This window comes from Acipenser ruthenus, chromosome 18 (assembly GCF_902713425.1).
Source record: "Acipenser ruthenus chromosome 18, fAciRut3.2 maternal haplotype, whole genome shotgun sequence".
NCBI classification, from domain to species: domain Eukaryota; kingdom Metazoa; phylum Chordata; class Actinopteri; order Acipenseriformes; family Acipenseridae; genus Acipenser; species Acipenser ruthenus.
The window spans coordinates 22,067,425-22,139,513 of record NC_081206.1 but is presented as its reverse complement, the minus strand read 5'-3'; the positions used below and the strand labels follow the sequence as shown (position 1 = coordinate 22,139,513).

Genomic DNA, 72,089 nt, shown 5'->3' with positions numbered 1-72,089 from the left:
AATTTAAATTTTAATTAAAAGTATCCCACTGACCAAGCAGAAAAGAATCCCTGATGATGATAATGGTGGAAGTGACAGTTCCCTGTCTTGCACTTGTCTGCCAACCCCTGGTCTTCTCCCTGCTGCTGCAGGCTCTCATATAGCCTTGTGTTCTTATCATGCAGGTGATGAAGTGCATTGTGGAGGTTATTGCAGACACACTGTCCAAGCCCAGCCCTTTACCAGTCAGTCAGGAGTGTCTGGATGCTCTCAGAGGAGGTAAAGTATATTTTAAGATGTGTGTTTATTTAACTGAGAAACCTGATCCTACTGGAAACATGCAACCTATTGTACCAGAAGTAATCCAATACAGCTTGGTTTGCACAGAATCTTTCATTTACCCTTGAGTTATGGGATTGTTTAGAGGGATTCACTTATCCCTTTTATGGAGCTAATTTACATTTATAGGACATCTGATATACAAACAAAATGTGTATACCAAACACACATTTAACACGGTCCTATATAAGGAATGAATCTTCTAGTTTCACAAGTAAAATAACCTAATGAAAGGTGGGAGACACCAATGTCACTGGAATCAGCCCTAGGAGTCTAACAAACACATGGAAACTGGCAATTGTTCCCTGGAACAGAACCCTGATATAAGCACTAGCCTGGAAGAAAATCCTGTCTAATTTCTTTAGTATTACTTTGTGATTTTGGCTACTCCACAACAAGTTAAGACTTAAGGCCTCCAGAGATGAAAAGCTGGTTTCAATTCCTTCAGTTGGGCTTGCTATCATTTCTTGAATACATTAAGAGCAAACTGCCTTTTCTCTAATATACTCTTACACATTTATATAAAATGTATGTTCACCTATTTCTGGGTCAGCAGAAAAAAATGCTTACTTTTGCCATAAATTTAAAGAAACTTCATTTGTATTCCCTGATTAATTGTCAGTCTGCATTAGACAGGGACAGGTTCCACAATACAATCTAGGGCAATTAGCTCTGAAAGGGAAAAAGGAAAACAGCTGAATCAACTGAAATCCAAGATGTGCTTCACACAGCAGCCTGAGCCCAAATCATTAGAAAGATCTGAAGACCTTTACTGAGGAATATTAAAAAAAAAAAAATTCTGTTTGTTTCAGACGATAGAATAATTTCAATACTTCGCCACCAAAATCTTCTAAAAGAACTCCAGGAGCTTGCTGCTGAAGGTAAAGTAGACTTTTCTTACTATTTAAATATCTATATTGTAGCACTTTTTACTTAAACGTATTTCAGATTAAGGACACACAATAACATAGGACCATGAGCCAAAACCATGCTGTAATGAGTGGCATGGCTACATAGTTGTATCAAATAGCCACTCTTTAGATGTGTATTTTGTTGTACCCAATTGCATGCTTGTTGTACAGAAAGCATCTTTCTCTCATTTGCTATGGGCTTGATATATTTACAGGTACTAGCGAAAGAGCCCAGAAACAGAAGAAAAGCAGCAACTTGGCTGATCACATTTCAGGCGTCCTTCACAACGACAAGGATGCTGAAGCAGGTAGGTGTCAGGGTGACCATGTGTATCGTATTACACTCTTCAGAACACTGAACACCGCCTCAGCAGCCTTGAGGCTTGTATTGTGTTTCAGATGTTTCTAAGTGGATTTTAGCAGAATGAATAAACAACCGTAGCTACATTTTCTATTGCACCTATAATACAATTCCGTTTAACATCAAAAGAATGGCCCTGGGCCTTGTTCATAAATTCATGGCATTAATTAAATTGAAGGGATTTTTTTTTTTTTTTTTTTTTTTTACTGTACTTAATGTATTATACATTGTTTTTTACTGTCTTATAAAGCATTTTATGATGGTGGTCCACTATGAAAGGCGCTATATAAAATAAAGATTGATGGATGGATTGATTGATAAATAAGGCACGTTATACAAAGAAGTTAAACTTGTTACATAAATAGAATACGCTCAGAACATTTATAGAGAGCTGTTGGTTATTTCATGAGCATAGCCAGAGACAATACCTTCGATTATCCTCATCCATGGAATAATTAAGGTACTCCAGAAACATCTTTGTAATATGGCAGAATGCAGAGTGTTTTTACCTTGAATATTCATACCATGTTCATCACTTCATAGAGGCATGCTTTACATTGGTTTAGTGTGAGGGGTCCTGGTTTTACCAGCTCATGTTTGGGCAGCCAGTCTCTCTATTGTCTGGTTTAATTTATTATGAGTATGTATGTTAAGAGGATTTGTTTGCTTGAATACATTCAACACACCACAAGCGCATCAGAGTATAAGCTACACACTGTAGGCTATATGCACTAGTATGAATTTGCACAAGTGCTTTATTAAATCATTTTATACAGAAATGTAAGCTTTCAAATATTATAAGCTTTTTGCATTGTTTTTTTGTTTTTTTAAATTACTTTTAAGTTAACAACTTAGATTAAATTGATACAGTACAGCCCTATTTATTAAAGCTTTTTAGAAGGAAAACATACATAGTGAGGTTTGGTACCTACAGTAAGGACAATGTGTTGGGAGGATGTGGTAAGGACCAGCACAGACCAACATCTCCACATCTACTCAACACAGCATCAGTCACCGGTGATCTAGGCATGTTCCTGAGGTAATGATAATCACACAGCATTATTTTTAAAGCCAAACTTCAATGATAAAACAGACCATTTAAGCAAGTAAAAGTAGTATATTTATGAAAATGAATTGTTTTAATAGTACCATAGTAAATATTGTATGTTCACTGTGTTCTCAGGGGTGGGTCTTCCAGTCCAATACACTGCAGGACTTTGTTCCAACCAGGTCCTTCATTATTTAATTAACCTGGTCTTGAAGAGCCAATGGGATGGAAGAGTCAAAGGTGCCTACCCCTGTGCTGTAGCATAGCAACAGGGGATACAGAACTAGAGCCTGTTGTTGAGGACCTTTAGGACTAAGTCACACTTTCACAAGTCTGATTTTCATGTGTCAATAAACCCTGAGGGAGAATCACAAAGACACATCGGGAAGTTCCTAGTAAAATCATTTTTTAATACTGCTAGTCTTGAATTGGACTGCTGTATAGTAACTCTAGGTTGTGGTTAGAGTTCTACTGTTTTTGAATAATTATTCTGCTGGCTAAGATTAAATCTGCAGCCCAGATTAAAGATAAACTAGGCAAATTCAGAAATCAAACTCTGGTGACATACCTGATTAAACCAAACATCCCCTTGGAAACCATTATTGTAGTGCTCATACTGCATCTTTGTTGAGATGAATAACTACTGGTACAAAAACAAGACCATGGGTTGAATTGTGCATCATGCATGAGTAAATTACTGGTGATGTTGCAACAGAATACATAAATACATTGTGCTATTATAATGACAAAGCAATATACAGCAGTAGTTAATAAGATAATAATGCATCAGGATTTTGGTGCCAAGCATCCATATCATAGCTTTCTTTTCTAGTTTCACAGAGTGCCTCAGTAGGACAAGAAGTTTTGTTTTTCTAATATCCAAATTGTCAGAAGAACAACAGTTATCTAAGTTCTGCTTCTTAATGTAATGAGGTATCCCTTATGAAAGTTTAACACAGTAGAAGCATAGCAAAGTGTAATAAAGAAAAGTGAAAGCATTGTAAAGCCAAGAGCATATTTAAAAACACAACAAACCATGGCAAACTGCGGTAAATGCATAGTATAATCATGGAAAAAGGGATATGTCAAAAGCTACCATTTAGAGGTTTAGCTTTTACAGATTCAGCAGGCATTATTATAGAAATGTTTTTTGTTCTTCTCAAATTGAGAGGGATTATTGTGTTCCTGTCCATCTCTAACACCGACAGCGTGACTTTCACTGCATGCTAACAATCCTATTTTAAAATTAGACTGTATGCCGTCATTTCTTTAATGATTTGCACTGTTGAATTTTATTGTATGTATTTTATAATACTTGTTTGAATACAGTCCATGGTTGAGAAAATAACAATGTTACATTAGTCAGTACCAGAAACTCCATTTCAAACTTGTGATGAGCATGCATGAGGAAGCCATAATGCTTGATGCTGCCATCTAGCGAGAACCCAGGGAAGTACATATTAGATCTTTCTGTACAGCACAAGTTTTAATTGAAGACTGTTACAATTAAGGCTTACATGAAAACCTGGAATTTTAGAGAGTCTTACATTATCCTTGCTGCAGGTGGGGGGCAATTATTTATTTATTTTTTTAAGTACATATCTTCACAAAAATAAAAAAATAAAAAACGCAGAAAAAAAACATGGTCAGCAACAGCAGTCGTTATTTTGTAATATATTGTCCTTGAAATTGTATTTACTCTTCTCTGTATCAGAATTTACAACCAAGAGAGCACATTAATCAGAGTAGCCCTTTTGTTTCCAAAGCTTACATTTCCTCTATTGATTTCCCCGGCAGATCAATCCATGCTGGCTGTGCTGGGGCTGCCCAAGTCATCTGCAGATGAGGAGGAGAAGAGAGACGACTCGCGGGAAGAAGAGAAGAAAGACACACAGCTAGGCGAGGACCTCACTGAAGACAGTGCTGAGTCTCTGCAGGACAATGAGATTGAGGAGAGCGAAGAAGAGCAGAAGAGAGAGGATACCCCTGACAACCACATCACAGACTCTCTGAGCAAGGAGGTCCCGGTTTCTGAGGAGAAGCACAGCACACACGAAGAGCCTGAGGACACCAGGGAAGAGCAATCCAAACCGGGCAAAGAGGAGCCAGAAAGGGAACACTCTTCCCAAGAGGAAGAAGAGAGAGAGAATGAGACCAAAGAGGAGCAAAGATTACATAAAGACAGTAAGGGATTCTCTATGGCATTGATAGACTTGATTCTCTCTAAATTATCTTTATTGAATAATCATAGCATTGTTATTCACTTCATGTATTGATTTTGGATGATGAACCACAGGTTACACTGGTAAAATCCAATAGATGCATTACACTTCTAATATATATTGGTCCATGCCAAGTGCTAGATAATGAACACATTGCTTAAGTTTTCTTGGTTGACCTCACAACGATATCTCCGTGGATCTTTTTAACTCAGGGTGCAGATAAGATAAAAGGAACACTAATAAGCTTTGTTTGATTCTGTCTAAAGGTTCTGAGAGTGACTCTTCCAAGAACATTTCTGAGGAAGACAAAGACGAGAAGATCTCCAAGAAAGAAGATTCAGAAGAAGACAATAAGAAATCCGCAGAGGACAAAGTGGAAAGTCGCAAAGCAGGGGAAGAGAGTCTCCATGGCAACGTGGCCGAACAAGAGGAGAAGAGCAGCAAGGCAGAGGTTGAAGGACAGTCCAAATGGTTGAACAAAATGGACGAGTTGGCTGAGCAACTGTCCTCAAAGAAACGCTCTAGGGTAGAAGAGGAGGAAGAGAACTCCACTGAAAGCTTGCAGGCCCCCCTTCCCAAAAGCCCACTCCTCGATGGAGCCCTGCAGAGACACCTCACAGCTGAGAAGCACCATTCAAAGGAGGCCAGTGTGGAAGAAGACAGCTCCAGATCCCTCGAGTCTGCAGAGCTCCAGATGATGCGCCATCCAGACGTGGAGGAGAAAAGGGAAGAAGAAGGCAGCGCTAACAGGAAACCTGAGGTGGGTATTACTTACCAGTACTGACTTGATAAAAAAACTGCTGAAACTATCCTGTTTATAAACACTATTGCTGATTGCAGAGCCTCAGGTGTTGAAATCACCAGCAGAGTCTATGGGGACCTTTCCTTTTCAATTATAAGAAGAAGTGTGTATATCAATCAAACTAATCTGTAGTATACTAAAATGGTGCTTTATTAAAAGGGAACTAAAAATGCACCTACCATGGCTTTCAAAATAGTATATTGTTAAACATTTGACTTCCCTCTCAAAAAGGGGGGAATGTACATTAAGAAGAATTAAGAAATGCTCTCTGTCTTTTAAAATAGTAAAAAAAAGAAAAAAAAAGCAATCTCCATAGTTACAATACTTCGACCACCAAATGCTGTTAAGGGAAACCAAACGAAAACTCTTATCCTCGTTGACAAATGGTTTCTACAATACCCTCTACAGTAGCAGCATGAGATTACACCTCATTAAGTGTATTTTTGTGCTAATTCCTTTTTTTATGGGTATGACCTTTCTGGTTTCTACCGAAATGTCTTGCTACGCCCAAGGGCAAAGTCTTAATTAAAAGTACTCTCACCAGAGCCTACAACGGCCCCACTTGAATTCTGTTTACAGCCACAGGGAGACACATAAAGAGTTTTATTAGCCAAGTAGTGGTTGCCTTTTCAGACACCCTGCTGGGTTAATAGCAGTAGTACTGGTCAGCGTCATTACAATCTGCAATCACTAACAGTCCTGTACAACCCATGGCGTTTGGGATGGTTCTAGATATGTAGAGATTCCCAATCCCTGTAAATCAGGATTTAGCTTTCAGACTAGTCCACTTAGTGCAGAGTGTTGCTGGTTAATGACAACACTCTGTGTATTAGATATGCTGTGCTTTGCAGTTTGACATGATTCTTAGAGCTCTGTTGAGGACACATGGGCACTTCAAACTTCACCACAATGTGCTGACTAACAGAAAATGTTACAAAGTGAAGCTAAACAAGAAAAATATAGTGAAGAAAACTCTTCACACCCATAACAAGTTGCTCTTTAAGACAAACAGCAAAATAGGGAATTGACTTGATATATTTCTGAGATATATATATATATATATATATATATATATATATATATATATATATATATATATATATATATATATATATTACACACACGTCATCATAGCTTTATTCTGAATGGGACAGTACCTGAAGCATAAACTTCAGTAGCAGATCCTTGTTTATATATTTTCAGGAGGAGATTGAAAGCCTGGCTGCAATTGAGACCGAGCTGGAGGATGTGGCCCAGAAACTTCATGAGATCCAGAGAGGGTAACCTCCAAGCACATCTCATCCAAAATAACTTTGATTTACCATTTATCTGACACCCCATCTCCTCCCCCTTATTACTGGGCTTTGCTATTTGCCCGCTTATGAAATCGTTTGGCACTGTAGAATAATACAAATAATGATTATAATGATACTACTACTAATTCTACTGCTACTACTACGACTACTACTACTACTACTACTACTACTAATAATAATAAATCAGGTGATGTATTCTTGGTGTATTACTTTACAAAATACTTTCTAGAATATTGTACCTATAAACTTACTCTATACTTATGTTCTTAAAGACAGAAAAATGCAATAAATGTAATAATTTTTAAAAGGTGACTGATGTTACTGTAATATATACTGTATGGCATTTATCTAAGAAAAAAATAAAGTGGCTGGTGATATCTAATTGTCTTTTGAGGGTTGTTCATGCATTTCTATAAAACAACTGTGTTGAAGAACCAAGATCAAGCTCTGAAAGAAAGCTCGATGCTTCCCAGTACTGTATTTGCCTGTAGCCAGTATCACCGTCCCTCCCTAAAGTGTTACTATTAGATCCAGCCCGGATATCCTTGTGTCCAATATTGTTTTTATCGTCAGGACTCGGCTGCTTAAATGACAAACACAAGCAACGGAATAACTGCATGACAAAGACAAGGCAATTAGGTAATCTTTTTTATATAAAAATTAGAGATTACAACGTGGCTTTAAATAGGAGAATACAGTAAACAATAAATGACACGAGTATGAACAATAAGGAATATCTAAATCATGCTGCAAAGCACAGGAAATACAACAGAGCCTTTAGGTGATCTTATCAGAGCCCTGCTGCAGCTCCCCTCTATCTCACCATTTCAATTGGGTGCCAGTCTTCCAAACACTGCCTGATAAAAAAAACAAAATGAAACCAATCTACCACTCTAGCTGGACCAACCCTACATGCATGCTAAGTCAGCCACTAAGAGGGGTTATTAATAAAAAGAATGTTTGGCATTGTGAAGGCTGAAAGAAATTCAAACTTGGAGTATGAAGAAATTGGAGAATACAGACACACACACACACACACACACAGTGGATAACCTATGTAAACTACTCTACCTGAAAGCAGGACCAGAGACAGCAATATATTACTGTACTGTTTTGTGGTCTCAAACTGACCCTCAATGGAGTGTAATCATCAAAAAAAAAAAAAAAAAAAAAAAATCATTACAACTAGAACTGGACGAGGACTGGATGAGCACAGAGACTGAACTACTCCCTCTCCTGAGGCATGCTCATAGTGCTAGAGAAGAGCCTTCACCAGTCCCTGCTTGTGCTAGACATTCAGCAGATTCAGTCCCTAGCACTGTTCATGAGCACCAAAATATATCACATTACAAAAATCCTGTGCTAAATGACATGAGGAAAACATTGCTTAGGAATGTCTGTCCTAAATATTCCAAAAGCCAGAATTGCTCATCAATAAATGACAGCTCAGACCACTGAGTCCCAATTTAGCCTACAACACAAGGCACCTAACAATTTGCAGCTTGAAAGACTCAGGACTGAATAGCAAGGGTCCTGCTTTTTATCCAATAATAATAATAATAATAATAATAATAATAATAATAATAATAATAATAATAATTTAAAAAACCTATACTAAACAATAACAAAAAATACACAGATTAAAATGTACCCAATAAAACAACTGCATCAATCTTCTTCTAGCCAGGGAGACGGCTAAAACATTTATTTGAGAACATAATCTTGAAACATAAAATACGGAAAGAAAAACACATCATCAGAACAAATCATAATGTGAGGACACTAAGTGGCATAGCTTTTTGTTTTGGTCCAGTGGTTAAAGAACAGGGCTTGTAACCAGGAGGTCCCCGATTCAAATCCCACCTCAGCCACTGACTCACTGTGTGACCCTGAGCAAGTCACTTAACCTCCTTGTGCTCCGTCTTTCGGGTGAGACGTAATTGTAAGTGACTCTGCAGCTGATGCTTAGTTCACACACCCTAGTCTCTGTAAGTCGCCTTGGATAAAGGCGTCTGCTAAATAAATAAACAAATAATTTTAACAAAAGGGTTAATGTACTGACTTATTCTGATCCCATTCATTGTATCCAAATGACACTAAATATATTGAGTTATCAAGTGCCAAAATGCCCCCAGAATGTAACAATGGAAACGGTGGCAATGGTATCACAAGGGCAGCTACAAGAGTATGCACCATTGGTAGAATGGTACCACATTAGTCATGATTTCATATTTAGAGCCTACCAATGGTATCACAATGGTATAAAATCAATTACATTACCATGGTACCATGTCAGCACCAGCGTGCTGTATTTCTTCCAAATTTATTGTGGTATCTGTCACAGTTTCATTGTAATAAGAGGCATTCCCCAGGAAATATCCTGACAAACCACAAGGCACAAGGGACCCGAGGACTGGAAGGATAATATGCGAGTGGAATGTCTCTGCATGACTTGTGTTATCAGAGCCTATTATTTAATTTAAATAACCCTGTATAAATGTGTGGTTAGTTAAATATAAAATAAATAAAATACAATATATAAATATATTCCATTTATGTGTCCTTTTGATCCTGCAAGCTTAATTTTGCATACGTCGTACCGTACAGCATAACACAGTCCTTTATGCGAGATAGTGCTCCCCGTACTCAACACCTGTTATTAGTCATACGGAACGAAAACTGTGCAAGAGAACAATAGGAAGTATTTTTGGGCCCAGAATGCATACATGAGAACTGTTCTTACACAGGTGGAAATGTACTGCCTGGTGTTTTATTTCTTACGTAGCCAGGCATAGACAAGCTATTAGTATTGTAAAGCATTGATCTCTATTTTACAGCATAACTGAGAGTGAATTACTGGATGGAATATATATATATATATATATATATATATATATATATATATATATGTACTGTATTTATTATTTATTTATAAAATCCACATTTTATTTGATTCACAATCTTTTAAAATACTAGTAGTATTTTCAAAAGGGAAGAGGAGGAAGAGGATGACACATGTGCACAATATCCTGAGATGGACCAAAAAATGAAAGATGTAATTTCTGTCAAACGTGTCTTGAATGTTGAATTTTTTTAAATTTATTTTTGCTAAATTGCAATAAAATAATGCTAGTACTCTCTACTTCTCTATACGTTAATTTAGCCTTTTCCATACTTTTACAAAAGATATTTTACTTACACCTAGTTTAAAATATTTGTAATGAATATTACATTACAAAGATTTGTGTTTGCTGTACATGTGCTGGGCAAATGCATCTGCTGAAATCCTGCAGGAAACAAGCAAGAACCCACCCGACCAATTAAAACAAAAAGTAAAACCAGTTAACTGTCAAAACAAATAAGCCTGATTAAAAAAGGCGTCATTTAGATGGCTAGTTTGCTACTTTTTCTGTAACAAATTACATTTTCAAAATACATTTGTATGGGAAGGGTAAAAAAAAAAAAACACAGTAAAACTGCAATCTGACGCCCAATTAAAAAAAAAACAAAACTTTGCCCTTTTGAAAATCATAATGAAAATCTACTTAATATACAATGGACATACATTAATACATCCATAGTATACAGCAATGGAGAAGGTATAGGTTTGGTGCTCCAGAGACACCTGCTGTACTGTACAGAAGCACATCAACTATCCAAATTGATGGTTACCAAGGGTGATTATATATATATATATATATATACACACACACACACACAGACGTGCTCAAATTTGTTGGTACCCTTACAGCTCATTGAAATAATGCTTCATTCCTCCTGAAAAGTGATGAAATTAAAAGCTATTTTATCATGTATACTTGCATGCCTTTGGTATGTCATAGAATAAAGCAAAGAAGCTGTGAAAAGAGAGGAATTATTGCTTATTCTACAAAGATATTCTAAAATGGCCTGGACACATTTGTTGGTACCCCTTAGAAAAGATAATAAATAATTGGATTATAGTGATATTTCAAACTAATTAGTTTCTTTAATTAGTATCACACATGTCTCCAATCTTGTAATCAGTCATTCAGCCTATTTAAATGGAGAAAAGTAGTCACTGTGCTGTTTGGTATCATTGTGTGCACCACACTGAACATGGACCAGAGAAAGCAAAGGAGAGAGTTGTCTGAGGAGATCAGAAAGAAAATAATAGACAAGCATGGTAAAGGTAAAGGCTACAAGACCATCTCCAAGCAGCTTGATGTTCCTGTGACAACAGTTGCAAATATTATTAAGAAGTTTAAGGTCCATGGAACTGTAGCCAACCTCCCTGGGTACGGCCGCAAGAGGAAAATCGACCCCAGATTGAACAGAAGGATAGTGCGAATGGTAGAAAAAGAACCAAGGATAACTGCCAAAGAGATACAAGCTGAACTCCAAGGTGAAGGTACGTCAGTTTCTGATCGCACCATCCGTCGCTTTTTGAGCGAAAGTGGGCTCCATGGAAGAAGACCCAGAAGGACTCCACTTTTGACAGAAAAACACATAAAAGCCAGACTGGAATTTGCTAAAATGCATAAAATGCAGTTTTCTTATTTACAATATTATGTTGAATAAAAAATCAAAAGCAAAGTCTGATCTCTATTAAATATGGAATAAACAATGGTGGATGCCAATTACTTTTGTCAATTTCAAGTTATTTCAGAGAAAATTGTGCATTCTTCGTTTTTTGTGGAGGGGTACCAACAAATTTGAGCACGTCTGTATATATATATATATATATATATATATATATATATATATATATATATATATATATATATATATATGACAAAAAGTTGGAAGAGCATTGCACAGACGGTTACAGGTTATGGGAGCAGCTTAGTTTGAATTGGGATAACAGCAAATAACAGGAAACATGATGCTTGATTTCTTTCACTTTTGTTCACATTTATTTTTCTATTGCTTGGTGGTGGTTTGTTTGTACTGTAAAAACTTAATATCTTTAATTGGTGGGTTCAACTGTACAGAGCGATGTACAATTTCAACATATGCTGTAACTTGCGTTGTTTTCTCCCATTCAAGAAGAGAGTAGATCTTCTGCCTACAAACCTTTATTGTATTGTATTTGTCCCCCCCCCCCCCCCCGACCATCAAATTTAAATCCCAACAAGACAACATACATTGTTTGTTCTTCAGGCCTATCAACTCATTGTTAAAATACTAGCATTTATATCACCCATATACACTTACCTATTCCAACTAAATAATTATTAAAAAATATGTGAAATACTAAATTAGATCTAGAACAGAATGTTCCTCTCATTTCAACAATCAAATTATTTCAGTGAGCGTACAGTACACGCATGGAATAATCATTTCATTATCCTTGTTTTTTCTCTGTCGAGAGTAGCCGCACTTCGACCTGTATCAAGCCAATAACACACGCAGACACAAACTAATGCTCTGTTCCCATCAGGATTGCTGATAAGCCTTTATTCTGCACCCAAATCTAAAAAAAAAAATTATAATAATCAACTTAATTTCTAAATATACAGTATATATTAATTGATGCAAACCAAAATAGAGTGAGTTTTTCTTTTAACGCAAAACAAACATACCTCATGGAATATTAAAAAAATGCCCCTTATCTGAAATACAGACCATTAAGACAATATTTAAATGCTGTTGGAATTATCAGTTCAAAAAAGGAATTATATTTTCCTCTCTTGTGGGTAAGAAACACTAGGAGTTCTGTTGTACAGTAAATCAAATTGCACAACAAAGCATTAATAGATTTTTTAAATAAGTGAACACTTTCATAATTCCTTGAAAATCTCCAAACTAACCCTGAAAACAACCTCAATTAAAAACTCCTAGCTTTTCTTGCCATTTTTTATGTTTGTATCTTTGCCTGAAGAACTAAAATGTATTTTGTCTGGTATAATGTACCAGATACACGATCTGACCGATATAAGGGCTAAAACAGTGACACGTTCCATGTTGTCATAGCAACATCAAGGTACCTAGTCAAAAGATTAATCTGAAAGAACAGGAAAAGGCAACTGCAAATCTATTATCAAAACGGCAAAGAATTTGATCTCAAATTCAAGGGTTTTGGTGAATTATGAGCGCTCTCCTTTACTATTTTAGTTTTTTAAATGACTCTTACTCTGCTGCCTCCATTTCAAAGTCTCGGTTTCCCCTTTTTTATGTTAATTTTACATGTGTCCTGGGTAGCAAATACCCAACATTTTCCACCATACAATGTCAATTTCTTTAAAAATTGTAAATATACTCTATACCTAAAAATAAAACAAAACAAAAAAATACATGTACGCATCATTTTGTCATAGATGTGTACATAATGCACTCTATGTTTACTTTTCAAACGGCAATCTCAACCTTTTCCACAAAAAAGTGCACTGGACTGACACGATAAATTAGTCGCTTATCCTTTGGGCAATGAAGTGAGTCACAATGATTTGTAAAAGTGATGGGAAAGAGAGGCTGTCTTAACTGTATATAAAAAAAAATAAACTCCTAAAATCAGCATCAGGTGGTCTGTTTTTTTTTCGTTTCTTTCTATATATCTCTTGGAAAACTGGTCATTGGGAAGAAGCTTTTGTAGCCAGCGTGGCCACACAGTGCTGCTGGAAATTGGGCGACATGGCCGAGTTGCAGCCTAGTCTCTGGTGCGAGGCCTTCTTGCCGCCACTGTCTCCCTCCACAATCCAGGGATTGGCGTCTTTTCCCAGCATGCTGCAGCAGCCTGTGGGAGTGCCACTGCCTCGGTCTGCTGTGTTCACCACAACACTGGCCACCTGCTCTGCTGCGCTGCCGTTGTGTGGAGCAGCTGAAACCTCTGAAGTTTGCCCCTGAAGCACAGCAGTTATGTGGTTCAGTAGGTCACTGAAGAATTCTGGTACACCTTCATAACCTAAACAAGAAAAGGGAGACATGTTATTGACCAACAAAGAGGGTGTCCCATAGGCCACGCAATATTATAGATTATGCCAATTAAGCAATTAAGAGGAACAACTCATCATTTTGATAGTCAATTTATTCTAAAGACAACCAATAAAGAGCCAACCAATATTAACGGCTATTCCTATGACACCAGACTTACTGTATGTGATGTTCTGTATATGACTAGCGCCATCAGTAGCATGAAAAACTAATTCACCATGATCCACATCCACTGTATGCAAATGTACACATGGACAGATGCCTCCACATCCCCCCATATTCTGATATGCAATACTTCTAATTAAGTTCCAATATAATTGAATAAACATTGTGTTACTAGTAATGTTATAAATCTACAGAGGAAAGGTATATCCTAGCGGCATTAATAGTTTCGAGTTTAAAGGTTATCAAAAAGTTTATAGATGTTGGCTTTAATTATAAAAAAATAGTAACTATTCAGTGCAAGGTATTTTTTATCGCATCCATTTTTTTATTAAATCAGGGATGGAAATAAGACTCCTATTGCTTAGCAGTTTCACCTATTCCATATTTTACTACAAACTTGATTAGCCACAGTGTATAGGTAAGAAGCTCAGTTGTGTCTTATGGAGGCTGTGTGGTCCAGTGGCTAAAGAAACGGGCTTGTAACCAGGAGGTCCCCGGTTCAAATCCCACCTCAGCCACTGACTCATTGTGTGACCCTGAGCAAGTCACTTAACCTCCTTGTGCTCCGTCTTTCGGGCGAGACGTAGTTGTAAGTGACTCTGCAGCTGATGCACAGTTCACACACCCTAGCCTTTGTAAGTCGCCTTGGATAAAGGCATCTGCTAAATAAATAAACAAACAATGAAGTTCACAGTAAAACAAGGAATGGATCAAACTGCTATGCCGTCATTTACCGGTAATTAAAACTCTGCTGGAGTGCTTATTGCTATTAGTCACCTGTTTTAAAGAAGACCTTTACATTTTGAAAAAGCTCAACCCCTGTCATTAGCAATGGGGGTTATGTGTGTGCTTACCAACATTCAAAATATATATACATAAACATGTTTAATATTAGTTTAAATGCTTAGGAAATTTAACAGAATCCATAGGGTCGCTTGAATCAACACACACCATGCTAAATGTATAAACTTAAGTGCAGATGCATAAGATGTGTGTCTACTCTGTGTTTCAACCTCAGATCAATCCTCAATGTACTGTATTTACATTGTAGAAGTAAAACCAACAAACTTAAATCGGTTTTGCACCAAAATAATCAAGAGGGGAGGGTTACATGAACTTCAAAGTCAGCTGGTTATGCACAACTGAGCATGCCCACTAAAAGCCTCAGTGTGCTGAAGAACACCCTTTCGTAGCCGAGCAATGCTGGTTTCTATAGAAACAGCCGATTCCCAGGGTGCTTTGTGTCGCTGCAAAGCGCTGAAGAAGACAATCCCATGGTAGCATGTAACAGCAACCAGGCATAAACAAACAACCTTCAAGTGATGGGCAGATCTTTTTTTTCCTGCAATTACGATGAGGAAGAATGTGTATTATGAACTTAAACAGATGGAGTTCACAACTTGCTGATTTAGTAGAAATGTAGTCATAAAACTTTTTTTTTTTTTTTTTAAATGCCAGTAAAAAGACTAACCAAACATTAAAAAAGAGTGCTTGTTCATGACATTATGGTTAATTGCGAGCAAGTGTGGAATATAATGAAATTCAATATAAAACCGTACTTAGTCAATTGCTTCTTTTGAAACACTTTTATGAAGTTTTAAAGTCCAAATATGTACTTATTTAAACTATGGCATCTCAGTTTGAAAACAGAGCTCCCATTAATGTTTATAACAGTAAATTAAAAGTCGCCTTAAGGCCGCATTGTATTGTTGGAATGCATAATACCGAATGACAGCCCAATATGGAGTGCCTGTGTGGGAACCAATGTCTAAATTAAATAAACAAAGTAAACGCAGAGGTTCTGTCTGTTGTGCCCTCAGGACACAAATTCCATATTTGTCACAGAGGATCTCCTGGCAAACTACCTTAATTAAAAAAACAAACGCAAACTTGCCCCATGTTCAAGGAATTCTGTTTTGGGGAGCACACTGCATATAAACAAAGCATAACAGCCACTCTGTAAAATGCCAGAGTAAAATCTAGTTGTTAAATACATCCCTTGTGCTGTAATACACTTATTTAATACAGATTTCAATCCAGTAAAATGCACTTCTGACAAACTCACTGTAAGGCTACGGTTTACTTTATTTAAATTCACAAGGGAGACACCTAGTGGTGTTAAGCTGTTAAGGCCTGCTAGGCAAAAGCTCACGTTTTTATTTTATTGATTTTAAATGCTAAAGGGCAATAACAAAACCAGTTTGCAACTGAAGACCGATAGTAATTACCAGGATCTTACCAGGGGGGAGTTTATTCAGGACTGGTAAGAAACATTACCTTCCGATCTGTGGGCAATTTTAAAAACATTTTTAATAAGAGATGTGGTGTAACTGTGAAAATGCTGCATTCTGGTTTAAATGTTGTGTCAATAATGGAACCCTTCCCCAAGACAAACAGGTCTGTGTTAAGCTCTCAAGCAATAGATTCAGGACACAGGAGCAGCTTTCAAAGGCATTCACCAGTAGGGTGAGAGGATGAGGGGGTAACTGCTGCTGCTGCTCCAGCCCCACTGCCCCCAAAAGGGTTATTAATAGTCAATTTTAGTTAAGAGGCGTTTTCTTCTGGGAACATAAGTATTGGAAATATCTTCATGAAACATGTACCGCTAGAGCAGCACAGCCACAGTGTTCATGCAATTATAAAAGGGAAGCTTTCTCAGTTCGTTTCCACAACACAGGGGTGTTCATTACCCCACACGGGGGGGGGGGGGGGGGGGGGAGTGCACGCATTATGACATCAACTCATTAAAGCAGATGTAAAATAAGGATGTACAGTCCTCAAGGAAATTAGACATTCTTGGCAAACACCCCCATTTTCGACCTCTGTTTCAGCTTTGGCAGCACAACAGAAATCTTACTGAATTATCTACTGCTGTGTATACTGGGAGATTTGTGTTTGTGGAGTCAAATCTTTAAGTTAATTCTTGTTAAGGACATAATGATTTTATATGAAATTAATAAAAGATAGGTAACAATCACAGTTAAAATAGGAGTGGTTTTAGTATTAAAATGATTATTACTGAGTCGTACTCAATTGTGTAGACGAGGGAAACGAGGGAACATTTTGTTTTGTGTAATTAACACATTTAAGAATGTCCCCCTCGTTTAAATTAATAACTAACAACTTAAAACACGCTAAAGGGAATTAACAGGGGAATGCGAGTACCTGCACAGCCCTACTGTATCCCGTACTCAGTACATTAACAATAGAGAAGGGTATGTCAAAGAGCAGGCTCAACAACTTACCTGGGAATGCATTAATGTCAATGACAGCGTGCTGGCCGGTTTGGTTGTTGATGATCACATCGATTCCAAACAGGGACACCCCGAGCGCCCGGCACAGAGACCTCGACATCTCCCTGATGACATCATCGTTGGGCAGCTGCGACACCCCTTCCACATTGTCCCTCTGTAACGTGAGATGGGAATCAAAGCAATGGGTTCTACCCACACACCCTGGAGTAAAGGTCCAGTCTGTTACCATAACAATAACATACCTTACAGCTGTTCTTAGTCTATAATATAGTATGTATACAGCATCCCATCTACCATGGCTTGCATTGTTTGTTGGAATTTGACTTTAACTACATTTTGAATCTGTTACTTTTGCCTGTATTTTGCCAGGAGACCCCTTGATGATTGTGATGCATATTTCAAGGATGTTATCCTGACCCTGTTAAATAAATACACTTAAATACAACCCCTACGGTTGAATATACAAAACGAAACTTTCATGAAAAATCCAATGGCCTTCATGAACAGTACAGTATGTGCATGTGCTATAAAGACAGACCGATAGACAGATACCTCTATTCTCAGATTCCAATACTCTCAGTAACTTGTGGTAAAGAATGTTGTAACCAAGTTTAATTACAATAGAAGATATAAGCATAAATGAAGTATATACTGTATAAAGTAAAACATTTATATGTGACATACATACACATATAAAGACAGAAAGATCATACATACACATATGTGTGCAATAAAGCACGACAGGGTGTGGGACATACTCCAATATCTACACACCCCGGGCGTGTTATAAGTCATAAGGCGAAGTCTCATTGCGCTTATTAAATGGTTCAACTAACTAAATAATAATAATAATAATAATAATAATAATAATAATAATAATAATAATAATAACAATAATAATAATAATAAAAATTTAAAAAACATAAAAACATGTTTTAATTAACAAAAAAGTAATTTATTAAATATCTTTCCGCCTCTGACTTAAAAAAAAAAATAGTCCCTTAACTTAAAAAAAATGCATTAATTAAAATTATTATTATTATTATTATTATTATTATTTTTAAATCGTCTTTGTGATACGGGAGTAGTGACAGGAGGTATCCATGCCAGATCAGTACAGTTTCTCAGTGGCAACAAAGATGTTTGCATTTTCAAGCTGTGCTTCGGTAAGTTCAATGCCTAGCAGTTTTTTTCACCACTTGATAAGTGTTGGTGCCTGATTCATCTAGAGTTTGGTTTTCCGAAAGATCTAAATTGATATACCTCGTCAGTCATCTTTATTGCAAATTTAAATATGGCTACCATTTTTTTTTTTTTTAGATTATATATTAAAGTGTGGTTAGTCATGTTTATTAATATAAATTTAAACATAGCTGCTGTTAATTTTTCAAAATTCTAGTAGCGTACGGATATCTACAAGTGTTTCAACCCAAAGGAATATGCTGTAATATGCTTGTGACCAATCAGGATAGAGTATTTAAAAGACCCTTTTTATTAAAAAAAACTTGTATCCACATATTTTGATACTACAAGATATATACATAAAACTGCGTCTGTATGGGATATGTATCAACAATCGGATTAAAAAAAAAAAAAAAAAAACACCACATCCCAATTCTTGCATCACTTTCTTTTTATATCATTAGCAGCTTTTTAAAATAAAAGATCAATTAAAAACTTACACATATTAAAAAAAAACAAAAAAACAAAAAAACAAAAAAAAAACAATGTTGTTACTTACAGATGTCAGGTCTGAGGACGACTCTGGCTTTGAAACGTTGTGACTATTGAAGAATATTGTTTTTCCGTCTGAAAACAGGAGTAAAACGAAGTGTTGTTTCAAAAAGACATGGTATGGAGGAGCCAAAGGAAAGCCAAGCTGCACCTACATAGCAGTCCCACACAGACATTAATCAAATGTGTAGAAGTAGTGTAACTTGACATTTCTGGATGGTTAGGTCAAAGGGATCTGAAAGGGTTATCTGGTCCAGCAGCAGGGGGCAGCATGGCAGTCTAAAAGGTATGTAAAGCTATTGTTACAAACTACATTGCTTATCAATGTCATTTGCCTGTATTTTTTTAATCATTGCTGTTGTCTTTTAGTTGTATATTCCTGGCAGTCGTGTGCTTTAAAAGCAGTCAACCACTGCCAGGCACTGACGCCATACAGATGACAAAAGATATATTTGCTGCGCAAGTTCTTTTCATGCAATACAATGAGGGTAATCTGTGCAGATGTGTGGGTGGATATTAGTGAACTATTTTTAGGGCTACAAAATACTAGCATATTTTGTCTATCTTATGTAAGCATTTGGAACAAGACAAAATGGTCCTATCTGTATTGCATTCTAACAGCGACCCAAATCAGATTCTTAATATTTTTTGGAATGAAAACCAGTACAAACCAGCCTTTACACCTTATTCTGTAGCATATTTTTAGAACATTTTACTAGCTGGTATCTCAGATTACCACTGTTAGTTACAAAAATAAAACTGTACTACAATTTAAACAAGTGATACCAGTGGCTTATACAGAAATAAAGACTTCACAGCCACTGTGTTAAGTGGAGTGATTTTTCCACTTGAGGAGTTTTTTTTTTCTTCTTCTAGACCTCTTTAGAAGTCTGAAGTGTTGAAGTGAAGAAGGTTTATCAGAAATGGAAACTGCTTGTAACAGGTTGAGGGAATTTTTTTTTTTTTTTTTTTAACGGAACACAGATTGAAGATAAAAGCATGTTTCTCGGTGTCCTGGTGACTGGCCCCTACTCTCACCTGCAGGTCCAGCTGGAAAGTTCTTGAGGGATGGTCTCTCCACCACTGTGTAGGACTCTCCCACCACGAACACCTTGTACAGCACGGCATTGTGGTTGATGAAGCTCTGGATCACACAGGGGGGCTTGATGTCCTTCAGACCCTCCTCGTTGAAAATGATTGCCATCTACAGGACAAACAAGTACTGTATATAAAAAATATGATTTTTTACCATGACTATCAGGTGTGGAAATGTACATGGGTAAAAGTACGAAAGTCGTAAGTTAAATAGAAGAAATAGCAGTACAAGCCTCTATCGACATCTGTGTCATGTGGTGGCAATTTTATTATAGCTTGTTTATGGTACCTAATGTTTTCCCTATAATAAAAGCAGCAGTACAATATATTATTATACAACACTATAGAATATAATATTCTCGTTCAAAAATAAATAATATCTGCTTTATGGACGAGCGTGTATATAGTTCTGTGGAAACATTTTAAAACCTAAAAAACAGACAAATTGGTTTCATTGATATGTCGACTTGTCTCTTTTTTTGAAATGCTGTTACTGATATGGTAAACAGGTAGTATAGAAAGACTGAAGGTGATAACTAAAGATCGATACACATGCAAAGATAAACTATTACAAAACAAGTGGGTGACTGTGGGCAACATTACCCAATGCCACAGGCTCAACGCAAAGCAAAGAGTTTTTCTCTATGTGAAAACTGCAAGTCAATGCTGGTTTTAATAAATCTGTAAGGAATGTGTTTTGACTATTGCCTGCTTCGTGATGTAGCAGGGCAATAGTTCTTTGACACTTGACTGCTAGAGTGACTGTTGGCAGGTTTGTGGCAATAACACTAGTTTGGTCATTGTGACTGAAGAACCTGTGATCCACCACAATGTGGTTGTTTTTCTTAAAAAACATGAGAGAGGTATTTATATACTAAGAGGCTAAATCTTACTTACCTCATGAGAATTTGTGCCATGTGCTACTCTGGTTTTGCAAACTACAGGACAAAAAAAGAAAGGATGAAGATCATTAATGTTTTACCACACTGGGTGCAGTTTACATAAAGAGACAAAAACTTCTGTCTGGTTTATGAACAAAGGCTCCTACACTTAGAAGTTATTTACAGGTCATGTTTCTCCAGCTTCAAATGTCTGTTTTGTGTTCCAGTTCAGTTCCATTTACTCACGGCATGTTAGTATTAAAAGTTAATGAAAATGATTTGTTTCAACGTATTCTGTACAGTACTGTTTGCCATAATTGCCATCTTGTGTTGTATCAGTCAGTGTTAAAAGGGCTGGAACTCACTGTTACCCAGTACCACTAATATTTTTGAGTACAATACTTAGCCATTGTCTGGTAAACCTGTAAAACGATGTGACAAGGGTACATACTGAAGGGGAATGTGAGTCTGTGCTTCTCTATCTGCTCCAGGGTATCTGGTCCACACTCGCTGGTAAGCACCATGAAGGGAGGAGAGCAGATCCTGCCATCTGCAAAGCAAAAGAGAGGAGGCTGTGAATGCAGCTGGGGGCAGGTTCTTGCAATCCCGTGCGAAGGGTATATTGTCAAAACGGTCGCTACACTTCATTCTTTCACATTTATCTGGAGAACCACTTATCCAATTGTCAGGAAACTTGGTATTAACATAATGTAGCTTAAGTTACAACACCAGAGGAGGGTGTATATCTGTCCATACAGCCATCCATCATGGAAATTGGTAATAACTTTATTTAGCACAGTATCAGATTGTAGGGGACATACAGGAGGTGTCCGTCTGTCTGTTCATCAGTCTGTATGTCACATATGCTTGCTTATATCTGGAGAATCATGTATCAAATTGTGATTAAACATTTCATTGCTACAGTAATTAATAGTGTATACCGGTACTTTCCTTCACATACTGTTGATATGTCAGTCTGCAACTTTTCCCATCATACTGTTAGCTCCAATTTTGAATTTACAGCCATGGCTGGGAATGTATGTTTCTGACATACTGTAAAGTAGTTGTTTAAACTAGTGGTGATCTGGGGAGCCAGAAAATGATCTTAACCCAAATCGCTTCTTAAAACATCCAAGATTCAATATGAACCTCTACTGACACCCTGTGCATTGGAATTTTACTTGTGTTTCCAATGAAATTTGAAGTGCAGTAAAATGCCGTCTACAGAGTTTGAGATTTTACTGGGTAAGAAAGGCAAATCACACTATAACCTTGGCTCCAAATACTACTGTACCAAGTTCAAAACTGATTCTTATCATCCCTTAGGGATTAGAACTATAAATTCTCATCTCCCACGGGCTCCTGGCTGTTGAGATTTCTTTATTTTCAGCCAGATTGGGGGCGAGACAAAAGAAACTAAAAAAGGCCCACTGGGAACTTTTTTTTTGCTGCTAGTAAATGTTTTTCTCAGTTTCTTGACATGCAGTCAGCCCAGAGGAAACTTCTTTGTTGTCTAAAATGCTGTTTAACTATCCGTGTTCTCAGAATAGTGTTTTAATATATAGTTCTTTGATCCCTATGAAACAAGAGAAGCCCATGTTTTCAACAACATTGTCAACACACTGAGACAGTTCTCATAACCCCCATTTTATACTGGGTTCACTTCAAGTTGAATGGGTGTTTCAAAGAACAGCATTTAAAATGATGACAACGCGGGCCATTGTGCAGAACAGACTTTGCTCCCTAGCTACATCAGGATGTAATCATCAAGGAGGCCAGGTATCCCCTTCCAGGACAGTTTCAACACCTTGGAGGCTTGTCATCATGTACAATCAGAGATGCCAATGGTGGCCCGATTTTCAGTTATTTTCCCCATTGTTAGTGAGAAAACAAGGTAAAACCTTAATTTGCGTTATGTCTGGTTAATTGATATACTGTACAAGGTTTCAAATGACCAGAAAATAAGTTAACTATAAGCTCTTAGTTATACAGTAACACACAAATGTGAGCTTGTTGTGTCCTTACTCACCCACAATGAACAGAACTGTTGTGGTGTTTTTCTGTTAACACTGCCACTCCAGGAGTCTTGATGGACTTGTACTTGTACCCTGAGGGAGATGGCTACTTTCCATACATGCACTGTATGTATACTACATACAGTTCTTTAGGTGTTTACATTTTTGCACACCTGCATTTACTGGCACGCTCACCCTACAACATTGTACAATAAATCGTTTCTCATTTAAAATGCTGAATGACTTTACAAGTGTCCCCTTTATAAAACAGCAAATTAGGTTTGCCTGCTCTTAAATGCTTCCAATGCATTAGTAGGAAACCAAACTCAACAGCTGAAGTAATTCCACAGCAGTGAAGCAATCCCTATGAAAGCTCAAGAGGAGTTTCTCTTAAATCAGAAGCTCTTTTTCAAACAAACCTTCCGATTACCATTCTGCTGTCAAGTCTGCTGCCAAGGCTAAGCTCAGTTTTTCATATTTTCAATTTTACATCTAATATTTGTTAAGCCGAGGTGACCCTGTTCTGATTGCTCCGGTTTCCTTGTCAAGGCATCTACTGTAGTTCCTTTTCTGGAAGACCCATAGCCTTATTTTTGTTTTACCTGCAGCAAATTTCAACCATTTCTTCACACTGGCAAAGTTCAAAGTCACAGCATTTTGAGACATTTCATATTCCAGCTTCAATCGTAATACAGGACACAATGAGAAAGCACTGAACGCTGACCTGGGCACCCACTGCCATCCAGTCTGGGCTGCTCTCTTGCAATTGCACTGAATTGTGTATCACAATGTAGCTTTGTTAAGTGGACTACCGCTGCCGCGATTAGACATTTTATAAAGCACAAAAGAATTCAGCTGCTTTCGATACTGCTAGCTGCTTAAAGAAAACAAAGCCCAGTATGGTTTAATGAGACAGGGCCCGAGAGGTGAAATTGAGTTACGTGAGAAATTCAGCTCCAGTCTGCTTCCTGTTTTGTCAACAAAAAGGGCCCAGACTTATCTGGGAAAAAAAAAAAAAAATCATAAAACTGTTGATACTATCTATCTCTTTTTTCATTATTGCTGTGTTAACAGAATAAGCCACGTACTTGCGCACGAAAGGCTGTAAAACAGCACAGCAAAAGTATGTGGGACATCACAGTTCAAAGTAAATATGCATGGTTATGCAATGTCTAGCATGGTTGCACCAGGGCAATTAAAAAAATACAAAAAAAGTTGACAGATTTATGCATTCTGTTAAGTACAAAAGTACAGTTCATATAAATACAGATATTCTGCTAACCTGTTTTTTCAAGTGTCTTTACAGAAGTACAAAAAACCCTACATAATTCAAACATTCCTAGGTAAGGTAATCTGGTGAGTTATGAAACCCATGGAAACTGGAATATAACTTGTTTGAAACCGGTTAGTTACTGTGTGTACTTCACATGCAATTTCACACATGCCTATCCTTTCTATTTACTAGAAATACCAACAGCTTTGTTTTTGGTTGACAAAGCACCAATGGTGCTACTAATAATAGTTTTTACATATTTACACTGCCCCCAGTGTGTTGCTCCCAGTGCATTGTTTGAGTGGAAAAATTAACCCAGTGTCCTTACTCTACCACAATGAGTAGAGTTGTGCTTTCCAGTGATGTTTCTTCTGCAAACATTGTCATTAATTGATGTCAATGCAGTTGGGTCGGTTGCGCTGGCAGTCACTGTCAGTCCTTGTGAATTCTCAGGGATCCTTCAGCTTTCTCATTATTGTTTATGAATAGTTGCACACAACTCTAACATGTTTTACACAGGTCTTGTAGAACAGTTGTAACCACTACACAGGTCTTGTGGAACAGTTGTAACCACATACAATGCAAGCTAGGGGCTTTTCCAATTTTGCCTTACATGCTACAATTTTTTTGGCATTCAGCATTAAAAAATGTTATAACAAAAAAATACTCTGCAGCACGCCTTACAGACACTGTGCAAGCAGATGCAAGAAGGTGGAGGGGACTGTCCCCACAGCAAGCTTGCTTGACCTCAATGTGATGCTGTCAGCAAAGGTTCCCATCACTAACTGTGTGATACTGTATGAGTGGCAAAAGGACTGAGCCAATGCGCCTGCTGGTTCTCATCCATTCTGCCTTTCCAATGCGATTACATGGACAATGGGATTTAGTTGGAAGAATGGAAGGCCCATGGAGCAGACTGGGAAATGACCCTGCGAAGGTCAAAATTTGCTCACAGTATTTGTAACAACAACAGAGCTCCAGGCATGTTCTCTACACAAAACAGCTAAGAAATAAACAACCACCCTTATCATAGGAACACAGTATACTATAAGTATAGTATACATATACATACTGTGGCATGTTGGTAGTATACAGACTTTCACTATAGCACTATTACAGGGTGATCACAGTTGGCTCCTTCCCTAGAGTGCAAAGAAACGTGGCCTGGTTAGGTTGTTTTAATTTTAATTTTCAATATTATACTGAAAAGTACATAATGATCTACACTATACAGAAAAAAATTACTACTTTTGAATTAACCAGTTATCCTACAGAAACCAAAAGCATCTCTCCAATATGAGATACTGTTGTGGTTTGCATGCAAAGCAGACACAGAAGGTGCAATGACATCTTAAGGCATTTTATACAAATAGGTACCCATTGGCTGCCCACACTAAAGAGTGCATCAAATAACTATGCAAAATAATCTTGTATAGGTTAGAAACATATGCTGCACAACACAGAGAGTTACCTTTAAAAGAAAACAATTTACATGATATACAGTATATGTAACTGAACCCCCTATTGATATATAGTCACCAAATTTGAAGCAAATATGTCCAGTATAAAACTAACAATACTATTAGTTATACTATTGGAATTTTTTTATTTCTCTATTTAAATCCATTTGACCTTACTTTAAACTAGGGTCTTTAGTGTTGTTGAATTCCTGCTCAATTCTACCCTTCAACACACAGCCAACCCCAGCTTATATCTCAAATGTTTTGTTTTTTTTTGCAAGCCACAGCAGGCTAGTGTCACTGGCAGTGAAATCCAAATAAAATGCAAGGCCCCTTTTTCTGTTTTTATTCATATCATAAATTTTCAGGACAATTGAAAAAGAACTGCTGTTGCTAAAGGCAGGCTGTGCAGCAAAGTGCAGTATCCTGTTTCAAAGATTCTAGACTGATGTAAAAAATTACTTAACCAGTGCTAGCTACTGCCTGACCGCCCGCGCCTCACTAATTATCCTTCACATACTGTATGTGTTTCTAAAATCATTTTGTAAAAAAGAAGGTAAAAAGGTGGGCATTTGTATGTTTTAAAAAATATTGGAAGTATATCTTGTTAACTACAATACCAGCCTTTTATAAAACGGTTTCTGAAATGCTAGTTTCTGCTTTAACTTTACACATTTCCTGAAAGATCACCTTTACAACAGGTTTAAACTTGGAATAACCTAAAATACACAACAAAATACAGTGTGGGCTTCTGCTACCCATACCAGCCTCATCGAATAACACATTATCATTATTATTATCATCATTATTTTTATTATTAACATACAAGAACACCATATTAAAAAAGTGAAACTTCAATTAGGAACTACACAGTCAACAACTAGAACATTCCAATAGAAAATAAAATGCAACATAAGGAAAACAAAAGATTTAAAATGCAATTATTTAAAATGATTATCCCTGCCACACCTTCCTGATGTGGTCAACTACCTGAAGGTGATTCTCTCTAAATCAGGGTGTTATTGCTAATTTAGAATTACACTCTCATAGACCTTCCTTGCAGCAGTTTCAGCTTTTACAACACACCTCTCGACTCTGGTTAGCTTGTGGCATAGTTGTGATATGGTTGGTTGTAGATAGATGAATGTGGTCCAACCTATGTGCCTGGAAACAAGATGGAATCCAATTGGTTGCGACAATGCGGGGTAGACTGCCGATTGGCTCTGTTAATTTAGCTTGGTATTAAATAATCCTAAACTGTGTATTTATCTGTACAGGCCTTGCTTAACAGGACTTTGATCCAATAGGAATTAAAGTTGTGTTTCTTGCAGCTTTAAAGCAAATCAGACTTCAAGCTTGGGGGAATTCACTGTAGGGAGTAAGTGTGGTATTTATTGTAAATGATCATGCTTTGGTAATTTTATATAGGCTTTAAAGCATTTTATTTTAGTTTGAGTACACAGACTATATCTACACTGTATGAACTTGCTAATTCAAGGCAACTCACTTGTACTTAAAAAAATTAACTCTGTTCTGCTAGTAAGTGCATGTGGCCAGATATAATACTGTACACCACTCGCATTACAGAAACAAAACCAATTCAGCTTAGGACAAGTGGGTATATTGTTTAAGATGTTTGTTTATTCCGGTCTTCAATGAAACTAGAAGTAAACATTTTTCGAAAGGAGAAAACCCCACATTACCGGAATGATGACACCACCTTACGCTTTTTTTGTAATACCTACAAAACTACAAGAGGAGGATACCAAGAGGACTAGCACACTATTCATGACCATTTTAAAACACTGGGATTGGAATGGGTTAAGTGGTTTCATAAACAGATCCTCAAATGAAATGAAACTCTTCCACCGGCCTGCCATTCTCAATAAAGCAAAGCGCATTTATTAATGCTCGTAGAGTATCTCTTTTCAGAATCTACCCGAGAGCAGTGTTTGCTTGACGTTGCCCCGGCTCTGCTAATTGTTTAGGATTTGTTTGAAAAGTTAAATGTGAATCTAGCGTGCCAGAAGTGCAGTCAGAAAGCTCTTTTAAAACATACCATTGCTCTTGATCACAAACATTACAGCTGATATTTATCAGAGCATCTCTCCTGGTCTACCAGTGACCTTTAATAAAGTTGCCAGTGCAGTACATCACACTATAATTTACTATGTCTAGGTTTGCCTCTTCATAACTCAGTTATAATGGAAGCACAAAACACTGTGCTGTATGGTTATTATGGGCACTTACAGTGAAGTGTTATTGCAGTTTTTTCGCAGCTTTAAATGGACCAATATAAAAGACAGCACTCCACGGCAGCAATTCAAGTGGTATTTGTTGTAAATGGTCATGCTTTGGTAGTTTTTTTAAGGCTTTAAACAAAAAGGAGCATTTTATTTCATGAGCTTGAGTACACAGACTATATGAGGTACACTTACCGTTCCGCATGTTCGGTTTTTATCGTAGCACATTTTTCCATGGAATTTTTTGGAGTTTATTTTACAAATATTAAAATAGTGATAAAATCCGTAGAAACATCGGTAAAATATCAGGAAATAAAATTCTCAGTATACACACTTTACCAGTGGAATATGATAGCAGTTGTGGTTTCTGATTAAGTTTTGATATGTATGACGAAGCAGAATGTGTGCAAGTCGAAGCCCATGTTTACATATCAGCCCTCGTTTATTCCCTAGGTACAGTACATCACAACTGACTTTATGATTAAAACATTGGGATTTTGAGAATCCGAGGCAAAAATCGTGAATTCCTTTCATCCTTTAAGTAGATTAACTGCCTATTTTAATTACGTAGTATTAATCTAAATTAACATGCAAGGATCATAAGACAAATATTAAGTCCAGCTAAGAATATTAAAATTGTAATAGTTTGCACAGATAAATGGCTCTGAAAAATGTTGTACAGCTATCGCAAGATGACAAAAGGGTACAGCGTGAGGAAAATGCTTTTCTACACTCTGTAAAACACTACGGACATTGATGTTGAAGCAGAAGTAATGTTTGACATTAACTGCCTTTATTAACAGGAAGCAGAAGTACTATTTTATTAAACATACTAAGTTTGTACTACATGTGGCTGTATTAGTCACACCATGAGGTTTGGTTCGTGTACAACAAATGGATGCATTTTATTTATGTACCAATTGTCATTAGTCAATAGCACAGTAGTTGCTCATGATATCAGGATCCTATCATTAGCATGAGCAGCTGCTCTATTCACCATTATTCATTACTGATGAATAGCATTCACTGCATCATCTGTTTGCAGATATTACATCTTCAGGTAACCACCATTGCAACGCATTAAAAAAAAGCAATGTGTATTGTTATTACTGTATGCTGTACATAAGCTTATTATTAGTTATATTAACCCTTTAGGGTAAGCCAATCTCCATTCAGAATTGCTAAGGGGACATACAGTATGTTTTATGCTTGAAATAACACAGGTCAGTTTTTTTGTGCTGTATTTTAAGCTCTGCATATTCCCCTGTAATTGAGTTTATATAAAATATGTCTTTATGGTCACCGGCTCTTATCAGTCCGTATTTTATTAGTTGTAATTTTGCTTGGTCTCATCTTGCACAATCCTGAGAAAGATCAGCTGAGTTTTCAAGTGACAAGTCATGCATATAGTTAGTCTCACTTTTGATAACACTGTCCCAAATCATTCTAAAATGTGTCTCGCTTCTCTCTTTCGGTGTCTGGTGTGAATGTTTTTTTTTTTTTGTCGTCAGGGAAGACAAGTACAGCCCTCATGATCACAGGCACATAGAACTGTACAGTATTGGGAAACGGGTGACATTTTGACCCATTCAGACTATAAATAATCATTTCACCTCAAAAGCAAATACTGTTGGCATAAGAACACAAAGCAATGTGACAATTCCCACTGGGCCAATTTGATCCAGTTTTGGCCAGTCAAGCAATTATAACAAAAACAGTGGTGATGTCACCTCAAATAATCTGAACACAACTGTAGTTATTACATGTATCCTTAGGAACTCATACTTTCACAGAACTGAATTGGCATGGCACACACACACACACACACACACACACTTCTTAAATTAGTTACCTTTTTGTTAGCATGAGAGAACATGTTAGAGAATGGGATTAAGGGTGTTGGTTTCCAAAACAAAACGTAATCACAGACTAAGGTCAATTTGTTTTCAATGGATTGATCTTTGGCACGTGTGAACCTGAACAGTACTGTATATACCGCTTCAAACCAGGCTTGCTAACAAACCTGCTGCTCCACCTTTCACAAGCATTCAGTCTCGCTTTCTTAATGGCAAGGTAGTAAATCAACCACCTTACACTATGTTGTATGCTTGAAACAGTGCAGGGCAGTTTGTTTGTGCTGTATTTTAATCACTCTATATGTATAGTATAATAAAACATCTTTTTGGTCACCTGCTCTTACCAGTCAATATTTTGTCACTTGTAAAATTTGCTTGGCGTCTTGAACAATCTTGAGAGGGATCTGTACAGTACTGGATATTCAGCTTCAAACCAGTCTTCCAGCATTGCAGACTGCTCCCACTATTAGCTAGGAGTGTTACATGTCTTAAATACTTGTTGCCCAATGTTAACAAGCCTTCCTATTGCTTTTTTTTTCTAGTGTAAACACAGCTCATCAGGACTATCTCAAAACAAATCTTGGGGAAATAAAGAAAGCCAGAGTTCACCATGTGTTGCTTGCTTGAAAGCTTAGTTTATGACAACCTAGGTACTAAGGAAATCAGCTGTTTTAATGGCTGCTAGTGTTCAAAATACATCACCAAATTTTTTTCAAAGCACAACCCTTTTAGGTTCAAGAGGCCTCCAAAAGATCAGAGCAATCATAAAAATTGACCAATAGAACTGAGTCAATAGAAGACCAATAGAAGTCAGGCCAGCCCCTAAATCGACCAACAGAATTGAAGAGTCTTCCTGTGACTAATCTCTGACTGCAAGTAAAGCCTTGGTTACTGTAACTCTTAAAGCTGCGGTGTGCACTGTGCTTCATCGGAAACCAGCTATTATTGGCTTGCCTCGTTACAACTACACATGCTTGAAAAACTGTTTAGAAGCTTAGTGTAATTAGTTTTGAAGATAAGAGACCTGTTAAAATAATGTTGCCCAAGTCAGCCCTGATTGCAGTAAATCCTACTCATTCCCTTGCAGAACTCATTTTCTAACATGCTTCTAAAACTCACCTAAACCGCACAACAGGTCGCTTAGCAACGTAAAACAGGAGTTAAAACACATGTGCAACCGGGATTCTTGTTGTGCGGTTCTCTCCACTCCTTACTGATTTTATTTTAAGTTTATTCTCTGTGCATTCTTGCCCACTATTTTGAGTGTCACAACCATCAAAGCATCAGCTATCGGCTCAATAACTCCACAAAATGAACACAGCCCAGGGTCTTATTCACAAGAAGCAGCTTAATTTACAACATCCTCATTCACTGAAGCGCCCCTTTTCCTTTGAATTTAAGGTATGTGGTCTCCAAAATACAGCATCATAGGGTATTGTGTGCTAAAATCACTGCAGACAACACTGGCAACGCACTTGTTCATCGATTTGTAGCACAGCTAATGGTAGCCATAACAATGAGTGTCCGACTACTTATGACAATGGAAATTATACTTTAATAAATCCTTGGCCATTTGTAAGGATTACCCACCTGGCTCAGTGCCTGGTTCAGAGTTTTATTCAAGTACAGAGAAATTGTAAGAATAAAACCAAGCTAGAAAGTTAAACATCTAAGAAGCTGCTGCAGTATTACAGGGGGCTGTAAAACTACTACAGAATGTGGAAACCATCACTAGACACATCACAAAAGATTGCACATTCTGGGTAACATGGAGGAAAAAATCCATGATACTCAGCAAACCACTTGGGTTCTACTCAAAATGCAGCACTACTGTATTATGAGGGCAGCCATGTCACATGAACCTGCTAAATGTTTCTGATCTGTGTTACTGAACAAGCCAATCAATAACTGTACATAGGTTACTTCCAGTGATATGTCAGTCCTAGTTTCTAGCACGGTCACTCTATTTCAAGACAGCTGGCTAAATGGAAGTGCCTCACAATTGCACAGTGAATCAAGGAGCTGTTACTCTTGTTTAGTTCGTATCTTGAAAGTCCTGTATACTGTACATGTACCTATTTTGGTGTTCCATTGAGCATATGTACATTTTGATTTACATACTTGATATAGTATAGAAAACCGGGGATTCCCACATTAGTAAGGCAGCACATGCACTTGACCTGTAGCTTGAATTGGCTACAGCAGCTGTGGAGGTGTTACTATTGGTCAGTAATATTTCATATATTTTATGGGGTTGTGGAGTAGAAGAACAGTGACCAATGAGAACATTAATATAGATACTATACACAAGAATCAAAAGTGTTTTTTTTGTTTTTTTTTTTTAATTAAAAAAAGGTACAAATCCCTGGGAGTCCTATTCCTTGTCAGGAAATTATCCAAGTGCTAGAAAAGAATGATAGCCCTTGACAAGGACATGATTGATATAATCTCCCTGAATTTGTCTCTAAATGGGCTTCAAAGTCAAAGAACATACTCTTAGAACACAGTGTAAACAGGAGGTTTAGAGCTTAATGTTTTCTTGTTCTTCATCAGCTAATTTGCCTGGCTAATCTGTGACGCCACAGCCCTGATGGGACAACCAGCAAGAACACTCAGAGCAGCGGAATTTTAAACAAAGCATTTCTGTTACAACAGCAGCCGTAATTGATGCGGCATTCAAGGGCAGTAATTTACTTTAGATCTCAACAGATCTGTGTGGAATGCCTGGTCGCAGGGCTGCAGCGAAAGTGGAACAGCATCATTAACTGTCTGGAAACAGTTTGGAATGGTCCGATAAAGGGAATTTAACTGAACAAGACTGAAGGTCAGGGCTTCTTTTATGTTTTAATAAGCAAGGGGATTGCGTGGAGGTGTGTGTGTGTGTGTGTGTGTTGCCTCATTGTTGTAGTTTCAGGTATTTTATGGAAAGGTCGATGCGGTTTCTAGTTTGGTGTGCTTCACACAGCAGACGGAACAGTGTGTTTGATCCTTCCTGCACAGAGAAGAGATGTGTTCCTATTTGTTCTGCGATCAGAATATTTCAAACCACCAGAGTTCAAGGGTCACAGAATCACATGACATTTTACAATGAGGAAGTGACTTGCAGTAACAGTTTACAGCTAGCAGTGCACTTTGTAGCTCAAAAGCTTCGCTCAGGTAAAAAGTGTTCAATATAAATCCGCTCAGAATACCTCAGAATGAGTGAACACACATGCTTGTGACATATTCCTCGTGACATTTTGGGGGAAATGTCCAGCAGAGGAAAAGTTAATGAATCATTAAACAATACTGTGGCCAAACCCGAGTCAAGCAGACTTTGGTTAATGGAGTCATGTTATATGGCTAGTCACAGTCTACTTTGATTTACCGTTTTGCATAGAATTCTGTTTAAAAAAAAAAAAGAAACTGGGGGGGGGGGGGTGAAACATGTCCAAAAATGGTCTTTTTGCCATTATAGTAGAAATTAGAGGAGGCTAGCCCTGCTCTTGATAGAAGACAGAACATAACAATTCCAAACAAGGCTCAGGTTGCCGTTTGTCTTGGCTGAAAACTGGAAAGAATAAACTTGCTGGCTACACTGGTGCATTGAGGACCTGTGGCTGCCAGTTTTACAAGACAGGGCATAATTTAAGGCTCACATTGTTTATCAGTTCGAGTCATTCCAGCTTTTAGTTAGTTTAAAATCAGACACACCTGAGCTCAGCTGGACACAATTACCTGTGCCAAACAACGTCCAAACCACAGAATCCGATTTAACCCTCCCCACACCATTCTGATAGTCGTGCTAAAAAAGGTTTTTCAAGTTTCATCCTAACTGAATAAGTGGTTCTCATACAGACACGTTCGGACAAACATTCTCCTTTTACCCCCGTGGTTATGATTCTGTTATACTCAATAACTTGTAACAACTTGTGCTAAAAAAATAAATAAATGATCTTCATCACAGCATACTTATGTAAGCCTGCCTCCACTCTATTCATTGATATGCATCCCCAGTGGGGATAATAGTAATTGTTCTCATATTAACACCAAGAACCTCCTTAACTACAAATGCACCTATAACTTTAACTTAAGCACTACCTTGCGTACGGCAGGTTAACTTGAAGTGTATGCTCTTCAAGTCATAAAACCCAACAGGTAAATAAACAAAGAGGCCTCAAACCTTGCATGCGGTCTTCTATCCTGTGGATCAGCTCGTAAGACTTGCACCGGTCCAACAGGGTCCGGATAGCTGGAAGAGGGTCAAGGACAATGGTCTCTGGATGGGCTTCAATGTAGTCCTGAAATCATTCAAAACATATTGCTAAGACCTTTAGGAGCAGATGAATGTTATTATAAAACCTGTGCATCTCATTAAAACCACAAACAAAGAATAGAAGTAAAACTAAATGATAAAACACTGCGATTCTTCAATTCATTCCTTATCGTAGACTACAATGAATATACATAAGAGTATGCCACTTCTCATGTCCCCAAAACTACTCCCTGTGAATGAATGAATGAATGAATGAATGAATGAATGAACAAACATTTATATAAATCCTATTCTGAGCGGATAGGAGAACAGTGTTGTTTTGCATGCCCCTCCTATCCTTAGCCTTTCTTTTTAAGGTGTCCAGTGCATGCAGTGGCTTCTGAAAATGTAAACCAAACTAAACTAAACTAAATTAAACTAAACTAATCTCAAAGCTGTATCGAACCCAGGCCTAGCAATAAAACATTGCATCACGCTGCATCCATCTTCCACAAGTCTTGCACCTTAACAAAAGATAATGAAGCACGTAACACCGTGTAACAAAATTATTTATTTATTTTTTGTTCCTGGGTAGTAAGTGTTATTTCCTAATTGCTTATGCCTCAAAAGTATAGCAAATGGCTATTATTCCCCACAAACTTTGCTTTTGTGACCAGGACAGTGATATTTTGAAATTTACCTATTTTCCAGAACATTCCAGATAGATTCAGTGCTGAGTAAACTTGGAGTAACTTCTAGAACTTTCCAGTAATATAAATAGTAGTTTAAATACAGGGTCCGTAAGCCCACCAATTCAGTTTAGTTCCAGCTGCCTAAGTGGATACATATCTGCATTTTTCTGAGATGGCATCAAGAGGCTGCAAGCACCCGGCAGACGCATTTTGCTATGTCTGCGGCCAATTTATCAAGACGAGAGCGAAAAAAGTACTCCGTGGAAGCATCTGCTAAGATGTGTGAGGCCTACAAGGCATATTTCGGCATGCCTGTCGGGGATCAAGACAAACCCTGGGCACCTCATTTCACCTGCGAGCACTGCAAAAAAACTCTGGAAGGTAAGATGGACAATTGTTGCTCGGAATTTTATGTTATAAAATTTGTTAATTTTTAAAATTGTAAAAGTTTTTAATTTTAAAATGTTTTACAATTTTCAATGTTATTGAAAAAATATATCCTTTATGAAAAATGTTGCGAGAATCTCTTACACATTAATCATGGGTGAAATAAATGTATTTTTGTAGGATGGTACAGAGGGGAAAAGAGAGCCATGAAGTTCGCTATCCCAAGAATTTGGCGGGAACCCACTGACCACTCAAGCAACTGCTACTTCTGCATGGTGGACCCTTCCAAACGTCGGACTGGCAAGAATGCACCTGCTATCATGTATCCGGACCTTCCTTCATCCATCGCCCCGGTGCCACACTGCCATGAGCTCCCCGTACCCACTCCTCCGGAGAGAGAGCAGACGTCTTTAGAAGAGAGCAGCAAGTCAGAGAGCGAGGAAGACGTTGTAGATCCAGATGACAATTTCAGAGGTGGAGCTGAGGAGAGAAACCCATACTACCCCAACCAAAAAGACTACTCACTTCTAAATCTTTTGTAATCATTTTTGTATTACTTTAGTATAAATACATGTTAATTTGGATTCATATGTTGTTTTTTTCTGACTTTATGTGAACGAAAAGACACAAATTTGCCCGTTTTCTCATTGGAAATAGGTACATTTCAAAATATCACTGTCCTGGTCACCAAAGCAAAGTTTGTGGGGAATAATAGCCATTTTCTATACTTTTGAGACATAAGCAATTAGGAAATAACACTTACTACCCAGGAACAAAAATTGTGTTACATAGTGTAATGAATCCATTCAGTCCTACTATAGTGTTCAAACACTGCAAGAGCTCCTGCAAAAACAAATAAATCATTCAGACCAAGGCACCATCCAAACAAAATTGCAGTGTCAGCTCCACTCCATTTCCACAGGCTCACTGTAAAGGAGCACAATCACCATTAATATCTTAATAATACTACAGCACAGCACTCTCCTTCCTTAATGTCTAAAACCTGCAACTCTCTCTTTTTTTTCGCCACAAAGTTATAAGATTATTACTAGAATAATTACACTGCCATAAAAGATTATGACAGTGGGAATATTGCAGCAGAATGAGATAAACTAATAATAATAATAATAATAATAATAATAATAATAATAATAATAATAATAATAATAATAAATGTAAGAAAAGTGTTTCAGCATGACTAGGGAATGGAATTGGGAAGTTTCACAAGTAGTCAGGTTTCCTGTTTTTCAAAGCTTCCTTTATTTGGAATCCTTTACCTAGCTGCGATCCAAACCTGAGTTCAGCCAAACTCAACAGATCCTCGTAAACTTTTTTTTCTTTCTTAAAGCAGCACATAACAGAACCATTTATTATTAAGACACCTATATATTCCACAAATTATAAAATGACTAATGGGAATTCCAACAAGTGAACCAACTTCTGTAGAGGCGTTTCCCGTTTGCGGTTGAGGACATAAACCACTAATGTGATTGAAGAAATTGTGCCTTGGCAGGTGTGACGTTGTCAGACAAGGTGAGAAAGTGCCTGAAGGTGATGAAAAGCCCCCCCCCCCCCCCCCCAAAGTGGGGGATGACCTTGACGAATTGCGCTCTTGCCATTTTAAAACATGTTTTATGGGCTTTCAGATGAAATGACCCATAACCAACTATGAGCTAGATACTGTCAAGATACTGGGTCAATGAGCATCCATCACAGTTTAATCACAACTGGATAACTAGTATCAACACCTCCATCACTTGTATGGATTAGGTCACCTGTGGGTCTCAGAATTGTGTTACCCACACTGTCACACTAACTAAAATGTTTGTCTACAGGACTTAAGTTTCTTTGAAAAATTAAAAACACACCCGTCTTTCAAAAGTAGGAGACAGGCATTGTGAATTACACCGCACTAGAGAAGTTTTCCAAAACAACAATGTATTCTGTATGTATATAAATCAACAAGCTGGCCAAAATACACACGGCTCTGGCTTAAACTAATGTAGAAGAAAGAACATAAGGCCTGCTTTTAGTCTACTACAGACATTGCATTAAATACATACATCCTCAGAGAAAATTTGAAATAAGAACTTAGATAAGTGGTGCTCTTATTCCCAAGGAAAGAAAAATGGCTTCAGATTGTGGTCAAAAAATGAATTGGATCCGTAGGTAAAAGCATATCCTTCTTACAGCAAGAGATGTCCACACTTAGTTTCCACCAGTCTCTTTATTTTGACTGCAAGAGTCAATGACCGTTTTAGTGGCTAATTTTGTTCCACAGACAATAGGCCACTGACAGACTAGCCAGATAACAGTACAGCCATAAACACTGTTTGAGGAAGCAAATGTTTCACAGCTTGTGGACTAAAAAAAAAAAAAAAAACTTTGTCCAGGATCTCCACAGTAATTCCAACACTCTGCGACTGCATTTGTTTTTCACTCATTTTAATTGTAATCATGCCTTTCCTATTTTACCCAATGTATCTCAAATTCAATTGATGAAAATGATCTGAAATGTAACTATTTGCCAGCATAGGGTTGACAGAGAGCGTTCTATTCTAGCAAAGGTTGGAAGCATCGCAAGAATGGGAAGTTAGGCCAAGGGTGCTTACACCGAGCAGCCCTTATCTTGTTGAGACCTGATCACTCCTGCTTACCAAGGGTCTATAGCTGGTGTTTCTCTATAATCTAAGGGTTAACTACAGACTCACAGGCCCACTGTAGTAAACACACAAAGGAATTTTATTTTAGTGTAAAACTTTTGATACAGCGGCAGCCATGTTGACTATCTCACCTGGAAGCGCTGGACAAGCAGCAGGGACTGAGTGTCGTTTTGGTCTGCCTCGAGAATGAGATCTGTCAGCTTGTGGATGATCACGTCCAGTGGGCCCTGCTCCTCGATGGGTTTCGTCAAGTCAAGCTGAGTAGGCAACGACAAACAGGGTCAGTGAAACAGTGTTAATGCAACCATGTTTGGATTTAAACAAAAACGAACCAACTAACATTACTTATTTAAACAACTTTATCTAACGCTCTATTGTCAATTCCATAAAACTAGAAATCAAACAACTCAGTCGTTTCAATACATGTCACTTCAATCTTAAACACGAGCAAACTAGAAACAAAAGTTTTTGTTAACAAAATCAAAGCATCCCTGGTAGCTTAATCTTAGGCTATGTCACATCAGATTGAATGGCAAACCCTGTAATATGGAAATGTAAAAAAAGGTTAAAAATAATGTGGGAGGTAAAAGGTTCATTTTTGCTGGGCACCACCTGCAATGGACATTTTAGGTTATAAACCACAATTTCTAAAGTCATGTTTTCACTACCATTAATTGCGACTTAGTATAGTAGTCCTTTCTTGCTCACAGACCTTTTCCTTTGTCTGTCTTCACATTAAATAATTGGGCAATGAAACCTACAAGTTATGCCAACAGACAGCCCAGAAGGATATTAAAACACATGGAATAAATTGCAACAAATGCCTATGCTTCAACTTTGGCAAGGGGTATGGAAGAAAATGTATTTATGAAGACACATTCATTAGAACTACAGTATATCCCTGTGTTTGGGAACAAGGTGAAACACTGCTTCCCAAAACAGTACACAGTGAGAATGCAATACAGACACATAGGCCTATTAACATCTCGGTTCACACTTGGGACCAGTGAATACCCATTTTAAACTCAAACTCATAACCTTTCACACCACAATTCATATTACTCTATGTTAGTGTTCAATAGCAGCACCGCCTGGTGTTGCAAAACCCTTTGGTTATTTAACAGAAAAAGCTGTTACCGCTGCCAGTAGCCTGCCAGAGGGCACTCACGGAGAAAGTGGAATTTACAAGACATACTTTGTGACAGGTATACAAGTTCTGCTCTGGTGAAGTAATAAACAAAGTAGGCTAAGAACTGTGACATCAAGTTGAAAAGCTCACCAAGAGCAAAGAAAAAGCAGCAGGAAAAAAAAAAAAAAAAAAAAAAAAAAAAAAAAAAAAATCGGCCTATTCAACCACCACCACTGACAAGCCTGAACAAGAAGAACATGCAGACCCCAATGCCAGAAAAACAAATAAAATCATCTTCACCCACTGAGATCTCAACACAATCTGACACCTTAACAAGCTATAGCAAGAACACATTCTAACATGCAGGTGGCCCTTCCTTATTAAAAGTGAATCTTTTAGCAATTGAATGTTCCATTTCTTATCTGCTGTATACAAACAGTACAGACCTTTTTTGGATTTCAGTCAGGACCACACCATGGAATAACACCTCTGCCAATATCTGAAACAGGATCTTTAATGTCCACAATGTACACATGAAAAGACCTGGGGTTGCATCTAACACCATGAAGGGGCATTGGTTAGGGAAGAGTGCCCCCTCTATAGAGCCACCAAGACTCCTTCTTATATTATATTGTTGAAGCTGGTGTTTATTGAAGGCCAGACCCGATCTACAGAAGCTTGAAGCTTAACCTCAGAGAACAGAAGGCAGTACAGTATGGCTACAGGCAAGCAATGTGCCACATTATTCAAAGCCAGCTCACTAAAACCAGTTTGACAATATAAATGTGACAGGTTGCAAGGCCATTTCAATGTCAATAGAATATAATATGGCAGGTTTTCCAAATGTTTGGTCAGTGTGGGCTGTGCATGTGAGCACCGAAAAATATCAATAAGGGAACTGTAACATTCTTTTTTTTTAAATTGTATTATAACATTCAAAACTATTTTTGCAAAAGAACATACAGCAATATGGTCATGAAGCCAGGCCTCTGAAAACGGACCGATTTCATACTGTAGGTGGACCAGAAATTCATAAAGACGGCTGTGCTGTTTTCTGAACAGGTGGAACTCTAAAGGAGAGACATATTAATTGATACAGCAAACCCAATTTAAGGGACCATTATGTACAGTACAGAGATAAACACACATGATTGCGTGTGGGAATACTTTCATTCACGCACAGAGAGCTACGTAGAATGTGCAGGTATTTGTGCATTATGAATATTGGCCAATGTGTCAGCATACAGTATTTTAGTGTTTGAATATTTATTTTCTCTAGATATGCTGTCTGTACATAAATATTGCAGTTTTCATCAAACTGGATATTTCTTGGGGCCTGCTGAATTGTAAAGTGTGAAGAGAGTCCGGTTTAGTGCAGAGCTAGGCAGCTCAGGGAACCTTTGGAACTGTGTGTTCACAACAGACTGCCTCCCACACAGTTTGAAATCCCCACTGCTCTCAAGCCTGCTTTTCAGAAGGGAAATTATCGCTGCTGGCAAGCTATTAAAATACGCCTCTTCTCCCAAGATTCACTGCCTGAGCAAACAAGCAGGCAATACAAAGTTATGAAAGAAGTCGTCATAAAAAAATACTGCATGGGCATACCGAAAACTAGTTTATCGGTCTGCGGTGTTAAAGCCTATTACTGCAACTGGTAGTGTTGAAAGAGTTCAGAATAAAATAAAAGTATCAAAGATAAATATCAAATGTACAATCAAGTCATGTAGAGTCCAATACAATTCCTCAAACTTCAATAATAAATTACAAAATCTGTAACACAACTGGGAATGTATAGGGATAGATACAGAGGGATAGGTGATGGCACACTACAGTAGGTAGATGTGGAAAGTTGTCAATGTACTGTAGGTAGATTCTGCACTGTGGCTTGATGCAGTTGATCAAGCAGGGACAAATATGCAACAATAAAAGATCTTTGCCATGATATCTGGTTTTAGATTCTGAACCTGCTCAGTAGATGAGCAAGAAAATACTTCAGTCCTCAGTGACGTGTACTGTAAATGTAATATGGATTTCAAAATCAGGGCCCAAACAAACCACAAATAAAATCATCACACACAGACACATGTGAATTGTAATACTTAATAATCTCTTGGTTGTCTGCCCTCCAGCAGCTCGACTAAACCCTGCCTTTCACTTCACAACACAATTCCCTGCCAGCTCAGAACAGTCACAAAATAAGGAAGACAATGGCTCGGCATAGCCTTCAGCCATGCAACTCAACAAATCCAGTCAAACTCATGAACCGATTCACTGAACGTCCTTTACGCTATGACTGGCATGCAATCCTACCCTGCTTACACAGCATTGTACTAAAGACATTACATCACTTTCTTCTGATAAATGTGTTCTTTTGTGCAAGTCAATAATAAAGCAAAAAACAGCAAACCAGCTAAAGAAACAAGATGTATTTATTTTTTATTTTTATGCAGCTTTTATAAAAAGGTACTGGACACCCTTGTTGTCTACAATTAACAGGATGACTGAAAATAATCAAGTGTAAATAAAAAGCCAAAAGTGGATTGTGTACCAGAGAGATGCAAACACAATGTTGTGAACAAAATGTTAAGATGTTATAGTTTCTGCTTGCTTATTTACCTGGTGGCATGCCAACATTATGTCCATTGACTTCTTAGTAATGCAAGTTCATGGATGTGCTGGTGAAGATATAAGCACCATAAGACACAAACTTGGGAGGAAGCGTAATCTTTTTAGTTGTTCCAAGCAGGAACCCATAAAGAGACCTCTTCTGTCTTCCTTATCGCTCAAAGAGTTTATTAAAGCATTATCTTTTCACAAGTAAAACAACCGGAGATCATTTCACTGGACTGTTTGTACAATCGTGATTGATATTTATATTAAATACTGTACTTCATAAGGTTGTCAAGCAGTTTTGCATTTTAAACCCTGGTATCTGAAAGCACTGGGGCTAAAGGAAGTTCAGCAAAACTACAACATCTGTATATTTAAGAACACACCAAGTTAGCTAAACTGCATAACAGGGGTGAAGTTAGCAGAAGATAACACGTAGTTGCTTGGTAAAACTATAACTGCATTGTAAAGTGGACTGCTTAGTGCTAAACAAACTTTAGACAATGATGATCCGATAAAAAACATGGTAAAATTAGATCGGACTGTTGTGTAACTGTAATGAACACAACAACATGCACACAGTACTGTATTCAGTAATGATATATTTAGAAGTTATCTTGCACAAACGCTTCTTTTTTTGTGTGATGACTATTACAGATTTATCTCATTATAAGGTGGCCCTTTCTACTACACAACTGACTACAGAACAGATCTTATTTGCTTAAAGAGCAACTTTGTATTTGGTACAACCTATCTTCTTGTTTAGTTTCATTTTGTATATCATTTTTCTGTCTTGTTGACATTATAAAACTGAGGGTTAAAGCACCCCAGTGGTAGAGCTATCAAACATGTACAGTATTGTATAGCTGGTACATCAGAGTGCAACCTTTAACCTGTCCCCCTGTAACAGTACATCTGTCCCTGGTGCATGTAAGAAATACATTAGTGAGAATACCACCAAAAAACAAATGTGGTACCTTTTACATCCACTAGCACTGGTGTACTGTAATGACTTAGTACATACACATGAGTGTATATACAGTGTAACCGTATAAAACAGTATGATTTCAAACAGTTAAAATGATTTACCTCTGTTTCAAAATAGGGCGCAGTCTTAATGAAGTAATGCTGCATAGCAACCGTCATTTCTTCTGCCTTTCTGCGTGGCAACAGAGTTTATTATCCCCTACATCCTTCTCCAAGGAACTCTTTCTCTCCCTCTACAGCCCTGCTGGCTTTTTCATTATCTTGGAAGGAGTTCTTCAAGCCCTAAAGTATTGTACTGTACTGTAGATGTCATAATTACATCATTGTAAATGTATAAAATACAGAGCGTCAGAAGTGATAATGCAAAAAAATAAAAGAACAACCGGCTTGTTCAAACCAGTGTGTTGTTTTTTTTTTATATACAATAGGTACAATGTACTGTAAATGAAAAGGTCACTCTCAGTTATCCCCACTCAGCGATTTTTTGCTAATGTTACATCACAATGTGTCCTTCTAGTACATCGACGGATTAGCATTTCTTGTTTCTAAGAATAAATCTCAGAGGAAAACTGCTGGGAGGAATGGACCTAAATTGATAGTACACAGTAAGAGAAATACAGAAACAGACTTTGTACTTTACAGAAACAAAAACACAAATAAGTGTAAATGTCTCGTTATTCTTTACTGGGTGTTGCATTACAGTATTTACTGTAAAATCTGACATCAGCATTGTATTACTTTGAATTTTGCACAGGTGACAGACACACTAGCAGGCTCTATTTTCCAGCCTGTCTTTGTACCATCATATATAGTGTTTGCTTTCCAAGCACACACAGATTAACACAGGGAAGTACTGCATGCTGGGAAGCTGTAAAGTTCAGAGGTTAAGTTGTTCAAGAACAATATTTGATTTTGTCTACTGTTATTAAATACAGGAAGTGTCATTGGAGAGGTCACTGGTAGAGGTTTATATCTACAGCAGTCTCCAGAGAACTCCCATCAATTACTGGACTCAAGTACTGGACAGGCCCAAGTTAGCAAGGCTGTTACCATGTTCTGCTAATTTCTTTACTCATCTGCACACATGGATCTCATTGCAAGTACATTTTCTTCTGTGGTAAATCACTGCATTGCACAGTGCAGAAATAAAAAAAATAAAATAAAAAAAAAACTGTCATCACAGAAAGTTCCTTTTCCTCAGATTCTGTCGCCATGGCTGTGGCTACAAAACAAATGACAAATAACCAACGGGGAGCATTTTTAGTATGTTGCCATCCTCCAAAATAAATAAGTAAATGCATCAACATACAGTTGCTTTACCAACTGTTTTTAAATTTCCTCAATGTTGTTTAAGATGAATACAAAATAAACACATAAAAAAACACATACATACTGTGATAACATACTCAACAAGGGTGTATAGCCAGAGAGACCTGTGTTTTATATTTTTTGTCTTGGTGCGGTGTGTCGTACGACACATTCGTGAGTCGCATTGCGTCCACTACTGTATCTTAATGATTTCAAGCCATCAACAGTGTTATCCCACTGTACTGTATATTGTTTAGAGCCTAGTGGCAGCAATATCCTTTGCATCAACATGAAAAGAGCTTTGTCAGTTTAAGAATTAATTCACTTGGAACAGCTCTTTCACAGGTCACGAAACAGGTATTCAAATCACACCCACACTCAGAGAGGGCAGGGACCACTTACTGGAAATAGCCTATATCACTAACAATCCACTGAACCCCACGTTCACCAATACAGATGTTTTTGTCTTTCAAAGAGTTAGAACTTGGCTTTATTAAATAACAGTCTAAATGAGTTATGCTTGTAGAGATATTTTAACAGAATGCATAGCAACAGCTGCTGGGACAAATGGTTGTCCTGTCAAATTAAAATATTTTGATATTATCCACAACAAGGTAGCAGCATGCAATTCATCTTTTTTTGTTGCCAAGTATTTCCAACTCTGCTCAAAGAAGAAGCACTCTGGTCTGTTCCCTGAAATTCATTGCTATCCAGTATTCTCTGAAACAAGGAAAAACACCCATGCCACAAGCCACCTGCACCATGAAATCTTTAAAACTCAATCTCATCTCCTTCCAAAATCAAACCGGGGCTGCGGCTGGTTCCACCTGCACCATGACATCTTTAAAACTCAATCTCATCTCCCACCTGCAGTCTACAAATCTAGAATCTAAATCTGCAGCCGGACATTGTACAAAAGTCAAAGATCACCTGTATGTATCATGTTTTTATATCATTACTATTTACAGTATGAATTCACAAACCTAAAGTATTTCCCTACATATTATTTCTGGAGTCAAAAACTTAATTTTCCTCTTCGCAATGAATGCTCAGTAGGCAACTTCTGCCATCAACGATCATGAGTGATCATGTTCTGCAAGGCCTATATCTGAACTGGGCCAACTGAGTCCCAATTGAAATCCACTCTATCTCAATCTCCTGCTGAAGGAAATGAACAAGTCTGATTTGAAATCGCTTTCAAAATCAATCCCAGCGAGATGGAAACATGTCTTCTTTGACCAACCAAAAACACATTTCTAGTGACAAGCATGGTAAGCATTGCTATGGCAGGTGTGAACGAGTACTGTGGAGCAGGCTGGCACACCCTCCATGCCAGCACCAGGGACATCACCAGTGTGTGTGTGTGTGTGTGTGTGTGTGTGTGTGTGTGTGTGTATGTATAACAGCCATGACCTCCAGATGGACCTCATGTGAAGATTACAGTTCATAATGCTTTTATCAGATTACTGTTCATCACATACAAGGTAAGTGAAAGAAGAAACAAAGCAACACAAAAAAATACAACTGGAAAGTAAAAGAATAAATTAAAAAAAAAAAAACAATGTCTGTGGTACCTTTTTACGGTACATCTCACATTGTTATGCAGAGTCCGGTTAGCAACTCGTTTTCTATTACCGCTTTAAATGTCTATGGAGTGTTTACAGATCATTTTACATTCTTGGATATCAAGTTAGTCTTGACAAGCGTTAGATCAAATATAGAGGTCAGGAATATTTGACTTTTCCATCAAAAGCACCAACCAACATTAAATAAATGCCAGGTCTCTTTAGTATTAAAGCTTTCCTAATCATCATATTCCACTAACCTCACTGCCCCTGATCTCAGCTTTGTAATGAGCAACGACAAGCAAGGTTTATGGACATTGTCTGAATTAAAGCTGTTTTTTTTCCCCATAAACATTTTAAATTTGACATTAAACACAAGATGACAAGTGTTTGTCGGAACTGTAGCTGGAGACAGATGTTCAACAAAGAAGTCTTTGTCGATGTCTTTTGTTAGTTTAAAAACAAGGTTTCCTTTAAGTTAAAGGAGAAAAATACGAGAGAGATAGGCCTCTATCATGCAATTAAACTCAGCAGTACATTTTTAGAGCTGGTCTGCATTGTTTGGTATTAAAAGGCTCAGTTAGATCTGGTAAGATATATATTTGCTCTTTGACAAATATTTTCTCTCCAATCATCAGTCAAAGTAAAATGATTTTAGGAAACACAGATGTGGGACAGTCAGTAACCAAAAAACAATGCTCTTTATTTAGCCTGAGGCATGACCAAAATGAACCACAGTAAGCATATTTCTGGAGGCTAAAGTACTGTTAAATGACTTTTCCTGTTATGCAATGTAAATTACCACCTGATTAAAACTTAACTATAATTTAGGGCAATGTACTGTGGATCTTGATTTTGTAAGTAAGATGTCTTGGAATCAGCCGGTTATGTTTTTTGTGGTTTTGTTTAGTAAAATGTTACCGCTCCATAATTTTCTAGAATGACTAATTGTTGCAATTTTTATTGGTTACAACATGTAACCACTAAGTAATTGTTTAACTCTTCTTTGAAAAAGAACACTCAAGGAATCTTCACTGCAAATACTATTTACCTGAAGATCAAATTTAAACACACACACACACACACACACACACACACACCACAGTAGTACTGTACATTCCCTTCCATTTTCTAGGATGTGGGCAACTGCTGTTATAATGTATTGCTACATGGCAATGCTATTTCTGTAATGTTCTTTCAGATACTAGCCGGTTTACACTGAAACTTTAAAGGAGATTCCACTGAGCTATTATAACAGAAACAATACACCAGGATACAGCCCTGTGCAATTTTAATCAAGTTTGGTCTGCTTTCCCATCAACTACTGCCATCTACTCTACAGTCAGGTTTAAAATAAACTGGTATAACCACTGTACAAAAATAAATAGGGAGTTTTACGTCTTTTTAATCTTGGGAGGGGGGAAATGTTTTGTAGCAAATATCTTGCCTGTCTGGAAAGCGTTTGTGAAGTTGTCCTGGGGGTTAATGTGTCATACAAGACTACGCAATGACAAATTCCATCCAGCCCTGCTGTTGTTGGTCTATCAGATAACTCGCTTTTATTTATTTTTTAAAGTTTTAACTTAATGAAAGTGGCACATACAAACCACTGTCAAATGTACAAAGTAGTAAGACAGAGTTTAAAGACACTGTACTGTACTGTAGTTGATGCACTATATGTAGTGAACTGAGAGCAGCACTAGTCATTTCACTAACAGTCTCTTTGCTGCATGCATGCATGTATTATATATATATATATATATATATATATATATATATATATATATATATATATATATATATATATATATATATATATATATATATATATAGTATAATAACAGATATTGAAAAGTATTTTTATAGACTTTGGGAGAAAAAGGAATGAAACAGGGTGATGTTATCTATGTGGGTCATCACTGATAATAATGAGTCATACACAGAGCATTGGGTGTTGACACGCCGCACAGGCCCACAGATCTATATTAGATACTATACTTTGTGAAAATTAATGTACATAAATTATATAAAAATTGGTGTGCTGGGACAAATATCCCAAAAATATTTTTTTCATGTATTCCAATACAAAAACCAGTATTCGTATTCGCTGGAAATGACAAAAATACCTTGCGACAGAAAAAAGGCATGCACGTCATTCTGAAATGCCTCGCTTAAACAGTGCCCAACTTGCTGGAAATGTTGTGTAGTGATTTTTATATTATTATATATTTTTGTTGCGACATTCTGTTATGTGGAATGTAATAAACGAGACCCAAATCCTGTGTTCGTCCCAGCACTAATTAATAATTTATATATATATATTATATATATATATATATATATATATATATATATATATATATATATATATATATATATATATATATATATATATATATATATATATATATATAACATTAACAGATCAAATAGATAGTTAATTTTACTTAGACAATAAATCATATAAAAACTTCTTCAACACGATCGTGGAATATGTCAGCGTACCAAATGTTGGGAGGGTCAAGACAGCTTTTGTATGACAAGTAAACACCATCCACCCTGGCCTATTGTTAACATCGCAAAAGGGCAAGTACAGGATTTAAAAAAAAATAAAAAATAAAAAAAACACACAATGACAATGTCATTGTCACGATTACAGGAAAACACAGCCTCGGATATGTTGTTCGTAAGGTTCTGTTAAACCTGTGAAACTTTATGAATGAACTCCAGGAGGGACAACAGAAACATTTTACAAGTCAACGAGCACAGAGGCATGTGATTACTTTTAATCAAATAACATTATCATCCAGTACAATCTGTTGCCTAGTGTTCATTCACATGACAAAGATTTATCTAAGCAAAGTCAGCTCGATTGCATTGAGCTGACTTTGATTAGGTACTCAGGAATATCCTTGTTACAGTGACATCATACAGGAAATCCTCATTAAATATTTGCAATAGGTATCTTGCCTCATGAAATATTAACAAAGCCTGAGCCGTCTCATGAAATATTAAATGAAAGCAGATTGGTACAGTTCAACCCCTGTGTTTCTTGAAGGATGTCCACCCACTAACATCTTTTAACCAGGATTTTTAGGAAGGCATCAGTATTTTTGAGATTTTTGTAACAGGAACAGTACTTTTTCAATGCTAGTTATTTGGAAGTGAAAATCATTTAGGAGGAAGTTTCACCAGAAGAGAGATCTGCAGTATCACCTAATAACAATAGGGCACAGACCATGGGTAAACACATTTTCATAGCTGATAAAATATTAATATTGTCCTCCCAAGACATTTTTAAACATTCCCAGAACAGTAATGGGAGGCATCTGGGTTAAGATACAGACAAAAGAAACAAAGGACACAAACATAACAAAAATAGGATAGAAATGGCTTTGAATCACTCCCTAATTTGAAGTGAACCAATGACCTACAATAAAGAGCTTCACAATCCACCAATAGATACCTGGAATTTGCTTTGTTGTTGTCAAACTCCAACGTTATGCAATACGTGTTGTTTTTTTAAATCTAAAAACTTTGTAAAAGACCAGAATGCGGCACCTTTTGATCTGAATCACATACCGTACTATACTCCCTGTACTGGATATACTGTACTGTAGTAGCAAAACATCTAAAGTAAGTCACAGTATTCTAATCCATTTTATAAACAAGAGCTGGGAGGTCACATTTTTCATTAAAATTAACCGAAAATGGCCAAGGGAAATAATATAGGCATCTGCTAAAGAAATATTAGGAAATACCTTTGCTTTTCTCTGCCCTCCAGTGTTGTAAACAGTCTCATCTATGTACTTAGACGTTTCCACGGAAACCCCATAACAAGATCAGTTAGTGGGAACAATTGATAAAGCACCATGAACAGTTGCTGGGGCAATTCTTTACTGAGATTTACTATGGAAACAGTTATTAATAAATAAAAAGGCTAGGAAAGACCTGTCATGTATCTACTTTTATTTTCTTGGCATACAGGACCATTTTAAAAGAGACACACTAAACTTTCCCAGCCCAAAAATGGAAAATGTAAGGTCTTTAACAATCTGTCTCCGCTTGCTATTTTGGTCTTTTGGAACCAATAACCACAGACAGCATTGTATCTCACAGTACCAACCGCATGGATCCCATCAGGCAGGAGGACTCGGTAGCTCTATATTGATAAATTAAAAAGTTCTTATTTGGATACCAATGATAAAGTATTTCAGAATATATATATTTTTTTATAGAAAACAACTTTAATTGCTTTGTTTAAAATACAATGCATTTCAAAACATGATTTGCATACCGTTTCCTGAAGATCGTGCATTAGGAGTGTATACCAAGACAGGGATGGAAGTAAGACTCCTATTGCATAGCAGTGTCACCCATTCCAGGTTTTGGTGCAAGCTTGATTAGCCACAGTGTGTCTTATTAAATTCTTAATTTTAGAAACCAGGAATGGATCAAACTGCTATACAATGGGAGTCTTATTTCAATCCCTGCTAAGGTGTTGGCCGGCACCTGGAGTTGTTCATTTTTTATGTAGTAGTAAGTTAACCCACCCATATTTATTTTGCTATTATTATACAATATGTAAAGTTGGTTAAATAAAACACTTCCCCAACTGCAACTGCCCCCCCCCCACCCACAATGAAAAGCAGGAGGCAATTTTAAAGATGTCATAAAGGAAGGAGTGTATCCAGCAGTAAAAACACTGTTGTACTGTGGTAAGGCAAACTGGCAAACACAGTGTTCACTACAAGTTATAATCCAAAGGTTCCTGAGTAAACTTGCTGTATAATAATTATTAACAACCAATGTATTGGCTTGTATGACAGCTGGCACACCTGCAGTCTTTTATGCAGGTGCATCTGCAGGAAGTTGGCACCTATTGCTCCAATGACCATGACCGCCAACTACCATGGAATGGAGGACAATTAAAGCAAAATTCTCAATGCAACAAAACACATGTTCAAGTTAACTGCAAGTCAGGCTGCTTATGTACTGTATGTGAGCATACAGTACTAAATGTATAAAGCGGGATGGAAATGTGTTGCTTACACATACATTTACAAGCATGTTAATACTTTATGAACACTGCCATATGTACCTATCTATCTTTTGAGTGCCCACTGGTTAGATGTGCTTTCATCTTTTTATCCCAACCATTACTTTATTTAACAAAGTTTTTATTTTTTTTTCCCCAGCTCAGGTCTAAACTCAATTAGCAACAGAACTTATTCAGTCAGAACGTATGCAGGCCTTGCCTAATGTAGAGAGATTGAATTTATGAGGATGTAAATGACGGAGTCACTTTCCTCTGTAAACTTTTCATTCTGTACTAAAATTACAAAAGCCTGTTTTAGTGCTCAGTGGAAAACCTTATCCCCCTTGACTACAACCGAACCATGATCATAACACAGATGTCTGGCAAGACAAGACTTAGAACATAACTATTAACTTACAATGAAATACCTAGTACTACAACATAAATCATACCACTGATCTCAGCACTTGGTACAGATTAGTTGACTAGAGTAACATTAAAATGCAGGGTTTGGGTATGTTGAGGTGGAATGAGGAAACAAAGAGGTCATGTGAATTCCTGTCCACAGTCACAAACAGAAAGACATTAGCTGAAAAGCAATAATGAATCCAAGGACCTTCCCTCATATTATTCCTTGCTGTAAACAATAGACTCCATGTATACTGCTTCAACCATTAAAGGAGACCAAAACGCAATGGACACACCTACAGTTAGAAACCCCAAACCAAGTTCACACACCGCTGCTCGGTCAATACATTGTACACGGTTCTCATGACAAGCTCTGGTTCTCGTATATTCCCAGTGAGAAAACCATCCTGAAGGTCCTTTTCCTTAACCCAAAGCAATCCCTATGCAGACAGTATTCTATTTCTAGTGTCCAGAATGGGAGATCCTGTGACGCAAAAGATTCCATGTAATGTACAATGACGCGAGTAGGCTCAGAGAGGTCCACAGCATACAGTTTACAGTTCATTCAGGTTATAGAAAGGACAGACGTTTAGAGTTTAGAGTTCATCATCCGCTGGTACTCAAGCCAAAGGAGGTGGCGTCATGGGGAGTATGAAACTTTAGTACAAAAACCAAGATGTGCTGTGCTTGAACTGAACCATGGTACAGAAGTTCTGTCTAATTCAACTGTGCTGCAAGTTTCATCTTGGGCTTACATATAACCTCCTGGCTACAATTACACATTTACTGTAGCAGTATAGCATAGTTTGGCTAGGATTTGTGGTGTTGCTGCATATTATTTGAATGGCTAGCTGTGCCCCAATTAGCTGAAACCAACTTGAGAATGTTATACACTTGGGTATGCACTGTTTTCATGTATTAGCCTTTGTGCTTATGTCTACATGCAAGCACTCACATGCCTGATGATGCCAGACATGCTGCCCAAGATTTATAAAACTGCAAAAGACCACGGCACTTACAGTAAAATCGCATTAAGATATTTAAAGACACATAGGTCAATTTCTAATAGATTTGTAATTCCTTTAACTGAACTAAAGTAGATCTGCATACAAGCACATGTGCTTATTCTAGGCAGACATTCCATACTGTTGATAAAGCCATTTATGTGCTTATATTGTGTAAAGATACACTGTCTGGATTCCAGATGTTGTTGTTTGCAAGTATGGTATTGTGCATCTGGACATTTTCACCCAACACACCTCAAAAGAACACATTATTTTATAGAAGAGACAGGGACACTTTACATAACAAAACTGGGGAACCAAGTAGAGTTGGTTTCAGTGAGCAATACTGAACAAGATGAAGGCTTACCATTCCACCGTGCCTTCATGCAAAAAAATAGGTCTATAATACTGAATATGCATTCCTACAGTATGAAAGGCCATTTCAAGTGAGGAGTGAAACAAATAGAAAATATATAATCCCTCCACAAGAAATGACATTTCATCTGATGTAATTTAAAAAAAGGATGGTGAGTAAGTAGATTCAAGAAACTGCACAGAGTCCTTTTCTTCAGTCAGTTGTTAGGTTTATTGAAATATGCAGGGAGTCTGGTCCCAGGTACAGGACAAACAGAATACTCGTTCTTACAATTGTTGCATGACATTAAATACCCTTCTGCATAGGTGTCTCTCTCCTCCTCTTTCTCTGACACTTAACCAATAGAAAAGGTACAACTCATTATCCTGTTACCATATATTCCATTTTGTGTGAGTGTGTGTGTGTGTGTGTGTGTGTGTGTGTGTGTGTGTGTGATCTAGTGTGAAGACCTCTGAACTCAGTGCATTCTTCAGACCCCTGGTGCCACAAAGGTCCATACATCTGGTTTTTGTCATCTTCCTTGTTCCTATCTCTCCGATTTGCCTGAGACCTTTTGAGTCCAGTGGCATTATCTCTTTGGATCTCTCTGAAGTCTTAGAGCCTGGTCTCTTCTGGTCCCCTTGAAGACTAGCTTTATGACCCCCTCATAAACCAGCTGTATTTTCTAAGCAAAAACCTGTTTAACTAGTTTTATACCCCAGTGGACTCCCCGAAGGGCAAGCTTCTTTCATGTCCGGGCTGGAGGCCAAAGGACTTGTTTGTACAGCCTTGTGCTGCTGGCCAGTCATTTGCTTTGACACAAAGAATCCTTTTCAGTTGTCATAACTTCTCTACCATATTGCCTTCAATTTACTTCCAATGTGCAGTTGTTTAAGTATAGTTAAATATACGTTAACTTGGTGTTTTTCTCAGCTCTCTGCTACCATCCATTGCTCAATGAAGCTGCTTGCTTGCTCAGAGTCAATGCAGTGCAAGTATCTATATACCCAGAGTATATAGCCAGCTTTCATCTATCACAGCAGTGCTTGCATTTTTGGAACTAACAGTTTTTTCTATCCAATGTTAAATCACTTTTCAGAAAAATAACATGAATACAGCCGTCATTCCTCATGCGTAGCAAACTGCTATTCAATACTTGTTCCATGTTTTCCAACATCATCTGAAACTTTTATAGCAAATCCTTAATCTGTGGTTTAAATAACGATCTAAACATCTATCAAACTAATTGACGGATTGTCCTGAAATGTCTCTTGCTTCTGTTTTAATACCCTGGAGAACGGGGTTACGGACTGTGAATTAAAATACACTGCAGTCCGCCTGGGTGATCTCTGCCCACTGTTAAAGCACAAAGCACAGGAGTGTGCTTAAACCTCAGAAACTCTGCAGGAACATATTAAAGGCTTACCCGAAAGTGAAATGGCCCAAGGATACACAGTCTCAGAAGCAGCCAACATGTTTGTACGACAGATATGAAATGTATTCTAGGGTATTGCCATTCAGGACCAATTAAGCGAAAGTGTCGAGTTATCCACCAGTCGAGTTAACTGAGGTTGACTGCATTTAATTAGACAAGATTAAATCTAAGAGTGTGACGCAGACCCACTCATATCTATCAAAGGATGGCTTCAATCAGCTGCCCTGCAGTTTCCTTTTCTCCCATCAAAGCTCGTTGACGTGGCCTTGCTAGGGCACTTCAAAAGGGCCAACTCAAAGGTTAGGAACTTTAGGTAGGGCAAGCATCATTGACAGATCTCTACAAACCTTGATCTTGACTGGTTTGAACAAGGATACTAAAGTCCTCTTTCACAACAAGCATCCCAGTATGTCGTATCACTTTTACCACAGCACACCAGTACATATCTAGTATGTTGTACCAGTTACCCTTAGCTGTCTTTTAGAATAGGGCTCTCTTTCAACATGCTGTATACTATATGTATGAAATTCTGAATGCTTTGGACTGAAAGGAAAATACACCAATTACAATTCTAAAACATATGGTTTGGTAAATGTATTGGGGGGGGGGGGGGGGGCTATTCATTGTGCTAATGACAATTGTGTAAATCGAGCCTATAGTGCTAGCCAATGCTAAAATTAAAAAGGATATTTAATCCAATATCCAGAACCCTTCAGATTACTCTACAGATGCCCTTCAAGTGCCTAATATTAATTTCAAACTAGCAATGCAAACGCAACAAAGATATTAATTAGTACTTTATGATTTGCCTTTTGAAAGGCTATACTTCTGTACATAGGGTATTTACATGGCTAACCTGGACACAGCCTTGGTAAAGTGAAGTAAATGCAGGACTAATAAGAAAGATATTCAGGTGTGCTCATGAATCACAGCTCTCCCACAGTAAGACTGCAGTACGTGGGTGAGAATGCACACACTGATATAATAAACTCACTTAAAGATTAAAACTTAAAATGACTCACGCATACACAGCAAAGTTAACTATTCATTTACCAACACCAGAGAAATGTTTCAGTGATCAAAGATGAGAGTAAGAAATTGCAACACAGAATTCAGGGTACACACTATGTTACAAACAGCTCTGTGGGTGTCTAGAGATAAGTGAATTGTAAAGGTAAAGTTGAACCAGTTGGAGATATATATATATATATATATATATATATATATATATATATATATGGGCAGCTGGCTCTTTGAGCTAAATATATATATATATATTTTTACTGATATCTTAGGGTGAGTTTTTCCATGTAATTCATAATAAATGAATTATAAAAGACTCACCTGCACCACTTCTATTCCCCTTTTCCTGTGAAAAAAACAAAGGAAATAATTAAAATCTCATCAAACCCCCCAAAAAAACAAGTGACAGATAGGACATTCTAAAAATAGTGTCTGTTAACCCACACTTATTTCATAGGGAGGGGCCAAACACCCTACCCCATGTAAAATCCCACCCTGAAAGTGCTAAACCTAAAACAGCGTTTAAGACATAGCCAAAAAATTAGTCTTCCTGACTTTTTAGTTTCTTGAAGTTCTACCACAAACCCTTTAGTTATTCTGTGAGAATACATAAGCCACTATGAAAGCGTGCAGCCTTCTCCCGGGTGCAGGAGATGTCACGAAATGAAGACTGTGCTGTTCCTGGCTCTACCTGGATTTTACAGTCCAGTACCTTGGGATGACTGCTGCTTTCCTTATTATTGGGATGTCTTCAACAGCCTCTACCATATGATTTACTGCAGTACAATACTGGACAGGACACATTATAATTGAAAGAAATGAATGGTGTCTTTGGTGGGGCTAGGTAATTCAGCAGTAGTACACCAGCCTCAAACCTCCAGAGTATGTAATTAGTGTCTGGCTTGGGTGGGAAGTTCATGGTGCCACATTGGTTCACTACAATATCACCTTGTACATCATCTGCTTTTGCTGCTAGAATGACTAAAAACAAACTCAAAAAGACAAGACAGTGCTAATACGTTTCAGGAAATTCAACAAGCCAAATTCTAGGACTAGCATGTCATATGTCCACAAAATTGTGCAAGCATACAAAATCCTTCTGTTAATGTATTAATCCAGCGCTTGTGAATATACTGTAGAGAAGATCATGGCTCACAGCACTAGCTACAATCTGACTTGGTAAAGATGGTTTGTTTTCAAGCTTTCCCCTCGGAGCTCTGCCATTGAAAAAAAAAACCAAAAACAATAACTAAATCACTCTGTTCTCAACAAGCTTTAAACCCAGGCCTCTGCTGTGCCACCATGCCCCCTCCATCCTGCCTGCATGCTCTTGCTATTACTACCTTATCTTTAAAACCTGCATTTCTTAACCTGCCAAATCCTGTTTTCAGAGTGCAGACTATACATATGATTTGACTCTGCCTGCTCCTAATCGGTTGTGACCAGCTGAAAGAACTCCCCCCCCCCCCCCCACTCTGCTTCAACTTAGCAATTCCAAGTGCCTATTCTTTAGATTTAAACTGGTCTGACACACAACTGGTTGCTAAGCAACTTAAAACATCAGTGGAATGAAAAGCTCTTGAATCTTACAGTAAGGAAGAGCAGTTAATAGCAGAAGGTATTACTGTAATTATTCTGTGACCAGTCCTACAAAACAAACAGACTCAACTATAGGTCAGAAATGTTGATTTAGCTGGAGACATGAAAATTTCTCTTGTCTCAGTTTGTTGTCTTCAAAAGTATAAAGAGAAAACTCCTGGTTAATGTTACACACACCACCTCATCAGTAAATACCACTACAGTACTAACTCCTGTATTAGAACTATAAAACCCACCCTCTTTTTTTTAATTTTTATAAACTTACCTTATTTGTGTGTACTAAAGGCCTTAAGATTTAGGTTATGGGTGACAAAGATATAGTCTTAAGAAAACGAAATGTTAATTGCACAATGGGTTAAAAACAGGAGAAACTTTGTTTTGCAAAGTGTTTATAAATTCTACATCAATAGCATCACCTTTAATACCTGCACTTTTATATTAGAAGTCCACACAGACACACACACACACAGGCACAAGAGCAGAAATATATTTGAAGGTTTGGGGAAATGAGCCAGTTATGTCTGTAGCACTGTCACTGGTTACATTTGCAGTTCTTTTCACAACAGTGCTTTTCAGTGTATAGACAAAACCAGCCTACCATGGCTGGATGACACAATGGTACTGTAAAAGCCACATTGTGTTTTTTTTAAATCTGTTTCCTTGGTTACACAACACTGTAATCGAACAGTTGCTACAACAGGGCATTGTTCTGTGTCCATTCATACAGGACTTACAAAATGCCAACAGTTACAGGCATACTTCATTGTTGTTAATGTAAAGAAAAACACCACTGCATGGACACATAGCTACAAGCACGTAGGATTTTAAATAAACTTTTTACATTTTAAAAAAAATCTTCATTAGGTGTATTCACACATTTGCCTTAGGTCTATCTGCTTTTATTTTTTTATTAAATAAATAAACACATTAATAAATAACACATTAGGCCCTATTCACAAAACTCTTTTAAAGGAATGTACTCTTTAAGGACCAGGGGTGTGCAATTTTTGAAAAAAAAAAAAAAAATACTTTTTGTCCATGGGACAAAACGCTAGAAAAATCTACATGCCCCCTCCCCGTCGCACAAAACACACACAAAACACACACAAAAAAAAGTAGACTATAACTTGTAGGATTTTGGTTTTATTTAACAGGGAAAACAATAAATCAATCAATTAGTGATTAACAGGGGCGGGTCTAGCCTTGAGGCTTGACAGGTTCACTAAATTCTTCAGGTAACCCCACCTCACCTCACCAAATGTATAACACTAAGGAAATGTTCCTTTCAGTGCAGTTTGGAACACATTTGCTAGTAAATGTAAGCAACGTGCTAAGAGTACAGCTATAATAAGCAATATTTGAGAGTTATTATTCAAATATAAAAATAGCTTCTGTCTGTTTTTCCCACTCTTTCTCTGTCAGCTGAATCCAACTCCTGATGTACAGGTGTTTTAGTTTGTTGCATCACAGATACAAAATCACTGCCAACTATTACTGCTGCTTTGGGATTTTTCTTGCTGTTGCTGTTTTGTAACTGCTGAACCCCAGATTTTTAAAGGACATGTTTATAATCAGTCAAGCTTCTCTGCATTTTGTACTGTTTTTCTACCAAAATGCACGCGATATTTACAGCAGGCTCCATCAAATTCTGCAAAGATAAAATATGTTTTTTCTTTTGTTTATTTCTATTATATATATTTTTTTATTACATTTTACAGCTTTTTTTCCTCCTCTAACATCTTGTCCCATGAAGGCTAACTGGAACACTGCTGCAGGAGGGTGATCCTGGTTTCATACCCTGATGGCTTTTTCTTTTTTTTGACAATCTTAATGTTTTAACAGGTTTCACAAATAGATGGATTGTGCATGTCCAATAAATAACTAATATCACTGCTTCTGTTCAAATCTAGTAAAAAAAAAAAAAAAGTATTTTTTATTTTTTAATATTGCTTTTAAATCTACAAAAATATGTAAATATGGTAAATAGCAAACTAAGTTAGCAACATTAAAATTGAAAACATTTTTTTGCCAGGGAAAGTTTGTCTTAAAATGCTTCTAAACAGTAACCTTAACAATCGACCACTCAATCGGTTGAAAAGGGATTAATGGACTACAAACTTGAATTAATTAATCAAAATGGTCTTTAATTTAAAAAAGAGCTTTTTAGAAACATTCATTAAACACTTTATTCCTGAAACTACAGGTGCTGCTCAACTTCTTTCCCTGTTTTCTTGCGACTGGTAACTTCATCTAAACATTCTAGAGCACTTGAAAGCAAGATACAGGGCAGCAGTGTGGAGTAGTGGTTAGGGCTCTGGACTCTTGACCGGATTGTGGGTTCAATCCCCAGTGGGGGACACTGCTGTTGTACCCTTGAGCAAGGTACTTTACCTAGATTGCTCCAGTAAAAACCCAACTGTATAAATGGGTAATTGTATGTAAAAAATTGTGATATCTGTATAATGTGAAATAATGTATAATGTGATATCTTGTAACAATTGTAAGTCGCCCTGGATAAGGGCGTCTGCTAAGAAATAAATAATAATAATAATAATAATAATAATAATAATAATAATAATTCACAAGATCCAAGTACATTTCCAGGAAAGCCCATCTCCTGGAATGATCTACAGAGTTACTGGCCTGCTTGTTACCACATGAAAATCCACATCTGCCTGCCAGGCATCTGTCAAGATCAGCCAGGTTGGCTGTTTAGAGACGATCAAACTCTTTCACTTGTGACCCAAGCCAGAATCTCATCCTAGAAGTGTAAGGTTGGTGCAGTACCCTGTGAATGAAATTGACTTTCAACAGGGAGTCTCTTTTACTACTAAAAGAATTGAGGAATATTGAGAGGTGTTTATATTAAGCATTGTAAATCCACGAATTCTGAATCAAAATGCCCCTCTAAATGTAATTAAAAATGTATCTGGAGTGGCATCATCTCAATGCATGGGCTTTGGGATTCATTTACACTTAAAATACACCTCTGAATATCCTTTAATGATTTGAACAATGTATTACAGAACACATTTCAGGGATTCCACCACATAACACATAACAAATAATGTGATTGGACACAAACGACAGTACCATATAATGCAGCTATTGAATTTCAATAACCACAATTGCATCAAAAGCTGCATGTGTTGATTCTGACTTAATGTTTTTTTCTTCTTCTCACATTTTTTGGTAGCAGATTACTGTGGTGCCTGGTAATACAGTGGGTTAATGGACCAGTGTCTAATATAAAGAAACACACTGTATAGAGTTGATCAGAGAAAATATCTATTACAAAATCTACAAAGCGACCACTCACAAGCATAAAAGTGCTTCATTAATCCCCCTATAAATGTTCCATCTATTTGCCATTTACTTGGAGAAAGCTGTGGTACTGTAAGCCTGCCAAGACTCGCTCAAACTGACATGCTGAGATGCACACTCCCCAATTACTGCCATGTGCGTTGTGAGAAGTACGGTCAGTGCTGAGAATAGCCTGCAGAGAAACCAGTTGTATCCAAATGGAATGTAAGAGAGTGTTGGGGGGAGAGCATAGTGTTCTTATTATCCTGAGATTTACAATGTTTAAGTGTTTTCTTAATAATGCACACGTTTGTCTGATTCACTTACTTTCTTAAACGTGACACAGACAGACCCCTCCATTTACTTCTAGGACACATATATACCAAGTCTGCTTTTAAAGGGTTAAGGTTAATTTGGTTTAAAAATAAACATTTAAGATAACACAGTACTGTAGATATTTTCATACAGTATATGTATTTGAAACCTAGACACACATTGTATAGCATATGTATAGAGGTTTTGAGACTGAATTGTTAAATTGAATATTTATCTCTAAACGTTTTAGATTTCCTACATTATTTTAATGTAATCTGTATCCTGTCCCTCTAGGATTCTCAGACCTAAAGCGAGCAGTTACAGTATAAGGTTGTGGAGTGCAGCATCACAATTCTCAGCCAGTGAAGCCAATGTGTGTGCAGTCTAGTGAACTACATGTTGTTCCTGCCGTACAAAAAGCTTTGACTCCTGAATTCTGTCTAGATCATTTTGAATGACCTTTAGTGCTGCAACAGTGTTCGCCACTCCTCCTATTTTTGTATCATCTGCAAATCTAACAAGTTTGCTTACTATACCAGAATCTAAGTCATTAATGTAGATTAGAAATAGCGGAAGACCTAATACTGATCCCTGTGGTACACCACTGGTTACCTCGCTCCATTTTGAGGTTTCTCCTCTAATCAGTACTTACTGTTTTCTACATGTTAACCACTCCCTAATCCATGTGCATGCATTTCCTTGAATCCTTACAGCATTCATTTTGAGAATTAATCTTTTATGCAGGACTTTGTCAAAAGCTTTCTGGAAATCTAAACTTAAGGTATTAGCTTTTCAGTGAAACAATCTATTGCGCCATCCAAAAAGCTGACCTTTTACTATACAATGTTGCTGGGTTTCATACAGACATGTTCCGAACCAGTTTCCACAGGTTTGAGGTAAGAGCTTTCATTTGAATACACTAAAGGGGGAATAGACCTTTGTAGATATTATATGTACAGAATACATTTGTGTTTGCTCTAAAGTAAACCCTACACAGTGTTTGGAACACACTCAGCCTAAAACTTCAGTGCAGATATTTCCTTGAGGATTTACAAAACAACAAGGCATGTTTTAACAACAAAACTAGCAAAGAAATATGCCCAGAATAATTTGATACCATTACATTTGTTCTATTAAATTTCAGAAAATGTGCAATTGTCTAATTGCACTTGTTGCTGAACTGGGCCCCTAATCTTTATTTTTTTTAAGCCTCAAAATGTGTACACTTACCATCTGTAGCAGAACTGAAATCATGCCAGCTCAATATTTTCATTTTCCTTGCTCTCTCTTCTTCACCACTTTCCATTTAATGTGGTCCACCAAACAGTTTTTGAATGAAGAATAAATGTGATTTACAGTTGGTATGAATGCATGCCCCCCCCCCCCTTCTCATTTGAGTTGTACCTTTAAACAAACTTATCCATCATTAATTATCAAGTGATCTTATTACACGTCATACTTTTTTTTTTTTTTTATTTACAGTACACCTTGTAAATCATGTAGGATATTTCATAGCCATAGTGTGATGTGCCAGTGTCACAAGGAGGAGCGAGCGTCTTAAGCACAATGCACTCATAATCTTTAGAGCTTTTAACCTCATCTCAACGACTGGGGGCAGAATCTGTAACAGCAGTGAATCACTCAGCACTGCCCATCACACTAACATCTGTGCAGGCACCTACACCTTGAGCTTACTAGGATTTTTTTGCACCACAATTTCACTGCATTAAAAAGACCTGAGAATGTATTTAACTGAAGTATATGTACATTTTAATTAAGCAATTACTGACACTGAGACATTGAGAGAACTGCAAACCAATTTTGTCAGTATTATGAATCCTGCATAATTTTAATCATTAAGCACCCTTGGCATGTAGCAACACTTTCTTTCTTCCCGCTGTGTTCAATTATCTCCCACTATTACCAGGTATTTACTTAATCATTGTTGGGAAAAACAGGAATGTGTGGGGTAGGAACGAAAAATACAACAAGCATCAAACATTACTGAAAAAAACTCTGAGATGACACCCAGTTACATGAAATTACTGTCAACACCCACAAATACATTCTGCACTCTACACTCTACAAAAAGGCCATACCTGTAGCTATACAGCACTGGTCTTCAAAGCTATGCCTATAGGAAAACAAACAATCTACAGCTACAGAGGTTTAGGACTGAGACCACCACTAATAATAATAATAATAATAATAATAATAATAATAATAATAATAATAAATTAACATCATTTAGATCTTTTATTTAACATCATGTAATCAAAGAAACTACAAAATATTATTGCAAAAGATGACCAGAACCCATGATAATAGTACAGTACTTCAAGTTACATTTTTAAATGTCACATTTTTCAATTCTTGTCAGCTTTTTTATGAAGTATATGGTAAACTACAAAGCGTTATGTAATTCAGTATGTTAACATAACATTATTTAGCAGGTTTCATTAGATTTTATGAAGCAAAATGTGTTAATTCTATAGGGTGATGCAAAACCTTTGGCCATAGCTGTAGAATACAGCAATAAAATACAGATGTATAATTTTCTGCTATGTCATTAAAATGTACTCTATTCTAAAATCGCTGCTTTGGTTTTCAATTTGACAACAGAAAAAAAACAAATCTGTATTTCACTTTACATTTTGGAATAAGTATTTGGTTAACTGTCAAAAATGATCACGCCTTTTGGCCTACGGCCAAAAAGCAGCTTCAAATGCACACTGATGTAGAGTAACTCCACATTCTTTGACTCAATACCGACACTCTTAAATGCCACCTGATATACACCCTCTTATTAACAATATAAATACAAAGGCTGTCCACCAAAAAAAAAAAAAAAATGCATACATTTTGATGGTGGTATTAAGATCCACCACTATTTAAAAGCATTACAGACAGCAGTCTCTTTCAAAACAATTCTACTTTCTAAAGAAGTCGGCTATACTAGATACTTAAAGCAATGTGGTCAACATGGAAATCTAGCCATCAATATTTGAAGAAAGCAGAGCAAGCTCATCATCAAAACAGGACAACACAGGCTACAACCTGCCTGTTTCACATTTGAAAGATGCTCCCGTGACGCATTATAGATCAGTAAAGACAGCTGAGAATCAAGGAGAACAGCAATGCACTTCACACATTACAGTCTCCACACAAAGACTCAATATCTGTGGCAGGCTGGCTGCATACAACAGATATTAAAAGTGGGAGGTTGTAATCAGCATAATCACCCATGAAACTTGGCATGAGACATACTTGAGGCCCTATGCTGTTCAATGGCAAATTATCAAACAGCTACTTCATGAAGACAATGCAGCGCTGCCTTAATGCAATCACAGAGGGGATCTGCTTGTTATCCTGCAATTACATATAAGCAGAAGCATTCTTTCTTGAGCATGCTCTGGATGATTCTCAAATCATACACACTTTATTAGTTAAGTAATATGACCACAATGAGACACAGGCCGACAGTTCCCAACTGGATATATTACATACTGCAGGCCTCATGACTTTCACGTCAAGACAGATGAAGTAGTGGCAATGATGACAGTACAAGAATGAATCTTTTCATTTTTGTATATACTATAGATGTAGAGGCACTTGAAAAACTGTTACAGTCATTAGAAGCTGGACGGAAGTACTTCTAAAGTAACACACATTATTATTTCACTTTTTGCCAACTCTAAAAAAAAAAAAGTTGTCAATTCAGGGACAAAACATAAAAACCTGCCAAGCAACGGAGTGTAGGGCAACTGTGGGGTCCCACTGATTCACTGTGTTCGAGGGACAAGTGACCCTTCCTCAGTGATACAGAAATCACCTCTTAACCCTTTAGAGAAGCTGGGCTGGAAATCTGTCCCACTGCAGTCATCACCAGTGAAACAGCATGGTGCAGTAGTGGAGACACCTGCAAAGAGAGTGCTTACTATCAGCACACTATCAAAAGTCAGATATGCTGACTTGCCCATCTTGATAAACCGACAGGCTACAAAGGAAAAAATGCTATTTACTGCACTATAGAATACATGTCAGGTATTTGCAAAACAAACTAAATTAGCCAAGTAAAATACCTGAAATATGTAACACACACTTATGTATTTACTGTAGATACTGCTGGTATTTCACTTAACCCTGTAATAAGCAACTTCTAACCAAGTTCCTTTAAGAAAAATAAATAAATAAAGTATTCCACTGTCCATAGCAGAAGTTAAAAGACAAGGCTTTCATTGGGTTTTGAATTAAAAACACAGATAAAAAAAGTTATACAGGAGCTTAATTTTCTTCAAAAGTATTTAAAATATCAGTAATATTCTGAAATAACACAGTTAACAAAACATTGAGAGAAGATGTGTTTTGCTGCATGGACCGAAGTTTGGCAGAGGCATTCAGAATTAAAAAATGTCGAAATGTTTTTGTTTTTTTTTTTTATATATGGGCTGTAGGCATCTTTACTGATTAGTGCGGTTTAATAGTGCAAGAGGGAATTGAATTGTTCAGATTCACTGGGGGATTTTAGTGGGGGCTACATTTGTTTTCTTAAAAGCACCTCAGGCTGACTGCACAGCCTTCACAAGGCCTGGCTTGTGTCGTAAGCAGGGAAATAATTTCAAAAGATAAAGAAAAAAAGAGGAAGGAAAGTACATTTGGAGGTATCTTGATATCACTACAGCAGATATCTAGCAGAAAAAGAACAGCACTTTCATCAACCACAAACAAAGGCTGAACTTCATATATCTTTTTTTATATTTTATTTGATTCCCGGACATAAAAGTAATTAAAAAGAAAAAGCTGAAAAACAATGTTTCAACAGTCAAACTGTGTCCATCAGAGATAACAAGCAGATCTCCCATCACCTACAGACATGATTAACACATAAACAAGCATTTCTCATTCCCTAATCAGGGAAACAATATCACAATACAGATTCAAATCCAAAGAACAACTCTACAAAACACACACAGTACACTCCAACCACAAAATGATTAAAGTAATTGTAGCTAACAAAACAATGCCATACATTTTTCAGCTCAAGCATGTCCATTCGCGTTATATGACTCAGAGGTGTTCTGCAGATTTCAATTAAATCTATGTTTAAGCATACATGAATTTTCATTTTAAATAGATATCTGGTACTAAACTTGGTTAAAAAAAAATCTCTGTTTGCAGGCTTTTTATATGCAGTAGTCTTGCCGGTTCATGGCAATTTCCCACACTTTCAGGGTCTTCTTTTCTGTCAGTAACCCACCAGTTGCTTCCCCTGCTTGGCAGCCGGTATGACGCTTGACCCTGAAGACACTGCTGAGGTGAAATAACCTAGGAAGTGCAAGCGTAACACACTACCTGGAAGACAACAAACTGAGAACTCTCTTTTACCTAGTGTAGTAGCAGATGTCAATTTTGAAATGAAAATACATGTTTGTACATATGAGACCTGTACATTTCCAAATTAATAAAGTAGCACATTTTTCCCTTCATGTTGTCCCTGTATACTGCTTTCCCAACACAGCTGCACAAAATCAGACGATCCCACCATTTCAACTTGTACCATCACTAGGCGAACCAGAGGCAGCAGGCTTCAATGTAGGGAAGCAGTAGTCAGCTGGAGGTTTATAAAGGATTACCATGAAATCCACATCACATGTTTAATCTATATTGGTGCAATCAGCCTGCTTTGTGAGTCTACAGCACTGTGCAAGGTGCAAATCTCCTGCATGCTGTTCTGTATTGTGCAGAGATGAATTCAAAGCAATAACTGCTTCGCTCAGTCTGGAAAACCAACAACAATTCTTCATTTTCATTGAATTGTCGATATATGGAATAATCAAGTGTCAGCAATGAATTACCTAGTAAATATGTATAGGCAGCCAGCATCTAAACACAAGCCAAAAGGCGAGCATTTGCACTGGCCAAATGTAATCATTCCCAGAGGTTACCAAGTAATGCTGCTTGAGCATTTTATTTATGCAATGCTTTGGATGATAAAGTTTCATGTTCTTTCTATCTGTGGGATTTTAGAAAGGAAAAATGTGAGCTGAGATTGAAGGAGGCAGCTATGGATCTTTACAAATGATACTGAGATATGCCGTATTTGAACTGAACCATGGCACAAAGGTTGCATCAATTTCAAATGTGATGCAGGTTTCATCTGGGGGTTGTAGTATACAGTAGATGCATGGAGGTTTACCAATAGAACTGGTTTAGGATGTTTACATTGTTTGGGTTGTATTTGTGCTGTTGCTACATAACGTGATCTAATTGGCTGAAAGGACCTTGAGTGTTGTAAAAGAATTCCAATTTGTGTATTTAATGCTACTTCCATTATCCCTGTTCCTAATGTATTCTACTTCAAAATGGTTTTCAACTACACATATACAGTATGAAATGCCCCGACGCACACACAAATGTCCATTTGCCTACAAAAATCTTTGTAAGACAAAACTCCCCAAGACCCTCTGCCTACTTTAGCAGCATACTGTGGATGCACATTAACTCTTTCAAAAATAAGTAAGTAACTACTGTATACATAAAGATTAAGAAAAACGTACTGTATGCTATTGTCCCAATGTCGTACACTGAAAGTGGCATAAAGATCCAGAAAGGCCAGTAACCTTTCCCAGGCTGTAATCACTGTCTGCCACTTTGAATGGAGTTGTCCTTCCTGGACTTCTACTGTATATATCAGTTTTCAGTGTTGCAAGAGTTAAGATAGTCCACTCGCCACAAAGCTGTAAAGATCTCAGTTGTAATAAATTGAATTCTATTAAATGATTTTTGCCTGTAGGGCTTTTACACATTGTAATAAACTTCTGACTGATGTTAAATCACCCACGTACACTGTGTGTGCATTAGTTTTGAACCCAATGTTTATAAGTATTTTGAGTGTTGTTTTAAATAAATACAGTAGCTTACTGCACAGGAGGCTCTGTGGTCAACATATGCTGTCCAAATGGGTTTAACCCAGCAACTGTAATTAACAAATAAAACACAAAAATAGCTAATTTGAGAGAAAAACAAAAAAGGGTTCTACCAGAAGTGCCACAAAGTTGAAGAAAGAAGGTGTTTAAGAAAGATAAGAGGCCTGATAAACTAGAAGGAAACAGACACTTCCTTGAAAGCATCAACTTTCCTTAAGCCATCCACATGTCACTGTCACAGCAGAGGTTAAAAATATGTGTGGACAGCATGCTGCACTTCATCAGGGTTAATCACTCACACAGTGTGTGTTCCTTCTATAAAGTTCTAATACTATACATGGGAAACCTATTAGAGGAACTAGTGCAGGGGTGGGAATACACTGCAAAACTCCAAATGTGGACCAGTATGAGCCACTTCAGATTTACTACTCTACTGAGCTATAGACAACTGAACTTATGACCTCTACAGTATATTACGTCTGACTAACTCAGGGATAAATAACGCCTACATTAAAATATGGACTTTCTTGGCTCAAACTGCTATATAAAGGGTGTCTCGGTCTCTTTCTCTGAAAAACAACTGTTCACTATTTTGGTAATCAAAGAAGTCCGATTAACATAGAAATCACTTAATCTAGTACTGTACTTTAGTCACGCTCAGGCTTTTAATAGTACAACTATTATACATTATTCATTTTACACTGAATATAAAAAGGATCCAGTTACAGAGGAAAATGCTACTGTACTGTACAAACAAGAGTTGGGGCGTTCTACTGGGAGGTGGTGGCAGACAATTTGGTTACTTGCGTTGATTTGGTACAGAGCTTTTCATTCAATATCTTTAGAGCTGTATTAGAAGGTTCAAAGGTTTGTTCACTAGCCAGGAATTCGAAGGTTGTTTTAAACCTTCGAAGGTTCGTCAGACGCCATTCACGCACTGTATGTTTTTTTGTTTTTTTCCCCGTTAACAGAAATCGTTTGAATACTATAAATCACACATTAAATGTCACTCACATGCAAAATTCGATCTTTTCATATGTATAATGCATATTACTTAAACAAAAGTTGTATTAAAATCCAACCAAATCGTTACATGTAGCAACTCTATATGACGCCGCTGTCATGTATGAAGCAGGGTATTATGCCAAAGCACTGGGGAGGGGGGGACCCTACAGCAGTTGTAGTGCTTCAGTAAAATATGTACCGAGTATCTAGTGTACAAGACAGTGTAAGATAAGTGCTATGGTAGAATATGTTTGAAACATACAAAATATACGCTAACATGAATAACTTATCAGACAGTTAAAGTAATCCAAAGTCATTACATTCAAACTTAGCACAGACAGCAATATTAGACTACACAATTAGAAGACAAGCACAAGCAGGTAGCAGAAGGTAGGATATGATTACTTGCTGAAGGAACAAATAAAATACTAGTGGCTAGTTTTACAGACCCTGATTAGCCTAATCTTGGATTACCTTGCCTAAAGTAACATTAGGTTGTCCAAGCTTAGTGCTAATATAGGTCTGTGAAACCAGGCATAAGAGCATTATTAGATTGTTTTGGAACTTGTTATCAAGGGATAAACTTCAATGTGCTAAAAGCTCTTCTGGTTTACAACATTTAAAAAGTACAATTAAATACTGCATGCTAAACACACAAAATAGTGTTGGAACTTTGTTTGCTTTATGGAGAATCAGATTTCTTTGATTGAAACACAGTTGTTTTGCATACATCAATGGAGAAATTAAAACACTATCCCACAAGATGGATATCTTGCCCAAGACAGTTTAAATGCTGTTCATTTACTGTTATGGAATTGAATCATTTTATTTTGTACTACCCAGGAGTGAGCACTACTAGAACACAAGGAAGTTCTATGCCAAATCCAGTGTCTATCCCATATTTTAAGGCAATTACAAAGGTTATAATTAAAAATGACCTAGAGATCTGCATGTCACAGTTTGTTCTATTACCATTTCAGTATATTTGAGAGACAGGTGCACCTAAAGTGAAACCAAAAGTTCAGTCATAAGGTTTAGAATTTCACCTCAAATGGAAAATGGAGATGTGAATTTGACACATTGTTCTTAACTCTGAAATACCCTATTACTTTACATGGAGAAAAAAATAACTGTCTAACAGCTTTTTGTGTGTTATGTATGCAAATGTTAGCTTTTGAGGCTGGTCTGTAAACACAATACATGTCTACTGTACAGAGGATGGCAATGTATTATAAGCACCTGTTTAATCATTAACTGGCATTAAACTAAAGGGTAAAAAGACTAAAAGCGGATTAAAATCATTTGTGGGTGACACCTGCCATAGCCACGGGAAGCCAGGACCACACATTCAACTTGAACTGACCATTCCTCTATGATTATCTCCTCCAATTACTTCAGGGAAGCACCTACTAATGGCTCTTATCAAAGTCTGTCTGTTCTGCTGTCAGTGAAATTGACTTGCAACCGAGAGACAGTTATTTTTTTACAGCATACAGTATACCTGATGTCACTCATGTTATTTGCATAACAAATTATAAGGAAGCTGTTAACTATAGCAACAGCTGTACACAAAATGTGTAATGCAGATGACACAGGAGTTTTTTTTTTTTTTTTTTTTCTCAACCCCAGTAGTGTTTGTGTTTAGGTTTTAATATTATGTTGTGCAGTATGTTATATTGAGTGTATACCTCTTAATATATTTACGGTAATGTGATGGTTAACTTCCTCTTTCCCTTTGTCATACTAGAAAACAGAAATTCCCAGTTCAAAACAGACATGCCCAAGTTGTTATGAAATGGGAAACATTAAACAATGTGGTTGTACTGTAACATTTCCCCTTGCTCTTACAAAATAATACACTGAAATATAAGTTAGTTTAACACAATATTATGGAAACAGAAACTAACTGAATGATATGCTGCTGTATTACAGTAAAAAGTTTTAGCACCCAAAATACTGCAGTCTTTCTGTAGTATTTTACGAGAAATTTGCATTATTACCACAAGAAATATGACTGATGACACCGATGTGGACCGTTCTCAGAAATGTATCGTTCTTTTCTTTACAATTACAAATTAGCGAATTGTAACATTATTAAAATAATCTATCGATGAATGCACCACCACGACTAGCGAAGTGTTTCTTTACTTCATCAACAACAACAATAGAACAGCTAAATATTTTGTAGCTTTGCATATTGTAAGTTGCTTCAACCGCCACAAAAATTTAAATACAAATAATTGAGGAATGCATGAACGTTACCTGCACATCTCTGCAAAGGCCTGAAAATGTAGCTTCTTGATCTTCTTCTCACTCAGCCAGTATCCGACTCTTCTGCCTTTAAGGAACGTCTGCATCTTAAGTTATTGTAGAATTTAAATCCAGATGTGATAAATAATTTAAATGGGACTCGAGATAAACAGGAATCCGACTCCCTTGTTAAACCTAGGGAGAGCAGAAAACGGGTTAATATCAAAAAGCGGATGTGTATGTAAAGTGAAACTGTGTCATGGTGTACAGACACCTGGCAAAACTATTGAAATGCAGCAACACAATACGATTTAGTACTCTGCATTCAGCAGTATATACAAACTGACTGCAATTAATGTAGGCGTTCGTATTCTCACCTTGCTTCTGGAAGTGGAAGTGGTTTATTTCCACATTTTACTAGTGGCTCTTAACTTATACAGTAGTAGAAAACCAGTAAGATCCTCGCCCTGTTTTTTTTTTTTTTTTTTTTTTTAAATCAACCCTCTCTCTTTCGAAACGAGGGGGGGTTAAGCAAGGGATCTGCAGAGCAGAAATTCAATAACCTAACTGCATTTAGTGCAAATCTAAATCAGACTCTCCCTGTGCACAAAAGTGAGGCTTAGTTACAAAAATAACTAAAAAAACAACGTACCCGGTTTTGCATTCTTTCAGATCTCCATTCCCTCTGCCTTGATCGAAATATCCAGAACGTTCTCCGCACTCCTTAAGACTGTTTGTGCTCTCGTGTTTTCAACCAGATTTATTGCAGATATGCCCTCTGACACACCCTCTCGGTTTCAGTTGTGTTCATTTATTAGTGAAGGCAATGTGCAGCCGGATCAGCCATAGTATACTGTGTGTCTGAATTTGCACACAGCAGCTCAGAGAGATATGCGCTCTCCTCTCGCTGGAATGAGAAAACAAAACCTTCTCAGTTCAACACAGCACCCCTAGGTGGCGGCAAGTGGACTCTCAACGTTAAAGAAACAGCGCCTCGCTTTTCCTGTTGCAAAAAACTGCGTGCATAGATATTAGCAGGCTTAGATAGGACACGCCTATCCTTGCAGCAGTATGCAAATTGAGCGGCCATATTGCCTAGGTAAGGAAGCACATTTCCTATAAGGCAACAGCTCGAAGATAAGATAGATAAGAGGTGTTTCGTTGTTGTTTATTATTATTATTATTATTATTATTATTTATTTCTTAGCAGACGCCCTTATCCAGGGCGACTTACAATCGTAAGCAAAAACATTTCAAGCGTTACACTTTTTATACCAGTAATACATTAAAATGACCAATATTACATGAAAATATTGATTAACAAAACGTATGTGATTTTTGATCGTTAAATACAAGCCCACTCTGTCATTGAAATTACAGTACTGTATCAGTATCCGATTAAGCACTGTTAATCTGATTTTCCACTTACTATATTAAATGAAAATATGCTAGTTGTCGTACTTGTCATCATCATTATGACTATTATTATTTTTCCTTGTCAGACATAAATCGCTTTTGATAATGTTGCTTGTGTATAGCCTACTGATTATTTCAACGCTGCCCTCACGATTGACGTTTATTTAGAGGCACGAACACCAATAATTTGTAAGTATAACTGTTAATATAGGATATTATTCTATAGATGAATACAAATATAGTGTTTCCAAAAAGTAATATGTTTCATTACCTTACTCATAAGTTATAAGTAACATCACTTTTTAATTTCCCCATGTTAGAGGTTAAGGGAATAGAGAAAGAAATGTAAAACACCAACAAAAACAAAAAAAAAGCATCATTTTTAAGTATAGCATATTTTAATAGACGAGAAAGATCATGATTAAGATGCATAGGAAATAGAACACATTGTTATAGTTATTTGGCAGACAGCTCTATCCAAGGCAACTTACATGGTTTTTAATAACCCACATTAAATCACAGTTTCATGACAACTTTGTGGACTATAGCAAAAAATTGATTAAAATTATGT

General features: G+C 37.2%; 2 protein-coding genes across 3 annotated transcripts in view; one reads left to right on the top strand and one right to left on the bottom strand.

Moving 5' to 3' along the window:
* The window catches only part of chga (chromogranin A), a 10,874-nt gene extending 3,514 nt beyond the window's left edge, over positions 1-7,360 (top strand). The window contains exons 3-8 of the mRNA XM_034028330.3: positions 165-258; positions 1,131-1,199; positions 1,445-1,537; positions 4,436-4,822; positions 5,127-5,620; positions 6,866-7,360. Coding sequence (XP_033884221.3) covers positions 165-258; positions 1,131-1,199; positions 1,445-1,537; positions 4,436-4,822; positions 5,127-5,620; positions 6,866-6,946 — 1,218 coding nt within the window. The 3' untranslated portion in view covers positions 6,947-7,360. The remainder of the gene's footprint in view (positions 1-164; positions 259-1,130; positions 1,200-1,444; positions 1,538-4,435; positions 4,823-5,126; positions 5,621-6,865) is intronic.
* A 4,688-nt stretch (positions 7,361-12,048) lies between these two features.
* Positions 12,049-71,084, bottom strand: LOC131698659 (inositol-tetrakisphosphate 1-kinase-like). Of its 2 annotated transcripts, XM_058991536.1 has the most exons (11): positions 70,755-71,084; positions 70,115-70,297; positions 55,026-55,050; positions 37,974-38,099; positions 34,029-34,146; positions 21,471-21,569; positions 21,036-21,076; positions 20,082-20,247; positions 19,051-19,118; positions 17,301-17,463; positions 12,049-13,861 (listed from the first exon to the last, which is right to left on the bottom strand). In XM_058991536.1, exons 2-11 carry the CDS (start codon positions 70,207-70,209, stop codon positions 13,530-13,532), a joined length of 1,233 nt encoding a protein of 410 aa, XP_058847519.1. In that variant the 5' UTR covers positions 70,210-70,297; positions 70,755-71,084; the 3' UTR covers positions 12,049-13,529. The 2 variants fall into 2 exon arrangements, with proteins under 2 accessions (XP_058847519.1, XP_058847520.1); XM_058991537.1 differs by lacking the exons at positions 37,974-38,099; positions 55,026-55,050; positions 70,115-70,297; positions 70,755-71,084 and adding an exon at positions 35,492-36,291.
* Positions 71,085-72,089: the final 1,005 nt, after the last annotated feature.

Bases quoted from the DNA above. Each gene is read 5' to 3' on its own strand.
- LOC131698659 (XM_058991536.1), bottom strand. From the start codon at position 70,209: ATGCAGACGTTCCTTAAAGGCAGAAGAGTCGGATACTGGCTGAGTGAG. The intron at 38,100-55,025 runs GTGAGTCTTTTA...TTGCCTACTCAG, and splicing joins GGGGAATAGAAGTGGTGCAG to CTTGACTTGACGAAACCCAT. The intron at 21,570-34,028 runs GTTTGAGGCCTC...TTTGCTTTGCAG, and splicing joins GATAGAAGACCGCATGCAAG to ATGGCAGGATCTGCTCTCCT.